The sequence below is a fragment of the Capricornis sumatraensis genome, chromosome 17 (assembly GCF_032405125.1).
Source record: "Capricornis sumatraensis isolate serow.1 chromosome 17, serow.2, whole genome shotgun sequence".
Lineage (NCBI taxonomy): Eukaryota > Metazoa > Chordata > Mammalia > Artiodactyla > Bovidae > Capricornis > Capricornis sumatraensis.
Window position 1 is genome coordinate 70,205,922 of NC_091085.1, and position 56,388 is coordinate 70,262,309.

Sequence of the window (56,388 nt, forward strand, 5' to 3'; positions counted from 1 at the left end):
ACCACCAGCTGAGCTAAAGAGGTGCCTAAGGGGAGAGAAGGAGGGAAGAGGCAGGGACAGAGCCACGTGGGGTGTGGGGAGGGAGAGGAAAAATGTTTGTGCCTGGGCGTGTCAGAGGGAGCCACTCTCTGCCAGGGAGGCCTGTTGTCTGCTGGACTCAGTAGTTCTCATCTGTAAAATGGAGACGCTGATGCCAACTCACCAGATTACTGGGAAGGAAGATGCATAAGGGGGAGTTCTGGGTAAATGTGGGAGCGCTCTGAGGGGGACACTAGTCTTGGTGAGGACCCCACGGTGCCTGCCCCCACAGGACTATTTACTGAATGTTGCTGTGTCCCGGCGTTGCCCGGCCCTCATGAGCATCATCACGTTTAACCTTCCCAACAGTGTGAGGTAGGTTTCTGTCCCCACGTAGATGACAGAGTGAAGCTCAGAGAAGCAGGGGTACCTGCCCGAGGTTACACAGCTTCGAAATACAGTATAGCCCCACCCAGATCCTCCAGATCCTTTTGACTTCAGAGAGCACATTCTTTTTTTTTTTTTTAATCTCTTGTAACAGATGTATTGAAATACAGTTTGCAAACCATGCAGTGCACTCATTTGATGTGTATTATTTAGTGGTTTTTATATATTCACAGATAGATGCAATTCTTACCACAGCAATTTTAGTACATTCTCATCATCCTAAAGAAAAAAAAAAAACCCCATACCCTTTAACCATCACCCCTCCAAGCCTCTCCAGCCCCTTGAAAACGCTAGTCTAAGTTCTGTCTCAGTGGATTTGCTTCTCCTGGACATTTCGTGTAGAGGGAATCGTATGGCCTTTGATGTCTGGCTTTTTTTAACTCAGCATAATGTTTTCAAGGTGTTTTTTCTACTCAGCATAATGTTCATCCACATTGCAGCATATATCAATTCTTTGTTCTTTTCTCTTTTTTTGCCTAGCTGTATGGCATGTGTGTATGCATGCTCAATTGCTTTGTGTCCAACTCTTTGCAACCCTATGGACTGTAGCCTACCAGGGACTCTCCAGGCAAGGATACTGGAGTGGATTGCCAAGGCCTCCTCCAGGAGATCTCCTTGACCCAGGGATCGAACCTGCGACCCCTGCATCTCCTGCACTGCAGGCAGGTTCTTTACCCACTGAGCCACCTGGGAAGCCCGCTGTGTGGCGTGCAGAGTGCTAATTCCCTGACCAGGGATTGAACCCAGACTCCCTGCTGTGGAAGCTCAGAGTCCTAACCACTGGACCACCAGGGAATTACTTCATTCTTTTTATTGCATAATCTTCAACAGTATAGATATACCACATTTCATTTATCTGCTCATCATTTGACTGTTTCAGTTTTGGCTAGTGTGAGTGATGTTGTGTGAACATTTGTAGACAAGTTTTTTGTGTTCATCTGTTTTCATTTCTTTTGGCTGTCTCCCACAGAGTGGAATTGCTGGCTCATACAGTAACTCTATATTTAACTTTTTGAGGAACTGCCAGATTTTTCCACAGTGATTGCACCATTTCGTATTCCCACCAGCCATGTATGAGGGTCCCAGCTTCCCTACTTCTTTGCTAAAACATGTTATGATCTGCTTTTCTGAGACTGTATTCTCATTGACTCTGCTGTTCTACAGAGTCTGCCAGGTTTGGGTTCAAATGCTACCAGCTGTAGTCTTTCGGGCACATGGGCTCTCTGTGTCCGTTCATGGGAAATGACATAAGAATCTCAATTTTACAACCAACAAGAACCTACTGTAGAGCACAGGGAACTCTGCTCAGTGTTACATGGCAGCCTGGATGCGAGTGGAGTTTGGGGGAGAATGGATACATGTATGTATATGTCTGAGTCCCTTCATTGTCCACCTGAAACTATCACAACATTGTCAATCAGCTATACCTCAATACAAAATAAAAAGTTAAAGAAAAAAAGAATCCCTCCTTCCCGGCTGTCAGGAGGTGACCCGCAGAGTCAGGGCTATGCTAACTGTACAATGAGGTACACACGGCTTGTTTTTATAATCCAGGGCAGGTGCAGTCAGTATAAAGTTCCTGAGATGCAACCCACCTGGTTCACGGTCTCTCCCCAACACTGGCACTGATTCTGGCATACAGCAGGCGCTTGCTAAGTGCGGACCCTTGGTGCTGCACAGGAACCTCCCTTAGTGGAAGTGGCCGAGCCCCCCACCCACCCGGGGACTCTGAGACCTGTGTGGGACAAGGCGCTGGGCCGCCCTGCAGCCTCTACTGGACTCTCCGTCTGCTTTAATGGCTTTGAAATGTTTTCCTTCCCTAAGAGGAAAAGTTCTTTCTGTCGAGAATCTCTTGTCCTCTCAAAGCAGAGGCTGGACAGTTTTGCCAGCGACGAAAACAGTGAGCGCCACTGCCATCACATCCTAGCAGTGACTCGTGTTTATATTTAGTCAAACCAGTGAGCATTTGCTGGGTGCCCTGAGCACCCTGCTTTCTCTTCCTACTCCCCTTTTCCTTACAAGGCAGGCCCGCAGGCTTTCAATCAGCCAGTACTTTCCCCCCAATTTTTCTTTTATTGTGGTAAAACACACGTAATGGAATTTGCTTCGTAAGCCATTTGTGTGTACAGTTCGGTGGCGTGAAGATCATTTTTACTGTTATACCAGCATCACTGTTGCAGGAAGGGCGGGCCCCTTCCAGGGCCTGAGGGTGGGCTCTCGTCTAGCACTCAGAAAGGAATTGTCCAAGGGGACACCCGTGCTCACAGAGCAAGAGACTACTGGGGAGGGGCACCAGGCGGAGAGCAGCGGGGTAAGGGAACCCAGGAGGACTGCTCTGCCCCACGGCTCGCAGTCTCAGGTTTTATGCTGATGGGGTTAGCTTCCAGGTTGTCTTGGCCAATCATTCCGACTCAGGTGGTCACCTCCCTGGTGGTGCACGCAGAGCTTAGCTAGGATGGATTCCAGTGGGAAGGATTCTGGGAGGTCGGCAGGATAGATGGACTGGAGTCTCCGCTTTCCTTTTGACCTTTCCTGAATTCTTGGTGGCTTGTCAGTTCCATGTTCCTTACCAGGACCTCCTGTCGTGAGATAACTCATGCAGGTGGTTACTGCAGTGCCTGGCAGTTTCAGTCAGTGGTTCCCTTAACATCACCACCATCCATCTCCAGAACTCTTGTCATCTTACAAAACTGAAAGTCTATACCCATTAAACTCCCACCCCTTCCAGCTCAACCAACCAGTATCTTAAAAGAACCTACTAAGTACCAGAGGCTGGCCAGCCAAGAAGACAGACACAGTCCTTGCCTCAGGGGAACGGATACCCATTGTTCAGATGAGAACACTGGGGCACTGAGAGGGAGAGGCTCTTGCTCACGGCCCCTACCTCATCAGCGGCAAAGCAGAGTTTGAACTCACAGTGGGCACAGGGGCCCAAGATCCAGTCTCCTGGCCCACGATGAGTCACTTCCTTGTATGGGGCCTCAGTGGGCCAGTCTGTGAAATGGAGGTAATGAGGGAGCAGGGTCAGCCATACTGAAGCTGAGGGCTCCTGCCTCTTCCCCCTCACTCCGGAGAAGAGCAAACGTCACCCCTGACCCTATCTCCTCCAGTCCCCTCCAGCACCCTCCTAAGCCCGCCAGGCTCCTCTGTCCATGGGATTCTCCAGGCAAGAACACTGGTGTGGGTAGCCATGCCCTTCTCCAGGGGACCTTCCTGACCCAGGCATTGAACACAGGTCTCCTGCATTGCAGGCAGATTCTTTACCATCTGAGCCTCCAGGGAAGCCCCCAGCATCCTCCTACTGAATTATCCTTTTTTTTTTTTTTTTTAAATATTTGCTTATTTATCTGGCTGTGGCATGTGGGATCTAGTTCCCCGACCAAGGACTGAACCCGGCTCCCCTGCATTGGGAACGCAGAGGCTTAGCTCCTGGACTGCTAGGGAAGCCCCTCTTTTTCTTTCTTTTAAGAAGAGGCTTTCTCCAGAAATGGGCTCCAGACTAGATATGCCCAGAACTCTGCGTCCCGCCCTGACCCACGCCCAGCTGGAAGGCCCCAAACAGAAGGGCTTTTCCTCCTCAAGGAGGTATAAGGGGCCGTCTGTTTACATTCCTCACTGCCAAATAACTGCCTGTCTGCTCTGTTTAAGATTCTGGAGGCCCAGAGGAGAGAGTCCTCTCTCTCAAATCCTCATGGACAGAGCTTTGGAGAGGCCACAATTCCTTCCAAGCCTGTCTCCCATCTGTAAAACGGGCACACCAATCCCTGCCGCATAGCCTGGGGAGAGGAAGGCTTACTTGACACCCTCCACCCCCATCCCCACCTCTTGCTCAGTGAATTCTTTATTAAGGTTTCTCTTTTGGTAATTGTTTCAGACTGGCAGTTTGCATTTTATTTTATTTTTTGTTTGTTTTGGCTGCGAGGCATGCAGGATTTTAGTCCCCTGACCAGGGGCTTCCCACGTAGCAGTAGTGGTAAAGAACCCGCCTGCCAATGCAGGAGACGTAAGAGACTCGGGTTCAATCCTGGGTTGGGAGGCTCCCTTGGAGAAGTAAATGGCTTACCCACTCCAGTATTCTTGTCTGGAGAATTCCATGGACAGGAGCTGGTCAGGATACAGTCCACAAGGTCTCAAAGAGTCGTGTGACTGAAGCACGTATGCCCGACCAGGGACTGAACCCGTGCCCCTGCAGTGGAAGCACAGGGTCTTAACCACTGGACCACCAGGGACGTCCTCGGCCGCTGGTTTGAACACAGCACTTCCATTAAGGTTCTCTCTCCAACAATTCTCAAATTCCACTTTCTGGCTGCTGAACCAGCGCACCCTGGCAGCTATTTCTGCTTGCAAGCTGTTGAGGAAGGAGCCACTCCACGGTCTTCCCAATGTGGGAGTCAGCTCAGTTTAGAGAAAAGAATAACAATAAAAAGGGTTAAGGCTGTTCTTTGGCCGCTGCATGGACCTGGTGCCCTCAGCCTCTTCACCGTGATGTGAGGGGAAACTGAGGCAGAGTAGGGACTGGCTGCTCAGCTGGTGAGTCACAGAGCCAGGGCTTGGGCTCCGGGAGTCTGGCTGGAGGAGTCGAGCCAGGCCTGGCAGAAGTGAGCTGCCTGTCCATGAAGGTATTCAAGTGTCTGGGGTAAAAGGTGAGACTGCGCGGTGGGGCTCACCTTCTCCGTAAAAGAACACTGGTTGGTGGCCTACTCGGTGCCAGGGTCTGTGCTAGGCGCTGGGTAAAGAGGTGAAGTTCAAAGGCGCTCGCGCTGGTTTAGTCCTGGATGGTACTGTCTGTAACACAGGTGCCTCCGCCGCTGGACGTCTGGAGCTACCCGAAGGCCGGGACCTAGCGCACGCTGTCTCTGAACTGACTGCCGAATGGGCGGAAGCGTGGAGGAATCGGCGACAAGCCCATTACCAGATGGCGAAGCAGTGCCGGGCTGACGAATTCAGGAGCCGGTGGGCTCAGGATTCCAGCCAGAGGCTCCCCCACGACCCCCACGAAGCGCCTGCCCCTGTACCTGGGGTGATGACGCCCGTTTTCCAGGTGAGGAAACTGAGGACCTGCCTCTACCTCCACGCCCCACCCCACCGCCCGCCCGCCGCCGCCCTTCCCACAGGGGCGCGGGTCCCGGGCGCTGGGTAGGCTCGGTGCCTCCCCTCCGGGGCGGGCGACGTGGGCGGGGTGCAGCCCGGGGGCGGCGCTCGCGGTGGAACCCGAGCCCGGGGAGGAGGGACGCGGCGGCTCCGGGCGGGCGCGGGGCTGGCTGTCGGGATTCAGGAAGCGCCGAGCTCCCGGCCGCCGGCGCCCGCCCAGCCCTCTTGGAGGTGAGTGGGATCTGGGCCTTCGGGGCGGGGACCCCCGGGAGGGTCGGCACAGCCAAGGACCCCGCGCGCCCCTGGGTACGTTTCGGAGGCTGCGGAGTGCCAGTCTGGGGCGCGGGATCCGTGGGGGTCCCTTGGGCCGGGCACCACCTCTCTGGGCTTCCCTTTCCCTACCTGCGAAGTGGGTGCTAACCTCGGCTCCCGGCTCCCGGGAATGCAGGCCTGAGGGAGGGAGGTACCGGCTCCCCCGGAGATCCAAGCCCAGGAACCAAACACAGGAGGCCCTGCAGACCACCTCGCAGTCACCTCCTTTTTGGTGGGCTTGGAAGAGGGAGTTAGGTGCCTGGGGGTTTGCCTTCAATCTCCGGGAAGGGTTGGGAGTCTGCAGCTTCCAAAGATCACTTCTTCCTTACTGAGCCCCAGAGAGAGAGCTCTTCTCCCAGGAGGCAGGAAGATCTCTAATCTCCCCTCCAGCTCTGCGGGGACACCCTGGGAGGTCTCTGAGAACTGGGAGAGACCGCCTACCCTCCCACATGCCTGGCGGTTTCCAACCGTGGACTCCCCTGCCTGGCCCAGCACCAGCCGGTTTCCTCCATCCGCTCTCCCCATTTTGCAGAAGAGGAAACTTGAGGCCCAGGTCAGGAATATAGCCAAGTGGAACTTAAAGCCAGGGCTGTCCAGCTCCAACATCCTCCCTACATGGAGCCCAGGGGCTGTCGTGGAAGTTGCCAAGGAGGGGGTGGACTTATGGCCGCCGAGTGTCTAGAACCAAGGACTTCTGCTGGGGGGTGGAGGTAGGGTGTGATCTCAGACACTGAGACCCCTCTGGAGGGCTTGAGCTTTGCCCCTTTATCATAGGGGCAAGGATGGGGTCACTGGGTGAGGAGGTGGCCTCTTAAGAGAGGTCAGGTATGAGGGTCAAGCCCGGATCGTCTGTTGGCCACCTGCTACTGTGTGATCTCGGGCTACTTTAGCTGTCTAAGGGACAGACTGCTCATCTATAAAGTGGGGGTGGGCTGAGGGCGCCCCTGGGCTGAAGCGAGGACAGCCGACCTGTGAGGGGCCCCACACTGCCTGGAGCCCAGCCTAAGGGTATGATGTTTGCACTGGTGGCTGTTGCCCCCAACATCTTCTTAACGGAGGGGGTGAAATGTGAAGTGTGAAAGTCATTCAATTGTGCCTGACTCTTTGGGACCCTATAGACTGTAGCTCGCCAGTCTCCTCTGTCCATGGAATTCTCCAGGCTGGAATACTGGAGTGGGTAGCCCTTCCCTTCTCCAGGGGATCTTCCCAACCCAGGGATCAAACCCAGGTCTCCCGCATCACAGGCAGATTCTTTACCAGTTGAGCCACCACGGAAACCCAATGGAGGGGGTGAAAAAAGGTAATTGGCCATTTCCACATTTATCTAGATCATTCTGTTTGAACAGTGGTAGGAGCCAGAAAGGCGGGGGACCCCTTTCCTCACTTTTATTGGTAAACCGTAGCGGGGAGGGGCTCCTAAGACAACAAATGACAGTCCTGGGCCAGTCAGGTTCACACTTGTATTAATAGAAGCAGGGTGGGGTCATTTCCAAGTGGAGTTTCCCCAGGTTTAGAGAATGGGCGCCTGAGGAAGAAGTGTGTGAGAGACTAGTGAAGACGCCTCAAATCCCCCAAGCGAAATCCAGACCAGACGCCTTCTATCCAGGCCGGGGCTGTGGACTCCTCTCCCACCTCATCAGCTGTGCCGGTGTGAGCTGGGCCTCAGCCATTTCCTCCTCTGTCCATCAAAACCCTCTTGCAAAGCTGCCCGGGCCAGCCCTCGACTGGGCACTGAGGCATCGGACCCCCACCTAGCCCCAGCCCGGGTCGGCGGGGGCTCGGTGAACTGGGTGGTCCAAGAGAGCCGGTGGGATGGGAGGGAGGGCTGCCTCCTCCCCCTCAGCTGCCTCCCTGACCCTGGCGTTGCCCTCAGGCAACACCCACACCAGCCCCAAGAGCACCCAGCCAGGGAGCGTGTGTGCCCCGGATGGCTGGGGCTCAGGGGAGCGTGCTGTGGGTGGGATTGTGACGATCGGGTACCCGGAAGGGCTTGATCACGGTGGCCTTGGAGGCTCACCTGAAGCAGTAAATGCAGGTGCTGGGGGAAAGGGTATTCAGGTAAAGATCTGACTTCTACTTGTCACCAGCTGGTGAAACTAGCAGAGCTGAGACGTCCCGTTTGTCTGGAGTGTGACACGAACAGGAAGGACAAGGGATCAGACAGGCAGAGGGCTGGGGCAGACCCAGAAGCCCTGCAAGTCCAGCCTGGGAGGGCCACGCCGGATGTGTGGTCTAGAAAGGCCCGAGGAGTCGGGGCTGGGTGGGGAGGCCGGTCCCCAGGCGGAGAAGTCATCCAGCCAGAGGTGTGAGGCCCCAGGTAGGGGCTGGCACCCTTGGTAGGCGGCTGGAAGATGTGGGAGGGAAAGCACTCTACAAGACTTGATCTCAGGGCACCCAGCACGTGGTGCGCAATTAACCCCACTTGCACGGTTGAGTGCCCGAACACAGCGTTTTGAGAGGGCCAGAGTCCTTTGAGGTCCTTCGTGTGTCCCTGGGAGGGAGGGGGCCACATGGAGAGCGGCGGCTCTATACCTCCCAGGCCCCTCAACCTGCTGTGTGCCTCAGTTTCCCCCATTCGACTCTAGGAAAAACATTCCAGGCCCCTCCCCAGTTCACGGGGGAACCCAAGGACCAGCTCCTCCTGACTCACGAAGGATCTGGGGAGCCAAGGGAACATTTCCTGCCAGCAGGCCCTCTGGAATGCCCCGTGTTGCCAGGTCGGGGCGGAATTCACCTGTTAAAGATTAATTCAGAGCTCTCAAGATGCCTGTGGTCCTGGGACCCGCAGCTGCCGCTTTGAACTCTGGGTGCAAGGTTCTGTCTGGCTTCAGCCAAGCATAGGCTGCGTTAGCGGTCATTATGATGATTGTGAGCATTTAGTGAGCACTTACTGTGTGCCAGACAGTGAGCCCAAGACTAAGTACATTTGGATGTGAAGCTAGGATGGTGCCCATTTTTGAGAGGGAGAAATTGAGGTCAGGATGGTAAAGTTGCTGGCCCACCTGGGAAGGGCCAGAACTAAGATCTGAACTCCATTTATCTGACTCTAAATCAGTGCCTAGGAATTTCCGTGGTGGTCTAGTGGCTGAGACTCCACATTCCCAATGCAGGGAGCCCAGGTTCGATTCCTGGTCAGGGAACTAGATCACGCATGCCGCCACTAAGACACAGTTCAGCCAAATCAATAAAAGTAGATACATATAAAATCCATGTCCCTTAACTTCCAAGGTGGCCTGTCCCCATTTGTCTAGATCTGGGGTCACAGGAAGACAGTCTGCAGTTTAGAGGTAAGAACCTGAATTGTTTAGACAGGCCTGGACTTAACTCCTATGCCTGCTGCCTTCTCCCCAGGGGAGGTCAGGCATGTCACCGCATCTTTGAGTCTCAGTTTCCTCATCTGTCAAATGGGACTGTCAGTCCCCTCTCTGCAAGGACAGTCCAGAGCACACGGAGGGGGTTCCGAGCACTGTCTGCTTCCTCATCCTGTCCCCCAGACTGTTCTAGGGCACATTTTCCTCCAGCTCATCCCTCTGAGAGCCCCTCTGTGCCAGGAAGGCAGGAGGAAGCAAGCCGGGGTCAAAGCTGAACTTGCACTTGGACAAGAGACGCTGCCTTTGCGGCTCGGAAATACTTCCAGGCCTGACTGAGTGCCAGGGGCCGTCAAAGTTTCCTACTTTCCTGACTTAGTGCTTACGCAAGGGCTGGTTCACATCCCAAGTCTCAGGCAGTTCCCTCACTCTTGGGACCTCAGTTTCCTCACCTGTAAAAGGGGTGATGACTGTGCAGGCTTTGTGGGAGTGGTTGTGGAGTCTCCAGAGCAGCACAGACTGTTCAGCGTGTAACCAGCGTCTATTGCCTGACGACCTATTGCCGTGATGGGGTTGCAGCATCACCCCCACCGGAGTTGGGCAGGTCAGGAATGCTGAGTCCCATTTTACAGTAGAGGAAACTGAGGCTCAGAGAGAGGAGCAATTTGCCTAGGGATGCCCCGCCGGCTTATGGAAGAGCTGGACCTGAAAGCTAGGTCCCAGTGACCCCTAGGGTCCCTGAAAAGCCCAGTGGCTGGCCCAACTTCCTTCCCAGAAAGCCACTGGGACTGTCCGCTCTTGGAGTCTGACCCACTTCCGTTCACATCCCAGCTTGGCCACTTGCTGCTGTGTGACTTCAGGAAGTGGCTTAACCTCTCTGTTCCTGGGGCTGCCACCCCCAGGGTTTGCAGAAGGTCACAGCAAACCAGTTGAGGGGATTTGGATCCTTCTGGCTGCCCACTCCTGCCTCGGCCTGGGCTCCCCCTGCCTCAGGTGCCCTGGAGTTCCCTTGACCTGTCACCCTGGCCGAGCAGGAATGAGGAAGGGAGGCCAGGCCCTCGCTTTCACTGTGACTCCGATTTCCTTCCCACGTCTGAGCCCCGTCCTGGTCATCGGCTTCCCCCTTCTGCCCTTCTGGCTGTGTGACCTCAGGCCGGTCACGCCATCTCTCTGAGCTTGTTTCCTCATCAGTGGCAGTCACAGACGGCACACCAGGGGCATCGGAGGCCCTCACAGGTCTGCTCCAGATGAGATCAGAGGGCGGGAAGGGCTCGGGAAGGAGGTGGTGGTGTGGGGGCAGACAGGAGAGCCATTGACCAAATGGGAGTGAGCTTATTTTTCTTTGGGTGGTGAGTAACGGCCATCCCTCCTGCCCCCTCTCTGCCCACCCGCGACACAAAGAGCTCCTCAGTCTCACCGGACGCCAGTTTTTCCCCGAGGGTGGAGTGGCCTGGCTTCCACCCGACTGACCAGGAAAGCTGACCACCTTCTGGGACGGCTCGTCAAGGGTGTGTATGGAGCAGGCACTTCCAGTGCGTGTCGCCGATGGGCCCCCCCAGGTTCAGGGGAGACCCCGGTGGCCAAAAGGCCCACAGATCTCGGACGGGGACCAGCTGGCCTGGTTCACTCCTGTCCCTGTGCCCTCTGACAGAGAGGAGGGACTCAGGAATACCTGTGGACAGAGCAGACGGATGAAGCAAGGAAGGACTGAATGACTCAACAGACAGTCAGCCAGGTGGGGGCATCAGGAAGACCCGCCTGCTCAGATTCAGACAGGGACTCGGGCAAGAGTCCTGGCCTGCCCGAGCCTCAGTCTCCTCATCTGCAAAATGGACACATAGTAGCTGTTTCCGTCACGGGAGGATGTTGAACATTGTAGGTCAGAGAGCCCAGCACCCAGCAGGTGCTCATTATGTTATCTGTTCAAGGATGGGAAGGAGGGGTTGTCCAGCTGGTTAGTTAGGCAGAGGTGCAGCTGTGAAGGGCTGTCTATCCTGTGGAGAAGGACTTAGCTGCAATTCCTTTCATTTATATCTTTGCATTCATCCATTTGGTCATTCATTCGGCAAGTATGTCTTGGGCAGCTGCAATGTGCCAGGCCCTGTTCTAGGCCCTGGGAACTCTTGTGACTGTAACAGAAGAGGCCCCCGCCCTCCTGGAGCTGGTGTCCAAGTTCCCAATATCTAGGACAGCGTTTTATGAGCCTCCCTCTTGACACCTACAGTCCCAGGCAACCCAGCGGTGGGTGCTGTGATTAGCTCCCTCTTAGAAGTGAGGGGACTTCCCTGCTGGTCCAGAGGCTAAGACTGTGCCCTTCCAATGCAGGGGGTCATGGGTTCGATCCCTGGTTGGGGGACTAAGATTCCCACATGCTGTGCCGTGCAGCCAAAAAAAAAAAAAAAAAATAGAAATAAGGAAACTGAGGCTCAGAAAGGTGACATAATCTGCCTGGGGTCACACAGCTACTAAGCGGCAAAGGCACAGTGGAAACTACAAGTCTGTTCTGGCCCACCGCAAGACTTCCAAGGGGCATGGCATTTAGAAAGGTGACCCCAAGGAGAGGGCTTCATACACCCTAAAGGCATGAACTCAAATGGGCTTAAAACCAGGTGGTTGGAATCCCAACCACATTCCCCTCCTGTTGAGTTGTGACCTCAGCTGGGTCTCCTGGTCTGTCCAAGCGTCAGTTTGCTCATCTGTGAAATGGGGCTGAGAGGTCAGTGCAAGCGTGCTCAGCACACGATAGGTGTTAGATAAGTGTCGGCCCCTCCCCTCCATTCTCCCCAGTCATAGTTTATTCCTTTGAGAATGGAAATGATAATAACTTCTAGAGTTATTTTTTGGATTAAAACAGAAGGTGTATATGACATGTACCAGAGGGGTGTGGGCACTGCTAACGTGGGCATTCAAGCAATTAGCCAGAGACACAGCCTCCTGTTGGCGTAGGCTGCAGGTGAGGCGGGCTGGGGCAGAAAGAGGATCTTGAACTGCTTTTCTGCTGCCTGGGGCACCCTTCCCTGGCTCCTGCCTTACCCATTCATTCCATGGTGTCTGCTCTCTTCTCTGACTTTTGCCCATGGGTGTGAGATGGAGGGGTGGGTGTTGGTCTGCATGGGTGGGTGTCCTGCCTCCTCGGGGCCTCAGTCTCCCAGCTGGGTAATGGGGGAGTGATGCAGGAGAGATGGAGATGAGGAGGGGAGAAAAGGCTTTCCGAAGGCGAGGTCTCCGAGCAGAATCACGAGTTTTGGCTTTGGACCTCGGATGTCTGGGTCCCAGCGCTGCCTTGGCCCTGCCCTCTCTGGGCTCTGTCTCCCTAGCTAGTAATTGAAGGAATATTAACAATGAAAAGGCAGCTGCCATTGCTAACACTTGCCACGCACCAGGCACTGGCTTAAACTCGTAAATTATCAATTCAATACATTATCTTCCATGATCATTCAGTCCTCATAGCACCCTTTTGGTGTAAGAGCTATCATTTTATTTTTTCATTCAAAGCATGAACGTAGAGTCCAACCAGTAACTATAAAGCAAATATGTGAGTTTATCCTTCCCACGTGGCAGTGATCATTTCCCCCATTTTACAGATGAGGAAGCTGAGGCCCAGAGAGAAGTGACTTGCTCCCGGCCGCCCTGTCAGGAAGTGGCAGGTGGGGAAGAGAACACGGGTGGGGTGGTTTCTAAGGCTGCAGAATCCTCCCTGTGGCTGTGACTGTCCTCTGGTAGAGGGGCTGGGCTAGAGAGAAGGGGCTTCCATCTTCCCGGGCTGGGTAGCATCGCGCTATGAGCGGGGCTGAGTTAGAGGGATGGGAGGGGGTGAGGCCTTGGGAGAAGGCGCCAGAGCCTCCTGGGACACGACCTTCCTGTCCTCGAGCACCGCCCCCCCCGCTGCGCACCAGTACCTGTGCTGCCCCTCTATGAGCATCTAAGCTCACAGCGTCTCCTTGTCACAGCAAGGAAACTGAGGCTGGGGAGGGGGTGTGACTTTCCCGAGGTCATCAAGCTGCAAAGGGTCTCTGAGATGTAACTCACATGCAACTCACCCTTTCAGTGTGTGCAGTCTGGTGGTTTTGTAGAATGTCCAGGATTATAGAGACATCACCACTGTCTAACCCCAGTACATTTTCATCATCCCCAAAATGAACCCCATCCCCACTAGCAGTCACTGTCCCCCCGACTCCCCCCAGCTCCTGGCAGCCATCCCTCTGCTTCTTTTCTATGGACGTGCCTGTTCTGGACATTTCATGTACATGGAATCCTATCATACGTCACCTTCTGTCTTGCTCAGAGTGTGCTCTTAACCCATTCAGCCGCACCGCCTCCCGGTGCTTCCCACCCTGGGGCCGGGGCCCTTGGAAGCAAATGGGCAGCCCTGAGAGCTCGGAGGGATCCTTGTGTGTCCTGTCGGAATCCCTCCTGCCAAGGACTTGCAGAATGACCTAGTGAGGTCATGGTCACATCAGCCTTGCCCTCTGTAGGGCCTGGTGAGTCACCCCGGCCCTGCCCCTTCTGGGTGGGGGGGACCTGACGGGACACTGGGGCTCTGTCCGCCCTGGACAAGCAACCACTGTGCAGCAGACAGGAAGCAGGCAGGGCCGAGACCTGCTGGGTAAATACAGGCTGGCTGGGGAAGGTGCCCTGCGTGGCGTGATGCCCCCTGCTGCTCCCACCCACTGGGCTGGGGGAGCCTCGGCAGCCTGGCCAGGGAGCCAAGCTCCCGGTGGCGGCTGCTCTGAGGTGGCTGCCAGCGTCCCAGGCTCTGGGCCCAACTGCTTGGCCCTCCCTGGCTGTCACACCTTCCTTGATCCTCAGTTTGTCTGTTTATCCGTCTTCTGATAAAGAGACTACAGTGACACTGATGATGCCGACAACAACCATCTTCTGCTGGGTGTGTACTCCTTGCCTTCCCTGGTACCTCAGTGGGTAAAGAATCTACCTGTCCTGGGTCGGGAAGGTCCTCTGGAGAAGGGATAGGCTACCCACTTCTGTATTCTTGGGCTTCCCTGGTGCCTCAGACGGTTCAAGAATCTGCCTGCAATGCAGGAGACCTGGGTTCGATCCCTCAGTGGGGAAGATCCCCTTGAGGAGGACACGGCAACCCACTCCGATATTCTTGCCTGGAGAATCCCCACGGACAGAGGAGCCTGGCGGGCTGCAGTCCGTGGGGTCACCAAGAGTCGGACGCAGCTGAGCGCAGCACGGCGCTTCCTGCCTGGTGCTAGGCTCAGTGCTTTACACACTTTCTTATCTGAACCTCTCAACCATCCCAGGGCAGGCACTGCAGTCATCACCATTTACAGGTGAGAAAACAGAGGCACAGGAAGGCCGGGTGACTTACCCTGGGTCACACAGCTAGTGAGTGGGCAGTTTGCCTCTGGGGCCCGTGGTCCCTACCACCCACCCTGAACCACTCCCCCTCCACCCCCATCATCCATCCTTTTCTTCTCAAGTCCCCTGGTCCTGGTAAAGTATTCACAGAGGGGACTTCCCTGGCAGTCCAGTGGCCAGGACTCCACGCTTGCAGTGTGCAGGGGGTGGGTTTGATCCCTGGTCTGGGAACTAAGATCCCACATACCCCACGGTGTGGCCCAAATAAAAGTCTCCACTAGAGGCGCAGGTCCTGGGGCCATACTGGACCTGGCTCCACATGTAAGGGGCTGGGCAGCCCTGTAAGAGCGACTCTACCTCTCTGAGCCTCCGTTTCCTTACCTGGCAGGTGGGGGGTGGATAGAGCTGGCGTTTTCCCTCTCAGCGCCAGCAAGCCTTGGGATCCGTCCTCCTAGGCCCTTCCCCACCCACGCCACCCCTCCAGGACTGATCTAGAATGATAGGCTAGCCAGGTTACTGCAGGAAGTGGGGCCCCCACAGATGGGGCAGAGAGCCACAGGTTGGAGGGGAGTCTGGGAGCCCAGGACCTCCACCTGATCCGCCTGCCTCCCCCCACCTCCCGGTCCGCCCACCCGCTCACCCATCTTTTCTCTCCATGCCTGTCTTCTCCCGAAGCCTCAGGCCGCCCTTTCCTTAGTGCCCCCTGCTGTTTCCCAGCCCCACAGCCGGGACCTTGCTGTCTCCTCTGCTCTTTTATCTGTCCCACGTGTCAAGCCCTCCTCCTCGCCGCCTCTTCCTGGGCCCGTCAGGATCAATCAGTGCTGTTTCCTCCTGCCTGTCTCCTTCCAGAACTTCAGCGGACCTTGCCTGACTGTTTAAGCAAGCAGATATTTACTGATGCCTTGGCATAACGCTGAATGCCGGGGAGACAGCCAACACAGATAGTCCCTCCTTCATGGAGCTCACACTCTAGAGGAGAAGAGAGAAAATGAATGAAAGGATGATATAAGTAAAGGTCAAAGTTTAATCATGAGACGTGCCATAAAGGGAGGCCCAGTTTGCTGTAAGAGTGAGCACAAGGAGCTGGTTTAGAATGGGGCGGGGCGGGGTGGGGTGGGGTAGGGTGAGGTGGGGAGGAAGGCCTCTCAGAGGAAGTGCTGGTTAAGATGACACCCAGAGAAAGGGAGACAGTGGAGGAAGGCCAGCCCAGGCAAAGGCCCGGAGCGGGTCAGCCATCTGGTCCCCTCCTAGACTGAGTTCCCCGAGTTTCCACTCTGCTCTGCTTCCCTGGTGCCCTGCACACAGTGGGCACTCAGCAGATGCCTGTTGGTGTGCATCGGTCCCAGCTCCCTGGAATTCCTCCCCCTGGGGTGGAGCAGTCCCTGCACGCCTGAACTTGCCCCCAGATCTAAGCAGCTTTCCTCGCTCACGTAATCAGGAGGATGGGATTTGACAAGGACGTGCCAGGGTTTCCATGAGATCAGGCAAAGCCGCGGGGTAACAGCGAGGGTGGGCCCCTTCTTCTGCCAGAAGAAGGATGCGGGGTATGGAGCCAGAGACCTCCAGCCCGCTCCTGCTGAACCTGGGATTGCCAGGGAGAAGGCAGCTGCCATTCATGCCGTCTTGCAGCTTGCTGTTCGTTGAGGGTTTACTCTGTGCCAGGTGCTTGACTCAATCCCTGTAATCCTCCGGGTGACCCAGTTAAGTCCCCCAGGGGCTGGTGAGGCCTGCGAGGCTCAGAGAGGCCAGGTGACTTGCTTAGGCTCACCTGGTTAATGAGCAGTAGGGTCTGGGCACCAGCCTCGATCGGTCTGACGTCAACATACACGTTCTTTCCCATACCCACCAGCTCCCACCAGGTGCCCTCTCCTCGGTAGGGCCAGGGAGTGTGGGTTTAGCTGCCCTGACTGAGTCCCCAGGGCCATCTGAGCCAAATGCTTGAACTTCTGCCATGTTTCTGGAGAGCGTGGGGTCTGACCCGGGCAGAGAGGAAGACCTGGGGGGCCCTGGTCTCCTGATCTCCTCGCCCTGCACCCGTGAATTCACCGCTCCCAGGCCCTTCCTGTCTAACCAGCTCTTGTCCCCAGACATGCCTCAGCTTCTTGCTCTGTCTGGCTATTTGCTCTGTTTTCCCACCAGGTCAGCCCCAGGAGGGCAGGAGTTCTTTGTCTTGTTCACATCTGTGTCCCCAAGACCTGGCACACGATAGATGCTCAGGAAACATTTGTTGAGTAAATACACGGGTGAATGGCTTCCAACCCTGTTCTTTGGGCCCTGGGATTCAGACCCGTCCATCTGGCCACAATTACTATCTGTGTGTGGACTACCGCCTAGTATATATTATGATGTGCATGTGTGTGTTAGTGACTCAGTTGGGTTCAACTCTTTGTGACCCCATGGACGGTAGCCCATCAAGCTCCTCTGTCCATGGGATTTCCCAGGCAAGAATGCTGGAGTGGGTTGCCATTCTCTTCTCCAGGGGATCTTCCCAACCCAGGGATTGAACCCAGGTCTCTTGCCTTGCAGGTGGATTCTTTACCATCTGGGACACCTGGGAAGCCTCTGTGTGTGTGTGTGTGTGTGTGTGTGTGTGTGTGTGTGTGCGCGTGTGTGTGTATATAGGTTTGGATGCTTAAAAACATTTGAAATCCGCCACGTTAAATGAATCCAGTGGTCACACAGCCTGTGGGGACGTCCACACTTGGCGTAGATGTCCTTCGCTGAGCCCCCGATACGCTCCTGGTGCCAGCTGGGCCCTGCCCCCTGCAGAGGCATTCCCAGGGGCTCACAGTGGGCACCCACATGTGTATGAGCACAGAGGGAAGAGAGGAGGAAACATACACGATATTTACACGCAGGGGAGAGGCAGGAGGACTCTCAGCCTCCCTTCCCAGCCAGCACTCCTCCTTCCCCTTAGTCTGGCACGGATTTGGAATGTGTAATAACAGCCTACAGGGCAAACGAGAACAGGGAGTGATCACGATCCCCAACCACAGAGAACGGCAGTGTTTGGGGAGAGGATTGCCACAGAGCGGGCTGTGTGTGTCCGCTAGTGAACAGGCACATACATGTACACTGGTGTCTGTACACACTTGGGTTGTGCACTGTGGAGGGAGTCCAAGATTGGGAGCCCAGAGTCCAGTTCTTCAAGGTCACTCACTGTGTGGCATCATCTCAGAGGCCCCAGTTTTCTCAGCTGTGAAATGGGAGCATTGCAACTTTGCTCACCAGGCCCCGGCGGATTAACTGAGGGAGAGGCTGGGAGGACTTGGTGAATGTTAATAAGGACTGTAAATGCACAGCTGTAGGACCATCCCGTGCGTGTACCTGGGGAGGGTGGGTATGCTGGGATTGTATCATAATGGCAGTGATGATTCAAGTATTTGTCAAGGGGCCTCCCTGGTTAAGATGCTTAACTGGGTGCTTCCACTGCAGTGGGCAGAGGTTCGATCCCTGGTCAGGGAACTAAGATCCTGCTTGCTGCACAGTGTGTCCAGAAAATAGACCAAAAAAACACAAAAAAACATTTGTCAGGTGCTTATTAGGGGCCCAAGAGACACCTGACCACCCCATTAACAGCCCTATAGGATAGAAGCTGTTTTGCAACCCTCACTTTGTATGCAGGGAAACTGAGGCTCAGAGAGGTTAGCATGGGCTGATGGTAATAATCCTCTCAAGGGGCCGTTGTGCACCTTGAACAAGATACTCTAAGGGTTTGGTGTGGCACCCGGCCCCCAGGCCATGCTGTCAACTGAGGGGTTAGGGTAGCCCAGCCTCCACAACCAACTGCCTGGGTTTGAGACCTGGTTTTTTCACTAAGGGCTTCCCTGATGGCTCAGACGGTAAAGAAGTTGCCTGCAATGCAGGAGTGCTATGCTGTGCTTAGCTGCTCAGTCATGTCCAACTCTTTGCGCCCCCATGGTTTGTAGCCCTCCAGGCTCCTCTATCCATGGGGATTCTCCAGGCAAGAATACTGGCGAACACTGCAGTGGGTTGCCATGCCCTCCTATAGGGGATCTTCCCAACCCAGGGATCGAACCCAGGTCTCCCACATTGCAGGCGGATTCTTTACCATCTGAGCCACTACTACTAAGTTGCTTCAGTCGTGTCTGACTCTGTGCGACCCCATAGACGGCAGCCCACCAGGCTCCCCCGTCCCTGGGATTCTCCAGGCAAGAACACTGGAGTGGGTTGCCATTTCCTTCTGAGCCACTAGGGAAGCCCAAGAGTACTGGAGTGGGTAGCCTATCCCTTCTCCAGGGGAACTTCCCGACCCAGGAATCGCACCGGGGTCGCCTGCATTGCAGGCAGATTCTTTACCAGCTGAGCTGCCGGGGAAGCCCTGCAATGCGGGAGATCCAGGTTCAGTCCTTGAGTTGGGAGGACTTCCTTGGAGAAGTAGATGGCTACCCACTGCAGTGTTCTTGCCTGGAGAGTTCCATGGACAGAGGAGCCTGGCGGGCTACAGTCCATGGGGTCACAGAGTCAGACAAGACTGAGCGACTGACACTTTTAGTTTCCACTTTCACTTTTTCTGTCTCTCACCTGCAGTGTGCCCTCAGGCAAGTCACTTAACCTCTCAGAGCCTCAGTTTTCCTCATCTGTGAAAGGAGAATTACAGCAGTACCTACCTACCTCCAGAGGTAGGTCTCTCAACCTCAGCACTGTTTTCCGGCTGGGTAGTTCCTTGTGGCGGGCATGGTCCTATGCCTTGTAGGGTGTCTGGCGCTACCCCTGGCCTTGACTCACTAGATGCCATTAGCCCTCTCTCCTCTGCACAGTGTGACAGCCAAGCATGTTTCTGGATATTGCCCAGTGTCCCTGGGGAGCCGAGGCGCCCCCGGCTGAGAACCACTGGTCTAGGGTTCCGGGGAGGACCACGTGAAAGTGTGTGTGTGAAGCACTTGGGCCCCCAAGAGCCCCATGATCACGGTGATGATGGGGGTTTAGTTCATAATTATCACGTCACCATAATTAATACACTGACATTGATCCCTGTTTGCCTTGTCAAGGTTGCTGGCAGTGAGTGAGTGAGTGACTGAGCGGGGATTTGAACCTGGGACTGGCTGACTCCAGACCCCCTGTTGTGGAGCCCCAGAAACACTGGATGCTGTCTGAGCTGAGATTTCTTAGAGGAGGGGGTACAGGCATGGTGGGGGCTAGAGGGGCTGCCTCATCTGGCCCCCACCTTGGGTGGAGGGTGTCTGGAACCCCATGGGGACCTGGGAGGGGGTGCGGTAATTAAGAAGTATGTGCCTAAACTCCTTCTCTTCCCCTGACCCTGCGGTCCCCACTGAAGTGAGCAGGACTGTGCCCAGGGAAGTTTAATCTCCCCCTCAGTGCCTGCACCCCGGTGGACAGCCCTCCCTGCCTCAACATACCCCCATTCCTGTGTCACAGAGCCGGGACTCGGGGCAGCCCCTAGGGGGTCTCCATTACCCGCCTGGCAGGTGGATTGGAACTAATGTCTCCTGATTCATATTAGGTGTTGGCACCCAGTGGGTGCTTCAGATTCTTGAAGGCACTTGGCATCTCCCAAGCTTTAGGAGGTGTTGTGGTTACCCTGGTTTTACAGGTGGAGAGCTGAGGGCCAGAGAGAGGAAGCAATTTGCCCGAGATCTCACAGCTGCTGATTAACCAGGGCCCAGAGGGGAACCGGGTAAAACCGATTTCAGCACCTGTGCACCAAGCCCTTCCTTCCTTCTCTGATTGTGCTCATCGACAGCCCCCAGGTTAATCCCAGGGTCAACACTGGACATGCCCAATTTCATTTAATTCTTCCTGCAAATGTATGAGAAAGCTACTATTGTACCCATTTTATAGATAAGGAGACTGAGGCTTGGGACACTCTCTCAAGGTCATGCTACACAGAAATAGCTTAGCTGGGATTAGAACCCAGGCCTGGAAGAGTCTAAAGTCCAGGCTCTGCCTCCCCATTTGTGCCCAGAGTGGGACCCATCCGAGGCAGGAGCTCTGACCCTCTGTGTGCCCTGCTGTGCCAGCCAAGAGAGGCCTCTTGCAAGGGCCCTTGCCTTCTCTCCTGGCAACCCAAAACAAACAAGGTGGGACCAATCTTTATTTGTTCTTCTGCTAATGTGCATGGAGGGAGAGATGTAGAAAAGAGAGCTTTTCAGACATTTCTCTGCAGCCCGGGTGGGATGTGAGGAGTTCCCGGGAACTTGCCCTTGGTGTCCAGCCCGCCCTGTGCATGCTGCAGAGGGCAGGTGGCTGACAGCCAGCAGGCCCTCGTCCCTCCCTTGCTCTTCTCCTGGCTAAACATTGGGCCTGGGAGCCAGAGAGACCTAGGTTCAAGTCCAGCGCTTCTCCTTACAAGCCGTGTGACTGGCCCTCTTCAAGTTCCATTTTCCTCACCTGACAAATAAGACTAAATAACACCATTGTCATCAGGTCGTGTGTCCATGTGGCACCCCTCAAGGTGCAGGGGTGCATGTGTGGACAAGGCAGAGGCCTTCCCTGCCCTCTGGTACTCACAACCCCAGGATTAACGAATCCCACGAACAAATGGTCGGGGGTGCTTCCCAGAGAAAGCGGCACAAGCTGGGAACACAGGTGGGCAGGAGCTAACCGGGCAAAGAGGGAGGGAAGGAGTCAGCGCTTGGCACTGGGGAGCAGAGTTTGGGCACGGCTAACTAAACCCTCAGAACCTCAGTTTCCCGTTCTGTGAAATGGGGTCATAATGATGGCTCTGGGAAGTTGAGGGTGACTGACTCCCACAATGAGAGATGAGTTCACACTCACTCCCACAATGAGTTCATGTGTATTTGCTGAGCACCTAGTGTGCCTGCAGCATGCATTCGAAGGTAATGTTTTAGTAGATGCTTTCTGTGTGGCAGGCACAGCACAGGCCACTGGATCGCATGTGCTCTTCTTCGTCCCCATTTCACAGATGAGGAAACCGAGGCTGTGAACCATCGGTTTTCCTGTCATATGGTGGCTAAATGTGGAACTTGGATTCAAACCCTGCTCTGGGTGCTCCAAAGCTGGTTTGGTTGGCCAGGAGTAAGCCCCAGGCTCTATGTTTGGGGACCTGGTGTGATTCTGAGGCCCTTCCGTCTCCAGCTGATGTCCAGGGTAGCTGGACGCGAGGCGGACTTGTGTTTCCAGATCCCTGAATGGGGCTCCTGTTGCAGCTCCTGCCGGGGGCTGGCGGCCAACCACATCTGGGAGTGGCCACGCTGCACCCCTGTCATTACAAGGGTGGCTTTGAAGCAGCTGGCAGCGGTGCTGTTTGCCCACATGGGAGGGGGGCTTCCTGGAGCCGGCCTGACGCCCCTCCCATTCCCTTGCAGGCCAAGCTGTGTGGACGGGTCCCCAGGGCAGCATGGCGGATCCGGGCGAAGGCCCCCGCGGGGCTCCAGGGGAGGCGGCCGAGTCCCCTGGGGATGAGAGTGGGCCCCCCGGCGGGGAGGCCTTCCCCCTGTCGTCGCTGGCCAACCTGTTCGAGGGGGAAGACGGCTCCCCGTCGCCCTCCCCGGCTGATGGTGGTCGCTCCACCGGCCCAGGCGACGGGCGACCAAACCTGCGCATGAAGTTCCAGGGCGCCTTCCGCAAGGGGGTGCCCAACCCCATCGACCTGCTGGAGTCCACCCTGTACGAGTCCTCAGTGGTGCCCGGGCCCAAGAAGGCGCCCATGGACTCGCTCTTTGACTACGGCACCTATCGTCACCACCCCAGTGACAACAAGCGGTGGAGGAGGAAGGTCATAGAGTGAGTATTGCTGGCTGCCTGACCAGGGGTCTCCTCTGTATTGAATTCGCCCGTCCACCCATCCGTCAACCCACCCACCCATCCTCTACTCACTCATTCATCCAGCTACCTGTCTTTCCACCTAGCCGTCCAGTCCATCCATCTACCCGTCCACCTGTCCGTCATCTACTCCCTCAAGTATCTGTCTGCCCGTCTATCCATCATCTAGGCATCCTCTCATACGACCAGCTTTCCGTTTGTCCACTGTTTATTCCCCAAACAGCCATCCCTTCTTCTGTCTACTCACCGTTTCTATTCATCCAGCCAGTCAGCTATTAAACTACCCATCATTCATTCATTTATTCCATTTCCATATCTCTCTTTCGTTATTTCTCTTTCCTTCTCTCTTTCTCTCTTATCAGCTACCTGCCTTTCCACCTGTCCATCCGCTTGTCCAGTTTATCCTCCATCATCACTCATTCAGATACCTATCGACCCATCTATTCCTCTGCCATCTCTGTCTAGCCATCTCTGCATGAAAACCCATTAGACCCCTCTCAGGCCTCTGTGTGTGTCTAGAGGAGTCTTGAAGTCTGCGTATGTCCTTCTATCCCCCGATGCTGATCACAGACTCATTTACGCCCTTGGATGAAGCTCAGCCACCTTCTCAGCCCCTGCTTGGTCAGAAGCTGCCTGTCTCCTTTGTTTATTTACCGAGTCACCAGTTTGTTCAGTGAAGGTTTGTGGACCACCCACCACATGCCAGGATAGGGGAGGGGTTGGCCCTGGGGCTCCAGGAATGAGCCAGGCCAGATGCTGCCCCTGCTTAGCTTAGATACTGAGTAGCTGTCACTGGCACTTTCAGTTTGGAGGGCAGAACACTTAATAAGCAGGTGAGTAGACAGTTCACTTTGGACTCATCTGATGGTCCAGTGGTTAAGACTCCATGCTCCCAATGAAGGGAGTATGGGTTCAGTCCCTGCTCAGGGGAGATCACGCATGCTGCTTGGTCAAAAAAGAAAGAAAGAAAGAAATAGTTCACTCTGGGAGAAGGAAATGGCAACCCACTCCAGTATTCTTGCCTGGAAAAGTCCATGGACGGAGGAGCCTGGCGGGCTGCAGTCCATGGGGTCACGTGACTGAGGCTGCATGCATGAGGAGGGTGGAGGGAGATGGGCTGGAAGCAAGAAACTGGTAGAACTGAAAAAAAAAAAAAAAGAAATAGTTCACTCTGGGGGAGGTGCTGAGGTGAGAGAGGGAGCTGATACAGGAAACATAATCCAGGTGGACTTCCTGGAGGAGCTGGCTAAGGAGTGAGAAAGGAGAGCCACATAGGAGATTCACTGGAAAAGCTCCTGATTCTGGGAAAGACTGAGGGTGGGAGGAGAAGGGGATTACAGAGAATGAGATGGTTGGATCTCATAGACTCAATGGACATGAGTTTGAGCAAACCCCGGGAGATGGTAAAGGACAGGGAAGCCTGGCATGCTGCAGTCCATGGGGTCGCAGAGTCAGTCATGACTGAGTGACTGAACAACATTCCAGGTGGAGGCTGGAGAAGCTTGAGGTCTGCACGGAACGCAGTCTGCAAGCTGCAGGATGAACTTTGTAAGCTCCACTCAGAAGTGGAGACAAGCCCAGCAGAGTCAGGTGTCCCGGTGCCCGATCTCTTTGGAAGGTTGCATTACACGCTGGTGGGCTCTTCATCTCCCTTTCCCCCTCCTTCAGGCCCTCATCCCCACCACTACCTCAGACAGCTAGGGCTGATGGCTTTGGAGGGGCTGCAGAGGAGTTGGAGGGGGATGCGTTTGAGCACTTGAGGTCTTCAGAGACTGCGAAGGCTGCCTCAATGAGGATGGGGGCGGGGTGAGGGTCTCAGGAGCAGATGAAATGCGGGCTGCCCTAGCCTGTGTGCCCCCCACCCCAATGTCCAGAAGCACCTCTTTTCCCTTCCCTGGCGCCCCGTTGCTGGAGGCCCCGTCCTGGGGGGCAAGGTCTGGGCCCAGGAACAGCTCGGTGACCGCTCAGCCCTGGGCCCCGCCTCCTGTCTGGCTCCCTCTCTGCCCCCCTCCACTCTCCCGTTCACACACTCTTCCTCTCCTGTCCGTCCTGTCTTCATTCACAGCCTCCTCCTGCCCCTGTGTGTGCTGGGCACTGGGTGGGTGAGGACGCGACAGAGTGTCCCTGCCCTTGGTGCCCCTGGCCTAGCTCTGCGCCAGCTCTTTGTCTCTCAAAACCTAGCGCACAGTAGGTGCCCAGTGAATGCTTATAGAATGGCTGATTGACTGTCTGTTTTTTCCCTTCTTTCCTTCTCCATCACTTCTCCTCCCCCAGCCCTTCCCACCTTATTCTTTCTCCACCCACCTCTGCAGCTCAGCGTTTCTTCCGCACATACAGGCTCCGGACACTCAGTAGCACTAAATAATAACAGGAACAGCAGCTAACGTTTACCAGTGTTGACTGTGGTGGGGCCTTGAACTAAGCATCTACGTGCACGGCCTCATTTGTCTCAAATGTTTGTTGAATGAATAAATCAAGCAGTGAATGATTTGAATAAATGATAGAGTTGCTTTATCCTTTAGTCTGGTGTTCCTCCTTTCTGTCCTTAGTATCTTTGTCTCTTCCAGTCTCTGGCTAATTAAGCACTTAATAAATGACAAATAGATGGATGGATGGGTGGATGGGTGGGTGAATGGGTGGGTGGGTGGAGGGATGGAAGATTGGATGGGTGGGTGGGTGGGGGGGTGGATGGATGGGTGAATGGATGGGTAGAGGGGTGGGAGTGTGGGTAGTGGCTGAATAGGTAGATGGATGGGTGAGTGAATGGGTGGATGGTTGGATATATGAATGGGTGGGTGGATGGATGGATAGGTAGATAGATAGATGGATGGGGACCTTGTAAGCTTCTGTCTGTCTCCACCCAGCACACAGTAGGTGCTAGGTAGAGTATTGGGGTAAAACATTCCTCTGTGTCTCCAGATGTCTCTCCCCTCTCAGCCTGGCCCCTCCCTAGGGCTCCAGCTGCCCTCCCCTACAATCCTCCGCCCTCTAAGGCTGGAGACCATGAGGGTGGGCAGGGGATGAGCCCTCCTATCACCCCGCTTCCTCCCCCTTCAGGAAGCAGCCACAGAGCCCCAAAGCTCCTGCACCCCAGCCGCCTCCTATCCTCAAAGTCTTCAACCGGCCTATCCTCTTTGACATCGTGTCCCGGGGCTCCACCGCTGACCTGGATGGGCTGCTCACCTTCTTGCTGACCCACAAGAAGCGCCTCACGGATGAGGAGTTCCGGGGTGAGCCACCCAAGAATGGCAGGCGGGCCAGCTGGGGTTTGGGGGATGGCATCAGGGGCCCCCTTTCCCGTCAGCATCTTCTCTTGGGTCAGTGGGCTGCACTAGCCAGGAGGAGCACTGGACAGGGAGTCTAGTCCTGTGTGTCCTTTCCCATATTACTTAACCTCTCTGGGCCTTGGCTGCCTTTCTTCATTCAGCCTTTGTTTATGGAAAGTGTCACAGGTAAGCAAGGTCACATTATAGGCTGTTTCTTTACCATCTGAGCCACCAGGGAAGCCCAGAGTCTACACACCTGGGCTTAGATCCCACCTCTACCACTTAAGGGATCCTTGGCCTCTCTGAGCCTGTTTCCTCATCTGTACCCTGGGGAATAATCACAGCGTAGCCCTGGCCTCTGTGGCCAGAGAATCCCATAGTGCCGAGCACAAGGCAGCCAGGGTCCCAGAAGCCCCTGTCCTGTCTGGGGAGCTCTGGAGGGGGTCGCAGGTCATTCCTCTTCTGCTCTCCAGGTCCGAGCCCTGCCCCTGCCCAGTTTTCTGGCTCCCCACTGTAGACTGGAGCCCAGTCACCACTGCCCTGGGACGTAGCCCAGACAGCTCCCTCCAGCCTCGTCCAGGCTCAAACATCCGCCCCAGGGCACTGGCTCCCTCCGCTGCCCCGGCCTCTCTGCACATCGGGGAGGGGAGCCTGTGAACCCCTCCACCCAAGTCAGCCACGTACTGTGTGCCAGGTACCAGGTGAGCTGTCATTAACTGGCCAAGTGACCCCACAAATCAATATAAAATGTCGAGAATTGTGGCACCTGCCAGGAAGGAAGGCCTGTCTCAGGTGGGCCGGCCACAGTAACAGGGCTGACGAAGCTCCAGGGAGATCAGGTATTTGGAGACTTTAGGTATTTCAAGCAAATGAAGCGCCTAAATAGACTGACCGGGTCTGCAGTGTATCTTTCACGTACACCTTTACCAGCCAGACTCTCTGAAGCCAAAATGATACTCTGCTGTACCACTGTGTCCATCAGAAGAGAATTTCCGGACTTACCAAAAGCGTTCATTTATGGTGCCCGGCCAGGGCGCAGAGAGTCTGGCCTTGTTTGGGGCATGAGCTTAGAGTTGTGGGGGGATGGGGTCCCCCTCTCCCCTCAGAAGGTCTCCGTGATGCTGCCGAGCTCATTTGGACATAAACCACATATAAGCCCTGGCCAAACAGCCCCACCTAGCCCCCCAAGTTCACCAGGCAAAAGTGGGGAGCTTTGGGGTGGAGGGAGCCCCTGTGAAACAGAAATCGTGGTGCTTTGCCTTTGGTGGGCAGAGCAGCGCCAGGCTGGACTTGCCAAGACTTCTGGTTTTTCCTGAGTTCAGGACTGGGTCTCTGAGCGCAGGCTGAGTTCAGGCGAGTGGGTCTGCGTGAGCCTGGGTGGGGGGCTCTAAGGCCAGCCGGGGGGAGGTTCCTGCCATTGTATCGAATAAGGCAGGTGTAGAGGGGGATCTACGGTGAGGCCCACTGCTTAGGCTTCAGGATCCTCTCTTGCCCTGGCCCCCAATACATCCGTGGACCTAACTTGGAATTGGTAGTTGTGTGTTCATGTTCAGAAACAGGATCCCCAAATTGCATGTCTCAAGCTCCTCAAACACTGGCTCCACCCCTGCATGTTCTTCTAGCCAGAGGTTCGTGAGCTCATTAGGGGAGTCAGTGACCACCCCCTCAAAAGTTTGACAACCTCCAACAGAACAGTTTATTTAGGGCCCCTGGCTCCAGCCTCCCCAGTGGGCAAAGCCACTTCGCCACCTGGTGGTGGAGTCCTGTGACTGCAACCAAGCCTGATTTCTGGCTGAGCCCTGTTCTTGGCTTCGTATCCCAGGACCCAGGTTGGCAGCCCCGTACCCTGCTACAGTCCAGACCAACGGTGTGGTCCCACATCCTACATAAACCACTTGAGCCCTTGTGGTTTGGAATTCCTTGCAGAGCACAGCATGCCCCTTCACGGAATGTGTATTTACTCAACAAGTGGTTATTGGGCCCCTACCAAGCGTCAGGTCCGGTACTGGCCTGGGGCAAAAGATGATGAACAAAGCAGACTTGACCTCAAGTTTCTCTCAGTCTCAGGGGTGAGACTGACATTGATTAAGCAATCACAGAAACAAATAAACAATTACAACCTGTAACTGTGTGTCCACAAAGAAGCTGTGTTGGAGGATTTGAGTTGATCAGGAAAATCTGGGAGAGCTTCTGGGAGGAGGTGACACTTGAGCTGAGTCTGAATGAACTAGAGTTAACCAAGTTAAAACAGGTGGGGGAAGGATTAGAGAGAAGGTTAAAAAAGCAGCATGTGCAAAGGCCCTGTGGCTGACCATAACCAGAGTTGAACTCAGTTGCTATGTGGAAAGTGGATTCAAGGATGTCCAGAGAGGCTGTCCAGGATTCAAGGATGTTCAGAGGAAACCAGGCAGGTGTTCTGGGCATGTGAGAGAGATGCTGGCTGGGCTGGATTGGTGGCAATGGAGGTGGAGAGTGGTGGAGGGCTTGGAGAAACAGGTAAAACTGGTGGGGACTCGCTGGGGGAGAGGGTGTGCACAAGAGGTAGGATGGAGACGAGTAACAGGTTTTGGCTGGCTAGGGACATCAGTGTCTAAGAAGGGGACACGTGCAGACCGGGTTGGGGTCCGGGGAACGAAAGATGATGAGGTCAGCATGGAGAGTTGCGACCGTTTTAATTTTCTAATTCCCTGTCAGTTCGGAAACAGGACTGATCCACCTCCAGGCTCGTGAGTCTGAGCAGACTCCCCAGGGGCCTCAGCCAGCATTCGCCGCCCCACGCCCCGCACCTTATGCAGATGGAAAGCTGAAGGCTGTTATTATTCAGTACATAGTTACCTGCCATCGACACTGGGCTGGGCGCCAGGGATGTAGCAAGAAATAGCCAGAATGAGGTTTGTCTGAGCAACTTCACTCCTGGGGCAGTGGGACTGGAATTCAGGTCTCTCTGCGTCCACGGGTTTTTCCCGTTCTCTCCACTGATTCCAGGTATCTAAGGAGAGTCTTGAAAGCATTTCTGGTAGAATAATAACTGCAACAGTATGACTTATTGAGAATGCCTGTCTACCTGGTGCTGGGCTCATCAACAGCTATCTGTTAGCCTATGATTTCCCTTTATAGGCTCAATGTAGTTAGACAGGAAATGGAAGTGGGAAAAAGGTCACACACAAATCAGAAATGGGGAGCAAAGCCTGATGTGAGCCCCAGGGATCCTGGCTCCAGAGCGAGCCCCTCAGCGCTCCCCTGCCTCTCCTGCTCCCTGTCCCATTCCTGGGCCCTTTCCTGCACCGGGCTGTGTTGCCCCGTGCCTGGTTAAAAGCCAGTTCTCTTGTCATTGACTCTTTCTTTTAAAGGTATAAATCCACTCACATCACCATAAAAATTAATACAAGGGAAAGAAAATTGCAAAGGGACATTAGTAAGCATTAGGGGGAGGTGTTAAAGATCCCTTAGTACCAAACGGAGACTGACTTCACGGGAGAGATTTGACAAGGGGCTGACACCTTGCACACTTGGGCTTTTGCTGTTTTTATTGCTGCCTCTGCTGCTGCTGCTAAGTCGCTTCAGTTGTGTCCGACTCTGTGCGACCCCATAGATGGCAGCCCACCAGGCTCTCCCGTCCCTGGGATTCTCCAGGCAAAAACACTGGAGTGAGTTGCCATTTCCTTCTCCAATGCATGAAAGTGAAAGTGAAGTGGGTCAGTCGTGTCCGACTGGTAGCGACCCCATGGACTGCAGCCTACCAGGCTCCTCTGTCCATGGGATTTTCCAGGCAAAAGTACTGGAGCGGGTTGCCATTGCTGCCTCTGCAGGAGCCCCCAAATCCCCTAAGATAGTTTCCTGTCTATTATGGCTCACAGCCCCCACTTCGGGAAACGCTGCACTCCCTCTGCTCCCCTCTAGGGGCGCTACTGCACCCGCTTCATGGTTAAAGGATCTGTGTTCAAGCAAAGGCTGCCTCCTGGGTCTGTGACTGAGCGACCTCACTTTCACTTTTCATTTTCATGCATTGGAGAGGGAAATGGCAACCCACTCCAGCGTTCTTGCCTGGAGAATCCCAGGGACGGGGGAGCCTGGTGGGCCGCCATCTATGGGGTCACACAGAGTTGGACACGACTGAAGCGACTTAGCAGCAGCAGCAGCAGCAGCAGCAACAGTCCTCATGAGCAGATTAAAGGCTCTGAGAAGTCCTGTAGTGAAGACATGGTGGCGATTGGCTTTGATTAACTCAGCATTCCCCCTTTTTATCTGATTTTTTAAAAGTCCCCTCCAGGGACTTCCCTGGTGGTCCAGTGGTTAAGACTTTGCCTTCCAAAGAAGGGGGCCTGGGTTTAATCCTTGGTCAGGAAACTAGATCCTGCTTGCTGCAAATAAACCAATGCAGACAAATAAATATATTAATATATACTTTTTAAAAAGTCCTTCCAAATATGCTTTGGTAAGTACCATCTCTCTATAGGCTGCAGCTTTCCATGTTTTAAAGAACTTCTGCTCCTCTGAGTTTTCTTTGACCTTCTCAGTACCCTGGGGTGGGGTCAGAGAGCAGATAGGGGCCAGGCTCAGAAAGCAGAACACGGTCAGGACCTCTGGCTCCCTGCCCAGTGCCCTGTCCCCTGCTGCCCAGCAGTTTGGGCCTCGGGCCGAGCCCTCCTCTTGTTGCACGTGTCTCCCCGCAGAGCCGTCCACCGGGAAGACCTGCCTGCCCAAGGCCCTGCTGAATCTGAGCAACGGCCGCAACGACACCATCCCCGTGCTCCTGGACATCGCCGAGCGCACGGGCAACATGCGGGAATTCATCAACTCGCCCTTCCGGGACATCTACTACCGAGGTGGGGCCCCGGGCTGGGCGGGAGGGGGGCTCCCTCTTCACTTGTCCAACCCCTCCCCACCCCCCAGCAACACCTCATTTCAGCCTGGGCCGCGAGTGCCAGCATGTCCTGGAACCAGCTGTGGAATGAATGAGGAACGGACTGAAGAACAACAATAACTGCCCCTTCCGACTTTTAAATTCTGGGTGTCAGAATCGAAGGTTCCGATGTTCTCACATGCAATGAGCCAAAGGTGCTGTGAACCTGGAAACCCGGACCCAAGATGCTCTGGTTTTGGAGACTCTGAGGCTCTGTGACAATGGTCCTGTGAGCCAACAGCTCGAAAAGGCAGAGGTGTCACCAGGCCCAGCTCTCTGGGTCTAAATTCTGAGATCCATGAATTCACCTCGACGTTTCGGATTCCTGAATGTCAGATTCAGAGGCTGTGAATTTTGCGTCCCAAACCCTGTGAGACCACGATGCCCTTGTTTCCTCTGGCATGAAAGGCTCTTACGAGTCTGCAGAGTCCCCGCATCTGGGGTCCTCCAAGTCAGATATCCCGTGAGCCCAAACTCTTGTGGGTGTGACGCAGCACTGGGGTGGGTCTCCACCTGGTCAGGGCTGTGCGCTCCCCCTGCCCCCCGATGACTGTCCCCCACTCCCTCCCAGGCCAGACCGCCCTGCACATCGCCATTGAACGCCGCTGCAAACACTACGTGGAGCTGCTGGTGGCCCAAGGAGCTGACGTCCATGCCCAGGCACGAGGCCGCTTCTTCCAGCCCAAGGACGAGGGTGGCTACTTCTACTTCGGTGAGGAGGGGCCTGGTGGGGGCTGGGGTACATGGGGCTGAAGCTGGGGGCCACGGGGGGTACCCGGTGGTGCTGGCAGTCCTGACACCTCCTGAGACACCAGGGCTGCACTGACCACAGGCCCAGACGGAGCCCAGGGCACAGGCCACCTCGTTGGTCTTGGTCACTGAGGTCTCACCTTTGAGGAAGGGAGCATCACCTCGCTTGCTTGAGCCTCAGCTGTCCTGTCTGTGCAGCAGGCATCGTGATGGGATCAGAGGGCTGTGGTGGGCTGTCCTCTCCCCCCCACACAGACCTTATCACCCTCATCCTCTGGTCTGACTTAAGCTGGCACTGATGGTCAGATGCAGGGTCCAAATGGCATCACTACCATGGCCCAGTTGGACCCATGAAAGATTTTAAATTTCACCCCCGCTTAGACACGTTATTAGGGGTTCAGAGACAAAGTTCCTCAAAGAGTCCCTCACAGCCTCCAAGTCGCGTGGCCATACCTCAAATAGCCATGTCCGTCTCCCCGGGGACATCGCCCCCAGACAGTTGCAGTCGGCCAGGGCTTGTTCACACTGGCCATGGGCGCTGTGTCCATCGTCACGGCATCTCCCCGGGGTGGGGCCCCGTCACTGAGCCGGCCCCTCGACCGCCTGCCCCGCAGGGGAGCTGCCCCTGTCGCTGGCTGCCTGCACCAACCAGCCCCACATCGTCAACTACCTGACGGAGAACCCGCACAAGAAGGCGGACATGCGGCGCCAGGACTCCCGCGGCAACACGGTGCTGCACGCGCTGGTGGCCATCGCCGACAACACCCGGGAGAACACCAAGTTCGTCACCAAGATGTACGACCTGCTGCTGCTCAAGTGTGCCCGCCTCTTCCCTGACAGCAACCTGGAGGCCGTGCTCAACAACGACGGCCTCTCGCCCCTCATGATGGCCGCCAAGACGGGCAAGATTGGGGTGAGTGTGGGGCTGGGGTCACTGTACACACACGCACGCGCGCAGGGGAGGCTGCTGCTGGCGCGTGTTATTAATGCGCACATTCACCTCCCATCCTGCCCACCCCAGAGTACAGATGTGCTAGCTCAAGAACTTGCTGTGGCTCCCTATTGTCCAGCAAGGCTGTTCAACTTCATCCCAGAGCCTCTCTGCTCATCCCACCCCGCTGGATGCTCACCGCCCCACTCCCACCAGCCAGGGCACGCCACTGACAGAGAGCTGCGCCCCAGAGCTGTAGCCCTGCAGTACCCCTCTGCCCTCCATGGCCGGGGTTCTGGCCCAGCCCCTAACCTGCTGTGTGGCCTCAGGGAACATCTTCTTTGTCTCTGAACCTCTGTTTCCTCATGGGGGCTTCCCCAATCACTCGGTGGTAAAGAATCACCTGCGGTGCAGGAGACACGAGTTCAATCCCTGGGTCAGGAAGATCTCCTGGAGCAGGAAATGGTAACCCACTCCAGTATTCTTGTCTGGAGAATCCCATGGACAGTGGAGCCTGGCGGGCTACAGCCCGTGGGGTCACAAAGAGTTGGAAACCACTGAAGCAACTTAGCATGCATGCTATTAGCTCATCTGTCAAACAGGATGGTAAGGGCAAGAATTAAACCAGGTGATGTGAGGAAAGCGTCCAGCAGGTAAATGTTTTCCCTAGCCCATCCTGCTCTCTGGGGAGGTGCTATTTGCTGGAGTCCCTCCCATGTGAGTGGCCCAGCAGCAGTACCCCTGCCCACACCCCCGCAAAACCCCCTGATCCTCCTCCTCCCACACAGATCTTCCAACACATCATCCGTCGGGAGGTGACAGATGAGGACACCAGGCACCTGTCGCGCAAGTTCAAGGACTGGGCCTATGGGCCGGTGTACTCCTCGCTCTATGACCTCTCCTCCCTGGACACGTGTGGGGAGGAGACCTCCGTGCTGGAGATCCTGGTGTACAACAGCAAGATCGAGGTGGGCGCAGGGCAGGAGGGGCCCTGTGGACTGGGTGCAATAGAAGAGGCCAACTGAGTGCCCAGAATGGCATCTGGCACGGGGAGGGAATGGCAGGATTGTAAGTGTCAGACTTCAGGGGCACGCAGGACTGGTTTAGGAGCCTGGCGCTGTAACTGACATGCTGTGTGACTCAGGACAAACTCCCCAATCTCTCTGAGTCCCAGCTTCCTCTTTGGTACCATGCAGATAAAAATAGAGCATTTCCCATTGGGTTGCTGGGAGGACCAGATGAATAGCCGGGCGCAGGGTAAACATTATGTGTCAGCTATTATCATTAGCATTTGTTATATGAAGTTTTTAAAAGCTCTCTTTTTAACTTAGCAGTATTTTATGAACATCGTTCTGTACCATTAAGTATTCTTCTGCAGTATCATTGCTGCGTGGAAATGTACCACATTCTAATTAACCATTCCTCTATTCTTGGTCACTTGAGTTTGTTTCGACACTTAACTGTCAGGAATAACATTGCAGTGGCATTTTTGTGGCTACATCATTGCACATATCCTTGATGATAAAGAAACTCAAGTCCTTAAAGAGTCAGGATCTGCACAAATGGGGCAGAAAGCCCCAGGGCCTGCATACAGAAGGTCTTCCTTCTAGCCCTGGCTCTGTGAGTTTGGGCAGATGCCTTCTCATACCGGAGCTCACTTTTCTCATCTTTCAAATCAGTGATCAACCTGATTTAAACTGGGGGTGGTGGTAAGTTTTAGCATCTCTGCTGCAAACTCTGATTGATTGGTAGTGTCTGCCCAGGAAAGTGTATAGAGAACTATTGTGGGGGACTCAATTATTGCTGTCTGTCCTGGGTTCAGACTTGGAAAATTGTGGTGAGTCAAGTATTTATCATCCTGGGGCTAAATTTCCCAGTTTCCACTTCCTGAATCAGAATGTCTGAGGTTGAAACCCAGGGGTTTATTTATTTATTTGCACTAAAAATTTTTTGGCTGCAGCATGCAGGAACGTTCATGCCCCCTGCCTTGGGAGTTAGGAGTCTAAACTACTGGACTGCCAGGAAAGTCCCCAGGGATTTATGTTTTTTAATAAGCTCCATAGGTGATTTTGGTGCCAGCACCTTGGAACATCCACTGATTAGAGTTTGGGGACCACTCAAACATCCTGAAAGATGTTCTTTCAGGAGCTTTCTAGCTCTGGGTTCTATGTGTCTAGAACAGGCTGGAAGGGTAAGTTGGGACAGAACTGGGCAGGGCCTCAAATGCTGAGCCCAGAAGTCGGGGTGTCTGAAGAATGGATCAGGAGGAGAAAGAGCTCTTGGGGCAGAGGCTGGGGGAAGGCGTACTGGAGTCAGCCTGCCCACGCCCTGCCCACCCTGCTCCCCCACAGAACCGCCATGAGATGCTGGCCGTGGAGCCCATCAACGAACTCCTGCGGGACAAGTGGCGGAAGTTCGGGGCCGTCTCCTTCTACATCAACGTGGTCTCCTATCTGTGTGCCATGGTCATCTTTACCCTCACTGCCTACTACCAGCCTCTCGAGGGCACTGTGAGTGGCTGCGAGTGTGGCGGGAGCTGGGGCGCAGCTGGGCCCCCTGTGGGAGGGGCTGGAGAAGGCTTGGAACAGGGTGGGAAGGCGCCCCCACGCCCGGGGGAGGAGGGGTAAGGGGGGAGGCTCCGCGGACCCAGAGGCTGGGCTGTCGGGGGTCATCTGGATTTGGAGGGGCTGGGTGAGGACTTGCAGGCCCTTTGCCCCTCCCAGCCGCCATACCCTTACCGCACCACGGTGGACTACCTGAGGCTGGCCGGCGAGATCATCACGCTCTTCACTGGGATCCTGTTCTTCTTCACCAACGTGAGCACTTGGCCCCAGCCTTACCCTGCCTGGACCCTCCTCTCTCTCCACCTCTTTAATCTGTTTAATGTTTGGCCTCACCCCACAGCACGGGGAGCTTCCCCCACCAGGGCTCAGACCCATGCCCCCGGCATTGGGAGCGCCGAGTTAGTCTTAACCACTGGACCTTCAGGGAAGTCCCCCTCCACCTCTCCAGGCTTCTTCTGACTCCACCTCTCTCACCCGCCTCCTCCCCTCCTCCAGATCAAAGACTTGTTCATGAAGAAATGCCCTGGAGTGAACTCTCTCTTCATTGACGGCTCTTTCCAGCTACTCTAGTGAGTAGAGGTCCCTGGGGTGGTAGCTTCTGGGTGAGGAAGGTGGAGTTGGGAGGGACATCCTTGAGGTTTGGTGGTAGGGGGTGTGTGTGACTCTTATTAGGAGTGAACTCACCCAGCCTGATCAGCTACTGTAGCCCAAAGTCAGGCCATTGTCAAGTAAAAGAGTCCTCTGGTTAAAGCAAGATTCTGGTTGCTAGAGAGTTATCACTATATGCACCGTGGGTAAAAATAAATTTAACCTCTTACGCTTGTGATTGATTGCTGATGCCTGCCAGGAGTGCCCATGTTAAGAATCTTAAGGCTGTGTCTGTGTTCAGTGGGAAAGAGTGCTGGGATTGATTAATGATGTCTGCCTGGGGCACAGGATGGATTGTGGCCTGTGTGTTACGTATTTTCCCTTTTTGCCAGAGTTAGAGAACAATGAAAATTCTGGGGTAGGACTCCATGCTTCCACTGCAGGGGGCACAGGTTTGATCCCTGGCCAGGGAACTAGGATCTCACATGTCACATGGTAGCACAAAAAAACAAAAATTTCACTTAGCCACAAAATCTCCACTGAGAACTACTGAATCTTCCTCTAGCAACTCCAAAGGACATCACTTTGGGATCTGGTAGGGCCCCAGGACAGCTACACACATGTCAGTTGCCAATTACTTTTTAAAGTAATTATTTATTTATTTGTTTGGCTGCACTGGGTCTTCGTTGCTGCACGCAGGCTCTCTCTGGCTGCGGTGAGCAGGGGCTACCCTCTACTGTGGTGTGCGGGCTTCTCCTTGCGATGGCTTCTCTTGTTGTGGCGCACGGGCCCAGAAGTGGTGGCACACAGGCTTAATTGCCCCGTGGCATCTTCCTGGACCAGGGACTGAACCCCTGCATTGGCAGGCGCCTTCTTAACCACTGGGCCACCAGGGAAGCCCGGTTGCCAGTTAACTGAGGATTCTGGTTATCAGGATGCTGGGGAACCCCGTGAAGCCACGTGGTCTCATGGTCTCTCTTCTGGGTGTCGTCGGGATGTCCTAGTACCTAGAGGGCTTGGGGTCCTGCCTCCCCGTCCAGGGTCTCATTTCCCCCCCTCCCCTCTGGCTCCTCTCGTGGTCTCTGCCGCCCTGTAGCTTCATCTACTCCGTGCTGGTGATTGTCTCAGCGGCCCTCTACCTGGCGGGGATCGAGGCGTACCTGGCCGTCATGGTCTTTGCCTTGGTCCTGGGCTGGATGAACGCCCTTTACTTCACCCGCGGGCTGAAGCTGACAGGGACCTATAGCATCATGATCCAGAAGGTACGGGGCAGGCGGTTCCCCCTGGACTTTTGTGTGTCCTTGGAGGGAGCTACACACACCACATGAGCGCAGACAGTACCGCTGGCCCTGAGGCTGTGGGGCGGTGTGGGGGCAGCGGGCAGGGCCTGGACATGGGGTGGGGCAGGGTGGAGCTGCAGAGAAGGTGTGGGATGAGGAGCTGGGAAAGCGAGAAACCACGTATCTCATCTCTGCCTCCTGTCCCCACCGGGGGGTCTAGATCCTCTTCAAAGACCTTTTCCGCTTCCTGCTGGTCTACTTGCTGTTCATGATCGGCTATGCGTCAGGTGAGCCCTGGGTGCCCAGGCGGGCCTGGCAGGGGTGGCACCGGGGCTGGAGCAGCCGCCATGGTGTACGGAGGAGAATATCCAGCGTTTGTAGGGTTCTCATCGTGTGGTTGGCATTGAGCCAAGTCCTCTCACATCCCTGCCTCGTTTAATCCTCCCAACAAGTCTATAAGGGAAGTGCGTTTCTTAGGATCTTTACAATTAAGGAAACTGAGGCTTAGATTAAGTAAGGTTAAATAACGTGCCCAAGATCAAAAGCTAGGAAACAGTAAAACTGTCATCTTAGCTACTGTGGCAAAAGAAGCTGCCCCAAAACTTAGTGACTTTAAACAACCACCCTTTTTATTTTTGGCTGTGTCCTGCAGCATGTGGGATCTTAGTTCCCCAACCAGGGATTGAACCTGTGCCCCCTAAAGTGGAAACATGGAGTCTTAACAGCCAGGGAAGACCCCCAAACAGCCACCATTTATTATTATGCTCAAGTCCATGGGTCTGCTGGGTGCTTGTGCTGACCTGGGCCAGATTTGGGCTCCCATGTCTGTGTTTGCTGGTGGATTGGCTGCAGATGACTAGTGTAGCTAGGGCTGGCCTCCATTGGGGGTGACTTTGCTGTCTTCCTCGGGGTCACTCATCTCTAGCCAGCTAGCTTGGACTTGGTCACATGGTGGTCTGAGGGTTCCCAGATGTGAGCAGAAGTGTTTGAGGTCACTGACTAGCACAGCGTCACTCTTTCTCTCACTTTATTGGCCAAAGCAAGGCTCAGCCTGATTCAAAGAGTGGGGAAACAGGGGGATTCCCTGGTGGTCCAGTTGTTAAGACTCAGTGCTTCCACTACAGGGGACCTGGCTTCGATCCCTGGTCTGGGAACTAAGATCCCATATATCGTGTGAACAGCCAAAAAATATAAAGAGTAAAAATCAAAGAGTGTGGAAATAGACTCTACCCTCTTGGTGGCAGGAGCTACAATGCCTCTACTAGGCTGTATCCTTGATGTCACGATGCCTTGGGACCTCAGTGGCATAGGCCATGGGGGCGGGACCAGAGTTGGGGAAGGTAATCAAGCTGTTGCGCTGGTCCCCAAGGGGCGGGTGACTGGCCATCCGATGCCCAGGATCCGAAAGGGAGCAGGACTTGGAGGCTTCATCTGGGCTTCATGGGAAGGGATGAGCACCACAGTTAGCTGATGTCTGGAGGGGGTGATGGCCTTAGTGAGCACAGCTCTGGGGGCAGTCAAGGCTGGTACCTGGTTTCACCTTCCTCCCTTCCTTTCTGTGCTGCTGTGAGCTGGGAAACAGGAACACGAGAGTGAGTCTGCCCCTGGAATGCTGGCATCCCAGACTCCCAAGACCTCTAACAGCTCAGTGAGGTTCTCCTAGCCTTGGCACTGTTGACATTTGGGGTCAGTTCTCCGTGGGGGGGACTGTCCGGTACATGGTGGCATGTTCAGCAGCATCCCTGTTGTTGACCCAATAGGTGCCTGTAGTGTCCCTTCTCCACTTGTGACACCAAAAATGTCTCTAAACCTGCCAAAGGTGCCCTGGGGGACAAATTATCCTCGGTTGAGAACCACTAGACTGAGTCCTGGGACCCTCTTCCTTGTTAACAAGAATTTGTGGAAAGAGCAAAGGCTTTGCATGCAGGAGGACCCAGATTCAACCACTGGCTTGGCTTCCACTCTGGGTGACCTTGGGCCAGCCTCCCTGCGCTCCCCAGGCCTCAGTGTTCCCCTCCATCAAATGGGAAGGGGCCTCCCCACCTCTCACCCTCTGTGACCGTCACTGCCGTCCCTCCCACAGCCCTGGTCTCGCTCCTGAACCCGTGTGCCAACTTGAAGGTGTGCGATGAGGACCACGCCAACTGCACGGTGCCCACCTACCCCTCGTGCCGCGACAGCGAGACCTTCAGCACCTTCCTCCTGGACCTCTTCAAGCTCACCATCGGCATGGGCGACCTGGAGATGCTGAGCAGCACCAAGTACCCCGTGGTCTTCATCATCCTGCTGGTCACGTACATCATCCTCACGTTCGTGCTGCTCCTTAACATGCTCATCGCCCTCATGGGGGAGACGGTGGGCCAGGTGTCCAAGGAGAGCAAGCACATCTGGAAGCTGCAGGTGAGCCCGGCCCGCCGGCCGCTCTGCCCCGGGGCCGCCTGGCCTGCTGCACCTCCTCGGCCTGGCGCCCTGGGCGAGCCGCACCACCCCGTTCCTCCTCCACTTCCCTGTCTGTTTAATGGGCACGGATGAAGCCTGAAGGTCTGTTTCCTGGAGCCACCTAGCGCATTTCTGGTGGCTTCTTGCCTGACCAACAGCTCAGCTTCCCTTGCGGTCCCATTCATGGGATGCAATCCCCCTGGCTCCAGGGAGGAAGCGCTCTGGGCACCAGAAATGCTCAGAGAGCCTCACATTTCAGTGGGGGTTCGGCATGGAGCCTGGGGGCAGCTTCCGTGCCCTAGCCGGGCCCAAGACACCAGGCTGGCATGGGAGCAGGGGCCACCCCAGAACCGGGAAGCACCAGCGTCCTCATCAGAGGGGCTCCCCACACCCCCTGCCCACCTCCTACCCCAAGCAGATGTGTTGGGTGCGGATGCACTGGGGAGCTGCTGTCTTTGTTTCCCACAGGTTTCTGTGCAAGGTTAGGGAGCAGAGGGCCTGGGGGGAGGGTGTCATGGCCTGCCTGGCTGCAGGCAGTTCAAGAACCTGGGTTCCCGATAAACAGCCTTACCATGAGGCCCGGGAAGGCAGCACCCACACTTACCATGACTTGGCACATTTTCAGGAAATGGCACAGTGAGGAAAAACAACTCCACAAGGTCCTCCCCCCAGGTCTGGGTCTCAGGGGCCCATCGGACCTGCTCTTACCCTTTATCCCTACCGCTTCCTCCCCCGGGGCCTCAGTTTCCCCGCTGGATGTAACTCATAACATGCCAACTCGCAGCCTGTGGACTAGATTTGACCAGCAAAGATTTATTTGTTTTCCGCATCACTATATATTTTTTAAAAACTTAATGCAAAAAAATTTTAATTGAGAGATTTCATAGAAAAATCCAGATTTCTGGCCTTTCTTGAAAAGTTGGAAGCCTGGCAAGGCAGGCCCACATTCCTGGATGGATGAGAGGTGGCTGCCCCCTTCACACGGGGTGGGGGTCTCCTGCACCCCCTGGTCTGCCCCAGTCCCCACCCCTCCTTGGGGATGCCCAGCACTGAGGGGACGCCTGGTGTTCTGGGGCACGGGCTGCTGACCCTTCCTTCATTTTCTCCGGCCAGGCGCCTGTGGGTATTTGAGTCTTTAATGAAGGGGTAGTGGGAGCGAGAAAGCCTGGTTCTCTGTGCCATTCCTGCCTTAAGAACAGTTAGGCAAGGCCGGGCGCAGCTCACCTGCCGCCTGCCCACCCTCTCTCCCCACAGTGGGCCACCACCATCCTGGACATTGAGCGCTCCTTCCCCGTGTTCCTGAGGAAGGCCTTCCGCTCTGGGGAGATGGTGACCGTGGGCAAGAGCTCGGACGGCACTCCAGACCGCAGGTGGTGCTTCAGGTGAGGCTGGGTTGGGTGAGACCACCGGGCCTCCTTATGTTTTCTACCCATTGCCACTTCTGAGCCATTGAGGCCCCCAGGGGCCTGACTGGAGCTCGGTTCCACTGGCTGATCCTGTGGGTTCAGTTCTCAGCCTTGGTTTTTTCATCTGTGAAATGGGGACAATGATAGCATCACTCTCTTGGCCAGCTGTATGTATTAGATGGGTTGGCACGTGAGATGTGCCCGGCCAGCCCCCAACGCACATTGGGGCAGACAACCCGAAGCAGCCGGTGTTACTGCTCTCTCCTTTGCTGGAAGAAGCAGACTCAGAGGCAATGCTTACCCCATGGCACCACCCTCTATTGGTGATACAATAGAACGGGTTTCAGGGCTTCGATTAAAAAAAAATATTTATTAAAAAAAAATTAAATAGATAGATAAAATTTTATTTGACTGCCCTGGGTCTTAGTTGTGGCCTGCAGGATCTTCGATCCCTCAGTTGTAGCTTGCAGGATCTTTAGTTGTGGCATGCAAACTCTTAGTTGCTACATGTGGGATCTAGTTTCCTGACCAGGCCCCCTGCATAGGGAGTGCAGACTTAGCCACTGGACCCCCAGGGAAGTCCCCTCAGGGCTTTGATTGAAATGGAGAAACTGAGTTATCAGCAGCTTCCGGGATTTGGGATGTTACCCAGATGCATGGGGAATACCAGCTTCTTAGGAGGAACCCCTGGGAGGACTCATTCTTTGTAACGTGGTTGCCAGGATGGAGCATCAGCATCATGCTTGGAATCAGGCAAGTCAGTTTCCACTATGACAGCCCCCACTGCACAGCCCTGTTTTGGATCCAAAGTTCAAGTCTTGACTGTGATTTAACACCTTTGTGACCTTGGACAAATAGTTCAACAAGCTTCCGTTTCCTCATCAGTAAAATGGGAGCAAAGGATGTATCTTCCTTGCTGGGTCCTGACCCATAGCAGTTGCCCCCCACCCCAGAACAGAAATTGAATAAAAATAGCTTAAAGATAATTTTAGAAAGTAAAAATTGGGACTTCCCTGGTGGTCCAGTGGCTAAGACTCCTCATTCCCAATGCAGGGGGCCCAGGTTGGATCCCTGGTCCAGGAACAAGATCCTGCATGCCACAACTAAAGACCCAGCATGCTGCAATGAAGATCACATATCCCACGTGCCACAACTAAGACCCAATGCAGCCAAATAAATATTTTAAAACAGTAAAAATTATCTCGAGCCCATTTGGGCCCTATAACCTGACTTTATGAGGGTGTCTCAATAATAAGAGTGAGAATATCAAGAAAGAGGATGTCCATCCACAGATGAAGGATATATAGCCATACAAATGTCTTTTCAGGGAATGCGATACTATTTAGCCACGAAAAGGAATGTAGTGCTGATGCAGGCTACATCGTGGATGGATCTTGAAAACCTGATGCTAAGTGAAAGCAGCCAGACACAGAGGCCACGTACTGAATAATTCTACTTAACACAGAATGTCTGGCATAGATAAATCCATAGAGACAGAAAGTAGAGCAGAGGTTGCGGGGGCTGGTGGGGAGGGGGATGGGGGGTAACTGCTTAATGCGCACAGAGTTTCTGTTTGGGGTGATGAAAAGGTTTTGGAACTAGGTAGTGGTGATGGCTGCACAATCTTAGGAATGTATTTAATGCCACTGAATTGTACACTCTAAAGTGGGTGAGGGACTTCCCTGGTGGTCCAGTGGTTAGGACTCTGAGCTTTCACTGGCGGGTCCAGGGTTCCATCCCTGGGTAGGGAACTAAGATCCTGCAAGTCAAGAATAGAGGCCGAAAAAAAAAAAAAAAAAGAGAAAGTGAAATAGCAAATTTATGTTTTATCTATCTGTCTATATATATTATCAGAAATTTAAACAAAAAAACAAGGACTTTCCTGGTGGTCTAGTGGCAAAGACTCTACGCTCCCAGTGCAGGGACCTGGGTTCAATCCCTGGTTGGGGAACTAGATCCCAAGTGCTGTAACTAAGACCTGGTGCAGCCAAATAAATAAATAAATAACTTTAAAAAGAATTTTTTTTAAAGAATAAAAAAATGTAGGAGGGTGTGCTGGAAGGCTGGAGCTTGGAGGCTGCCTGGGGGTGGGGAAGGGGTGCTGTCTCTGGGCTGGGGGTGGGGGGCTCTCCTTGACCCTCTGTCTGCGGTGGCCCCACCAGGGTGGACGAGGTGAACTGGTCTCACTGGAACCAGAACTTGGGCATCATTAACGAGGACCCCGGCAAGAACGAGAACTACCAGTACTACGGCTTCTCGCACACCGTGGGCCGCCTCCGGAGGGGTGAGTTGGGGCGGGGCAGGGGGGCGGTGGTCAGGGGAGGTGTGGGGGAGACTGAGGGGCGCAGACGGGGAGCCCTGGTCATCCTCAGCACCGTTTTGTTTGGAGCAGTCCTGTCCCTTCCCTGGGACTCAGTATTCACGTCTGTAGAATGGGAGGGTGTGCTGGGCTGGCCGCCGAGCTTCCTCTGCTGCCAGTGAAAGCCTGGGCTCTCGCTTCCACTCAGCCGAGCACAGTCGGGAGGCCCTCGGCTCGCAGGCCTCCTGACCCGGGCTTGAATCCTGATTCTTTCATTTTACTCCTGTGTGTTCCACGGCGGGCTCCATGACCTCTCTGAGCCCCAGTTGCCACCTCTGTAAAACGGGGATAATATACCTCCCCCTTTAGAGCACTGACTTCCCTGGTGGCTCAGACAGTAAAGTGTCTACCTCCAATGCGGGAGACCCGGCTTCCATCTCTGCGTCGGGAAGATTCCCCTGGAGAAGGAAATGGCAACCCACTCCAGTACTCTTGCCTGGAAAATCCCGAGGACGGAGGAACCTGGTAGGCTGCAGTCCGTGGGGTCTCAAACAGTTGGACACAACTGAGCGACTTCACTTTCCTTTTCCTTTCGACCCCTGCTGAGTGCGCGGGACCCCAAAAGCACGCGATGCACAGGCGCATGCGCTCTCTGGCCACCCTCACCCCGCCCTCCGCCGCTCTCACTACAGATCGCTGGTCCTCGGTGGTGCCCCGCGTGGTGGAGCTCAACAAGAACTCCAACCCGGACGAGGTGGTGGTTCCTCTGGACCACGTGGGGAACCCCAGCTGCGACGGCCACCAGCAGAGTTACCCCCCCAAGTGGAGGACTGACGACGCCCCGCTCTAGGGCCTGCGGGCAGGAGCAGGGTCCCCTCCGCCGCCCATTTCCAGTCCAGCTGCATTTCAGAGGTGCCGCCCATCGGGGTGTGCCCCGCCTCGTACCCTCCTTCGACCCCCAGAGGTGAGGGCCGGGCAGATGCCGGGGAGGCCCCAGGACCCTCTGGTCTCCAGGCTCCTGCCCCCCTAGCCCGGGCACGGGACGCCTGGTCGCCTGTCTCACTCCCATGGAGTCACAGTAAGGGACACCAGGGTCTCCGCCCACCAGGACTCAGCCCCCTGCCTCTTCATTTATTTATTTGCTCTGCTCTCAGGAAAGTGGCCCAACCCCCAGCCCGGAACCGGAGCCTGGCCTGGGCCCCAGGACCCCTTCCCAGGTGCAGGGCCGGCTGCACAGGCCACCCTGGGCTGAAGTGCAGGGGCTCTGATGAGGGGCCGGGCCTTGGGTAGGTCTGGGATTGTCGGTGCTCAATAAATGTTCATTGATGGTGGAGACAGTTGGGAATATGGTGAGGGCAGTGGTAGCAGGCATGGGGGGAAGACAGCGGGGAGACCAGTGAGCAAAGAAATAACTCTGTGCTTGGGGGTAGGGTGGGGATAAGAAGGCAGGGCAGGAGTTACAACCAAGGCCGTATTCAGGGTGATGGTTGGAGGGCCTGGACTCGGAGGGCGGTGGTGACTGAGAGATGGGGGTGAGCTTGGGGTGTGATGGGGAGGTGGAGATGAAGGGAAACAGTTAAGTCTCCAGAGGTGCTGGGAGAGGTGAAGACGTTGGTGGGGAAAAATGATGCCAGTGGGGAGATGGTAAAGCTCGTCATGGCCGAGTGATGCGGGTTCCAGGGGAGTAGGCAAGCAGCTGGGAGGGGCAGAGCAGAGGCGGAGACGATAGCCACGGAGGTGGGTGAGCCATCCGGTGTCCAGTGGGGTGATGGTGAGGGGGAGAGCAGCCCCAGTAAGGACAGCGGGGCCCACTGGAGTCGAGAGAGAACCTTTGGTTGAGACCACGCACCAGCGGAGCCATGCACATGAGCCGGAGCTTCCCTTCCGAGGGCCGCCATTCTCCCCAGGTCACACCCCACTGCTGATCCAGCCCCGGGGCAGCTCCAAGCCTCCGGGCATGAGAAGGGGCCCTCCAAATACCCGATCCTGCTGCTCCACCCTGGATGGATCCGCAGCCAGCCGGTTCCCCTCTGACCTCCCAGGTCCCCGGTCCTGGCTTGGACCCCGTCTTAGGTCCCATCTGAAGCTTCAGTTGAGAAGAGCTCTGGACTCTGGAGGACCTGGCCAAGGACAGCTGCAGTGGGAGACACACAGGGCGTGGGGTCTGAAGGCCCGGCTTTGCACCCTCTGCCCAAACAGTGGCAATAGGTCACTTCTCTGTTCCCTGTCTGTTAGAAGGATGTCAATTACTTGAAGGATGGGAGTCTCTTCAGCTATCGCAATGAAGCGGAGAATGAAGGGGAGACTCGTATTACCACTGAGGGTGGCTGGGTGGGGGGCGCCAGCCTTCCCACAGACCGGTTCTTTCCGTCTCCCTTTGCATTGGCTTCCAAGGGCTGATGGGCTGCCCTTGAGGTCCACGGATGACCCAGCTTCTCCCAAGGCTACTTGCTTCCTCATTCCAGCATTCCTTTTTTCTTTTTTTAATAATTTTATTTCTTTATCTTCAGCTCTGCTGGGTATTTGTTGCCGCACAGGCTTTTCTCAGGTTGTGGTTAGTGGGGGCTACTCTGGTTGCGGAGCACGGGCTTTAGCCCTTGGGCTTTAGTGGTTGCGGCACACGGGCCCTAGAGCGCAGTAGCTGTGGCGCACGGGCTTAGTTGCTCTGCGGCATGTGGGATCTTCCCGGACAGGAATGGAACCCGTGTCTCTGGCATTGGCAGGCAGATTCTTTACCACTGAGCCACCAGAGAAGCCCCCCGCCATTCTTAATGGAGGTCCCAAGAGCCATTCTGTTTGGATGGACGTGGGTCACATTGTCATGCCTGAGCCAGTCCTATCCTGGGGCATGGGATACCCTCCCTGGCTGAGCCAAGGCTTCTGCGAAATGGTAGGTAGTTCCTAAACTCTTGAGACTCAGTGTCCTCATCTGTAAAATGGGCGCTGACTTTGTGAAGTTCAAGTGATTCCCTGGGCTTTTCAAAGAAGAGAGAATTGTGGCTTTGGTGTTCATACATTAACATGTTTGGGGCAGCAAGTCACAGAAGACTTATGTTGGCTTGACGAAAAGAATATTTATTATCTCAGCAAGATGTCCCAAGTTAGGGAGGGCAGTAAGGCTTGTTAATTCAGTCTCTGTGATTCATTAGGGTTCTGCCAGCTCATTATTCCTTCAAGCATTTATCAGGCACTGTGCTAGTCACCACCCACCAAGTGTGCTGGCTTTTTCCCCACATGTGCTGTGCTTAATAGCTCAGGCATGTCTGACTCTTTGTGGCCCCATGGACTGTAGCCCACCAGGCTCCTCTGTCCATGGGGATTCTCCAGGCAAGAATACTGGCATGGGTTGCCATGCCCTCCTCCAGGGGATCTTCCCAACCCAGGGATTGAACCCAGGTCTCCCACGTTGGAGGCATATTCTTTACTATCTGAGCCACCAGGGAAGCCGTGGGGCTTCATCAGAGACACAGGGTGGAGCCACTATTTCAGGCATTTCTCCCAGATTCAGAGGCACCCAGGGCTTCCCTGGTGGCTAAGATGGTAAAGAATCCACCTGCAATACAGGAGACCCGAGTTCGATTTGTAGGCTGGGAAGATCCTCTGGAGATGGAAATGACAACCCATTCCCATATTTTTGCCTGGAGAATTCTATTGACAGAGGAGCCTAGTGGGCTACAATCCATAGGGTTGCAAAGAGTTGGACACCACTGAGCAACTCACATTTTTGTTCAGGGGCATCCAGATGAAGGAGAAATGGTACTTCCTGTATCTCTTTCTATGAGAGAGATGTTTTCCCTAAAATCCCCTAGATAACATTCCCTCTTGTATTATTGGCCAGAATTGTGTCATGTGGCCCATGCTTCAGCCAATCAGCAAGCTGGAAGCGGCAGTTGTCCTAAAGCAGCAGAAAGCAATATAGAGAAAGGAAGTTTCCCCAGCCAGGTCTTGGTTCTGTGGGAAAGGAGGATGTGGAAACCACTATTGCCTCTGCAGCCAGATGCCCTCCCCACCACCCCATCTTTCCACTGGAAGGCAGGCAACGTTGTCACGGAACATGACTGTGACTTATCCTGGGGCCATAGGAGGTCATTTCTCTAGGAGTTTTGTGATGGGTTGGCCGACAAAATCAAAACACCCTCTTAACTCAAAAAGATTCCATAAATTATTGAGGTGAATGCAGAATGCGTTCTTTTAAAATAATGAAATCGTTGTAGGCTATGACTTTTCCTCTGGGAACATTTTTAGCTAAATAGATAACAACTCTTTCAATTGTGATTTTCTAAATAATTTGATGGTGTGGGTGTTGATTTTCTGTAAGGTTTTCAAAAGCTGTTTTAGGGGAATTTCAAATATTCCCCAGCCGTTGAGATTTTGTTTGTTCCTGTAAGATCCTAATGATGACCTTTGCCAATCAAAGGACAGGGCGTGAACTGGTGGTAGGTCAAAATATTTTCAGGAGACACTTTGCGCATAGAATTGCTTAGAGGAAAATATCCCTCTTAATTATGACGTGGTCTCTGTTTGATGCTTCTGAGCTGTTAAGGCCTTCCTAACACTAATCTCTCTTTATGGATAAAAACCTGAGGCTCAGAATCTCTGAAAGGAAGAGCTAGAACCAGGGATGATATTAACTTCTCCAGGACCACAGGGACTGAGGATGAGGGGAGAGAGATCCCAAGGAAAGTTGGGATGCTGATACTTGTGCTAGACTGCAGCAATGGTCCTGACTCTCCCCTTTAGCCATTCCTTTCCAGTACCACCTTTTTGTTTCCACTGTGGGCAGAGCAGGACTTGTTCTAACCAATGGGGTGTTAGCAGACCTGCCAAGGCCAGCAACTAGGAAGATGAGAGGTACGTGGAACAGAGCTGTGTCATCCCAGGCAAGCCTCACAGAAATCAGAGGGCCCCCAACCAACATGGGACCAAAAACTTTTTTTTTTTTTTTTTGGTGTGCCATTGAGTTTTCGTGATTTTGTTCAAGTGCAAGTCATCAATTTTGTGGCAATAGCTAACAAATACAGACAATAGAAAAAAGAGTAACCAGAACCTGGTCAGGCTACAAAAACCTGAATGTCCATTGCACTCCATGTTATAGATGGGGAAACAGAGGCTCAGAGAGGGGAAGACTTGTGTCCAGGGCACCCGGCTGGTAAGTGGCAGAGGCGGGATTTCAACCCAGGTATTCGCAGATGACACCACCTTTATGGCAGAAAGTGAAGAGGAACTAAAAAGCCTCTTGATGAAAGTGAAAGAGGAGAGTGAAAAAGTTGGCTTAAAGCTCAACATTCAGAAAACAAAGATCATGGCATCTGGTCCCATCACTTCATGGGAAATAGATGGGGGAACAGTGGAAACAGTGGCAGACTTTATGTTGGGGGGCTCCAAAATCACTGCAGATGGTGACTGCAGCCATGAAATTAAAAGACGCTTACTCCTTGGAAGAAAAGTTATGACCAACCTAGATAGTGTATTCAAAAACAGAGACATTACTTTGCCGACTAAGGTCCGTCTAGTCAAGGCCATGGTTTTTCCTGTGGTCATGTATGGATGTGAGAGTTGGACTGTGAAGAAGGCAGAGCGCTGAAGAATTGATGCTTTTGAACTGTGGTGTTGGAGAAGACTCTTGAGGGTCCCTTGGACTGCAAGGAGATCCAACCAGTCCATTCTGAAGGAGATCAGATTTCTGGGATTTCTTTGGAAGGAATGATGCTAAAGCTGAAGCTCCAGTACTTTGGCCACCTCATGCAAAGAGTTGACTCATTGGAAAAGACTCTGATGCTGGGAGGGATTAGGGGCAGGATGAGAAGGGGATGACAGAGGACGAGATGGCTGGATGGCATCACTGACTCGATGGACCTGAGTCTGAGTGAACTCCGGGAGTTGGTGATGGACAGGGAGGCCTGGCATGCTGCGATTCATGGGGTCGCAAAGAGTCGGACACGACTGAGCGACTGAACTGAACTGATCCTCCTCATGCTGGAGAAGGCAATGGCACCCCACTCCAGTACTCTTGCCTGGAAAATCCCATGGACAGAGGAGCCTGGTGGGCTGCAGTCCATGGGGTCGCTAGGAGTCAGATACGACTGAGCGACTTCACTTTCACTTTTCACTTTCATGCATTGGAGAAGGAAATGGCAACCCACTCCAGTGTTCTTGCCTGGAGGATCCCAGGGATGGGGGAGCCTGGTGGGCTGCCGTCTATAGGGTTGTACAGAGTCGGACACAACTGAAGCGACTTAGCGGCATTCTCCTCACACCAGAGAGAAAAACACTCTGACGCCTGGAGGGGTGAGAGTTCGTGAGGCCAGATCACTTCTGCTGTGGGTGAAGACCCTGGCTGTCTCCTATCCCTAATGCTGAACCCCGGAGCCTGTCAGTTTAAACATACCCCTAACTTTATCCCAACAAGGATTTCTTATTATGTGCATGCGTGTGTATTTAATAATGATAAAGCACTTGTATGTCATATTTGACAGCAGGGCTTTTTTCATCCCAAGTTTAAAGCACTACCGGGAAATAATTAGTGCTACCAGAGTCAAAAACAAAGGGACCCCATCAGAGAAGACAGTTGCAGAAACTCTCGGATCTTAATTGAACAATTACCTCTTATGCCTATGAATAGCTCATTATTACATGCCCTGTTATTATTAGCTGTTATTATTGTTTTAGATGAATGCTGGGAATTTTTTAAAAAATCAAAAGCCGTTTTCAACCACACTGTTCATCTCCCCCTGGCTTTCACACACTCCTGACATTTCCCATGTAATAATGTCATAGTCGGCAGTCAATTTTCTACACCTCACCTGGATAACGGTGTATTTGGATCATTTTGGTTGTTTGGATGGAGTGGTTAAATACTCCAGGCCTCTGTTCATACTGTTATTAATTTTTGACTCCTTGGTGAAAGCATTTGCATGAGAATCAAGCACCTCCCGCTTTTTATTTTTTAGGGATCTGAAGGCCTGGGGAACAGTGAGGAGATCCTTGTTCATCCCAACCTTTTGGGACAGAAACAAAAGGAGGTGATGGCGATGGAGCCAGAGGACAGAGTAGAAGCCGCCTTGGGCAGTAAAGACCCAGGCCCCAGGGAGGGGGGGCAGGAGGCTGGGTCAGGAGAGGCCAGGCTGGGCGTCTTGTGACTTTGGAGGGAAACACAAAAAGGAGGCGACAAATGAGCTCACGTAAGGCATCTCCCCTGCGTTGGGTGCTGTGCTCAGGGTTTGGAACTGTGTGAGCACGCTTATGAATTGGTGTGGATGCCTCTCTGGAAGTCAGACTCTCTTCCTGATTCACAGCACCTCATTTCGTTCAGAGTTCTGCACTCTACAATCATGGGCTTTCCCCAGGCGCACGCGCCACTGTGGTTCTATTTCCCTTACTAGGTACTGGTATAGGAATAGCCACGTGAATGAGTTCTGGACCCTGAGACAAAAGAGAAAGTCTGCTGAAGGAGGAGGAATTTGGGGGAAATAAGAGAAATATAAGAAGCACTGTCTTCTCTTTTGCTAGGCACCATCAGGACTGGGTGTGATGCCTGGAACTGTAGCAGCCATTTTGTGATCATGAAGGGGCTTAGTGGAGCAGAAAGAAGAAAAGGACTTGGGTACCTGATCTCACCATTGTGCTAGTGAATTAACCAACTCTGGAGCCATTCTACCTTAGGGTTTCTTATGATTGTTTGAGATAGCAATTTTTTTTTCTCATTTATACCAATGCGTCAGGGTTTCCTATTACTCTGCCAAAATCCTGAAGACACAAGAACAAACTTTTCTGCTTATTTTATAGATGAAGAAAGTGAGACTCAATGAAGTAAATGCATTTGCTTAAGTACACACAGCCTGGATGTGGTGGACTCGGCATTTGAACCCTCTGTCTTAGAAGGAGACCCCTGCTGGGAGGTGGCAGGATTTTTTTTTTCCTTCAGTCTTAGCTATGTGGCCTTTCCACAGCACAAGGACTTTCGGTTTCTCCCACAGGCTGTTGATGACTTCTAACAGATGATAGCAGGGCAGGTTAAGTGGAGCTGGGACTCAAACCCGGGTCCCCATATCTGAGCTCAGGCTCATCTCTGCATCTCAAGGTTCTCAGCGATGTCAGAGAGCCTCCTGCTTTATCTGAGACCCCCACAGTCTAGGATATACTCAATGGATCCCACAGATCTGCCTTTGGCTGCTACAGGGTGGGGCAGCTGATTGTAGAGACTGGCCACCAGAGGCTGCTGTAGTCACGCCCAGGGGCCTCCTTAGAGGAGGCCGTAGGGAAACTTGGAACCTGGTGCCATGGTCCAGGAGGAGTGCCTAGCGTGAGCTCCCCAGGAGGTGAGGCTGAAGCTACAGACCGAGGAAACCCCGCCATTACCACTCCCACCAGGTGGAAAGGAGTCTCTGCCTCCGGGAAGTCTAGGACCTAGTTGCTGTGTGCCCTCAGGCAAGTTGCCTCCCTCCTCTGAACCTCACTTTTCTCATTTTCAAAATAAGGACATCATCCCAACTTCTCAAACAAGGGCTTCCTTTCTCTTCCTGGTGGTCTTTCCCCTCTTTGGAGCCCAGCTCAACACGGTGGACAAAGACCAATTAGGACGTGAGGCCCAATGACTCCAGGGCAGGTCTGGAGCCTAGTTCTGATTCTGCCACAAACCCACGAGGAGTCTTTGTGTTGCAGATGGGGAAACAGGCCCAGTGGGGAGAGGAGACTTAGTTCTCCCACTTGCAACACAAATTAAGACTCAATATTTCCTGAAGTCCCTTTTGTTCCTTGGGATGCTAATAGAAACAAATAAAAACTTAGCCGATAGGAAAAAGTTAGGGAAATGTTGGGCTAAATCTGGAAGGCTATCTTCCCTGCGGGCTTCCCATGTGGCACTAGTTGTAAAGAGCCTGCCTGCTAATGCAGGAGACCGAAGAGATATGGGCTTGATCCCTGGGTTGGAAAGTTCTGGAGGAGGGATAGGCTACCCATTCCAATATTCTTGGGCTTCTCTGGTGGCTCAGACGGTAAAGAATCCGCCTGCAGTGGAGGAGACCTGCGTTCGATCCCTGGCTTGGGAAGATCCCCTGGAGGAGGGCATGGCAACCCACTCCAGTATTCTTGCCTGGAGAATCCCCATGGTCAGAGGAGCCTGGCAGGCTACAGTCCACGAGGTCGCAAAGAGTCGGACACGACTGAAGTCACTGAGCACGCATGCATGCACATCTCCCCTGCAGGACTTTTCAGAACCTTTAATATCTAATGTGATTTAGCATATTAAATCCATGTGCAAATAATATGCTAATATATATCTCCAAGGTGCTGGAGGGAGGGTGAACCAGGCCTTGGTTTCTCAAACTCTTTTAACCTAGAAACCCACTTTGCAATGTGAAAATCAGCCTCTGGTGACGACAGGAATAATGCACCTTCAGAAGAGGCTCCATGCCACCTAGAGGACTTGACTGCTGCTGCTGAGTCACTCAGTCGTGTCTGAGTCTCTGCCACCCCATGGACTTCAGCCCGCCAGGCTCCTCTGTCCATGGGATTCTCCACGCAAGAATACTGGAGTGGGTTGCCATGCCCTCTTCCAGGGGATCTTCCCGACCCAGAGATCAAACCCAGGTCTCTTGCATTGCAAGCAGATTCTTCACCACTGAGCCACCAGGGAAGCCCCTCGGACTTGACTACCCTTTTCCTCTGTTCAGCCGCATGTGGTACGTGCTTTGTAATAGCAGGCTCACTTTACACTTGAGAACAGGTGGCTCAAAGAGAGGCAGTCACCTGCCAAAGGCCACATGCCAGTGGGAGGCAGCCTCAGGACTGGAACCCCTGGGCCCCACTGCTGTGGGGCGGGGGGGAGGGGGGGAGGCAGGTCCCACTTACAGCACTAATTTGCCCTGTCATCCTGGTCACACGTCACGCGATGCTGTCCCAGCCCTTCAAATGCCACCACCGCTCCTGCCCGAGGCCCAGGGCCACACATGGAGTCTGTGGGAGCGGGCCAGTTTTCCTGCCTCCTGCCTCCTCCTCTCGCCTTGTCACTCCCTGGTGAGCAAGTGGTGATTTAAACAAAAAAGCCTTTAGTTCCCCCTGGCTTGCCCACCCACTGTGGCTGGGACCCACCTTCCAAAGGCCAGCGAAGGGGGCCCCGTAGTGACTGCGTGGGCCCTTTAAAGACTCCAGGGACGCTCATGTGCGCTACAGCGCAGGTAAGGGAAACCCAGGCAGGGGAAACCCAGGCGCAGGGCACGCAGGGCACGTGGAGTCCCAGGTGCAGCTCAGCGCTGCGGAGCGAGGTCGAAGTCGCTGCTCGGAGGCCAGGCGGGGATGGAAATGGGAGCGGGATCTAAAGGCTGGGATGAGACAAGAAGACATAGAGCCACCCCGCAAAGGTGAGTGTCCCCGCCATGGACGCCCCCGCACTTAAAGGTTTGCCGAAGCCCTCCCGCGCATCTGAGGCCTCTGGAACATGGAGTGATCTAACTGTTGTTATGATGGGAAGTGGTAGTAATATACGTGGTTCCAGCGCATGGCTACCAGACTAGAAAGCTCAGCTCTAACTAGGGACGAACCCCAGATACTCAGAGAGGGAGAAGCTTCTAGTGTCTTTATAAAGGGAAGGCAGGCAGCTCTGGAGGGGGAGCAGGCGGCTCCTCTCTGCCTCCATCACCCACAGGAGGTCCCAGCAGCGCAGGGTGTGGGAACCAATGCTGGATCTGCGTTCTGGACCCAGACAGGCCGTGTGCAGGGATCGGTGGTGGTTTTAGTCTCTGCAGAGCAGTTAAGAGCTTCGATTCTGAATCAGAAGGCCGGTGTTCTGCCCCTGCCCACCCCTTCTCTGAGCCCCATCCTGAACTGTGTGAACTTAGGCAAAGTGATCACCCTTCTCTGGTCTTGCTGGCCTCAGGTATACCACGTACACCTGAACTGTGGCGAGACCTACCTACTACTTAGCGCTGAGCCTTGGGGCCTGTGGGCCTGCACTAACCGGGCTGTAATTGTAGTGATGATAATATCGTAAACACCTGCACTGCTCCTCTATCTGGTTTTAAAGAGGCTGGAGAGCCCTTTGAGCTCAGCTCCCTCAGCTCCCAGGGAGAAGAAACCCGGCCAAGGTACCCAGGGAGCTGGTGCTAGGATGGAGCTGGGTCCTGGGGTCAGGCCCCGACTGGCTGTGCTCGGTGGCCCCACCTGCTTGCCTCTTCACTTGCCCTGCAGAGGGGTCAGGAGGTTTTCCACTGATAGGGGACCGGTCCTCACCCTGCATGTGAGGGACCTGGCCTGGAGGGTGGCTGCAGTCTCTGTCCCCTTGCCTGGCGGGCCTGCTGGTGGGCCCAGGACCTGGGGACCTGGGCTACCTAGCACTGGTGTGGAGGTGGCCGCAGTGGTAGCTCTGGGGACAGCCAGACCACGGGTTGCCACCCCCAGTGCTGAGCCTGCTCTGCCCCGCCCCTCTCCCAAGTGCCCACACTGTGGTCTCCTTGAATTCCATCCCTGGTTCTGGCGTTGCCCTCTTTGGGGATGGACTGGTTCTGGGTCACTTAAAGTACCTATGGTAGGATTTGTACCCAGGGCCTGCTCCCTCCAGAGGCTGGATAGCCCTGGGCGCTGCAATGCCCCTGATGAGCTTCAGAGACGTGTGAAGGTAGAATGTCTGGGGGCAGCCTGGCCTCAAGTGTGGGGCTGGATGCCAGAACCCGCCTCCCTCTTCCTCTCCTTGTGGCTGTTTTTCAGATCCTCTGTGTCCTCATCTGTAAAATGGGGATGATCTTATTATGACCTGAAAGGGCCGTAGTGAGACTCAGTTACATGAAGTCAGAAAAGCACTGTGTCAGCGCTCCTTTGCATCCTGTCTGTGGTCACACCCAGTGGGCTTCGGGCTTCTCTGGTGGCTCAGGGGTAAAGATTCCACGTGCCAGTGCAGGAGACATGGGTTGGATCCCTGGTTCAGAAAGATCCCCTGGAAAAGGAAATGGCAACCTGCTCCAGTATTCTTGCCTGGGAAATCCCATAGACAGAGGAGCCTGGTGGGCCTTGGTCCACAGGGTTGCAAAGAGTCAGACACAACTTAGTGACTAAACCACCACCACCAGGGGCCTTTCACGCAGCGATGGATTCCCTGGCCTGTCACCCAGCCGGACCCCTGCTCCTGCTCTTCAGGCCCTGGTGACATGTCTGACTCACTGACCCAGCTCAGAAGGGCCTGGGTCTGGACACAGCCTCTTCTCGAAACCTCCGTGTGCTGCCAGGCTCTGGGGCCTGGTCTTAGGAGGTGGATGTCCCCACTGCAAGGTCACATCCAGGGTGTCCCCTCTCTCCCTCTTCTTCCCTGAACCTTGCCATGCCAGGCACCCAGACGGGGCTCAATGCATGAGAGGGCAGGCCTGAATCAGACTGGTGACACCCCCCATTCCCCTCTGTTCAGACACTGGGCCAGCAGGTCAGGGAGGAAGAAGGGGACAGGATGTGAACAAGAGTCTATGCTGTGGCGTTTGAACCCCAGCTTTCCGCAGACTTGCTGTGTGACCTCAGGCAGGTCACTTCCCATCTCTGAGCCTCAGCTTCTTCCTCTAGAACACCCCTGCCTTACAAGTCTCCTTCCCAGGTGGCGCTAGTGGTAAAGAACACACCTGCCAATGCGGTCGACTTAAGACGTCCCTGGGTGGGGAAGATCCCCTGGAGGAGGGCATGGCCACCCACTCCAGTATTCTTGCCTGGAGAATCCTCATGGACAGAGGAGCCTGGCGGGCTACAGACCAGGGGCTCACAACAGAGAGACACCACTGAAGCGACTTAGCACAGCACACCTTACAAGCAGTGGCGAGGCTCCCAAGAGATGCTGTGTGTAGGAAAACGCCCAGTAAGTGCCTAATACACGCTGAGCACCCTGGGGCAAGGGAGGTCTCCTGGACAGCCCCAGGCCCCCGGGGCATGGGGTGTATATGTGCTGGGGCTGGCCAGGGAGATGGCCACTGCTCAACCACTTTGGCCTGTCCCCAAGCCACACTGCTTAAGAGGATGCACAGAGGGTGCCAGGCACTGAGGGGGGGGGGTGGTTTAGTGACGCAAGGGGGACACCAACCCCAGACCCCCTCCATACCCCTCAGGGAATGAGCCAGAGGGGCTGGGCTAGTCTCTGTCTTGGCTGCCCTATGGACCAGTCCCTGGCCCTGCTGAGTGGCTGACACGTTAACAGGGTCTTCTGACCTAGGGGAGCAAATGAAACATCGCCTACAAAGTGGCCCAGCAGAGGGGGTGCCGGAAGGCTCCCCGCCTGCTCCCCAGGGCTCCGAGCCCCGTCAGGGGAGAAGACAGCCCGATTTACTCCTGGCGGGGGAAGGGTTGGGGGCGGTGGAGGAAGGAAGAAGAACAAACACAAGAGCTTAACGAAACAATCCCACAGCTGAGACACCATCTGTGTTTTCCTTTTTTTTTCTTTCTCTTCGTTTTTAAAACAATATAGTGCAGACCGTACTTCTCACAGTAGAATATAATGGTCAATTTTAGTATATAAAAAAAAACATTCTCAGAGATTCGTAAATGCACTTAGTGCTTGAACAGGCCTTGGAGAGAGATACAGTACCGCTTCCAGAGTGCCAGAGGGGCCAGGACTTGGGGAAATTGGGCCTTAGGGACTTAGGTGGGGGTCCCCCCCATGCCTGCCTGATCCCCCCTCCCAAGTGGTGTGGGGCAGGCCTTGGAGGGTGGCTTGCAGGAAAAGGGAGTGG

At 54.5% G+C, this 56,388-nt stretch overlaps 1 protein-coding gene across 1 annotated transcript; it reads left to right on the plus strand.

The window, feature by feature from the left end:
* Window positions 1–5,754: 5,754 nt before the first annotated feature.
* Window positions 5,755–43,544, plus strand: TRPV4 (transient receptor potential cation channel subfamily V member 4). Its single transcript, XM_068989694.1, has 16 exons — window positions 5,755–5,787; window positions 21,812–22,229; window positions 25,326–25,498; window positions 30,208–30,360; window positions 31,009–31,149; window positions 31,802–32,100; window positions 32,907–33,086; window positions 34,470–34,628; window positions 34,842–34,934; window positions 35,178–35,251; window positions 36,367–36,532; window positions 36,771–36,837; window positions 38,634–38,950; window positions 40,244–40,371; window positions 42,558–42,679; window positions 43,387–43,544. The coding sequence occupies exons 2-16, from the start codon at window positions 21,844–21,846 to the stop codon at window positions 43,542–43,544; spliced, it is 2,616 nt and encodes an 871-aa protein (XP_068845795.1). The 5' UTR covers window positions 5,755–5,787; window positions 21,812–21,843.
* The last annotated feature ends 12,844 nt before the right edge of the window (window positions 43,545–56,388 follow it).

Bases quoted from the DNA above. Each gene is read 5' to 3' on its own strand.
- TRPV4 (XM_068989694.1), top strand. From the start codon at position 21,844: ATGGCGGATCCGGGCGAAGGCCCCCGCGGGGCTCCAGGGGAGGCGGCC. The intron at 34,629-34,841 runs GTGAGTGGCTGC...TGCCCCTCCCAG, and splicing joins ACCAGCCTCTCGAGGGCACT to CCGCCATACCCTTACCGCAC. The intron at 35,252-36,366 runs GTGAGTAGAGGT...GCCGCCCTGTAG, and splicing joins GGCTCTTTCCAGCTACTCTA to CTTCATCTACTCCGTGCTGG.